General features: G+C 41.2%; 1 protein-coding gene across 1 annotated transcript; it reads left to right on the forward strand.

Annotated features, from left to right (window-relative positions):
• The first annotated feature begins 15,434 nt into the window (after positions 1 to 15,434).
• Positions 15,435 to 50,194, forward strand: RCC1L (RCC1 like). The gene is made up of 12 exons (XM_075194999.1): positions 15,435 to 15,539; positions 17,502 to 17,804; positions 19,449 to 19,578; positions 21,042 to 21,170; positions 24,509 to 24,575; positions 26,671 to 26,722; positions 35,890 to 35,974; positions 37,535 to 37,716; positions 38,551 to 38,638; positions 39,039 to 39,212; positions 46,156 to 46,241; positions 48,018 to 50,194. Exons 2-12 carry the CDS (start codon positions 17,520 to 17,522, stop codon positions 48,093 to 48,095), a joined length of 1,356 nt encoding a protein of 451 aa, XP_075051100.1. The 5' UTR covers positions 15,435 to 15,539; positions 17,502 to 17,519; the 3' UTR covers positions 48,096 to 50,194.
• Positions 50,195 to 72,089: the final 21,895 nt, after the last annotated feature.

Raw genomic sequence — 72,089 nt, forward strand, 5'->3', positions numbered from 1 at the left:
ATTATTCCTTCCACTAGTGAAGTCACACTTTTGCCCATTGTCCATTATCCCACTGCAGACTCCTTCATCACATGGTGCTGCCTATTAGTTATACCTTTTGATGTTTACTAAAAGGTGTCAGCAGTGTTAGATGGATGTGAAGCCACTAACGCTTAGAACGTAAACAGGTTGCTGTTTATTTGAACTTGGTAACAACACTTTGTTATGCAAGTACTCACAGTTGGTTGGCACTTGTAATACAGCAGCCACCAGGCATTACAGTATTATGCAGTAGATATGCAGATACACTTTTATATGGTGGTGTACACCCTTGTACATATATATGCAGGCAGGTTGTCAGTAAGCTGCATGTCTGTGCAATAACTTATATGTGGTAACTGGCTCGCCTAATTAACTATGGGAACATCTGGTCACTTAACTATCACTATGTTGTCTGAATGGAAGTCTCGGCTCAAAGTGGAACTTGCGGTTTCTGCCACTTGAGCATGCGCAGCAGCGCATATTGGAAGCTAGGTGTCCTGCCCCACTTTCTCCTAGACCACCGGGGAACTGCGGCTGCAAATAGGGAGACGGAGCATAGAGCTCCTCTTCCTACACCGCTCCCATCACACTGTGCCCCTAGTTAAGTCTGTGACTTATAATTCAATAAAAGCTTTCTAAGTAACCAAGACAGAGTGGTTATTGCCAGTTTCTTTACTATAACTGCAGGAAACACATTACACAGAAGATAGATTCATACACAGGAGTATATATGTCATTATGTATGTAGGTATATGACATTATGAATGTATGGATTTATATGGAATTGTGCATGTGTATGTTTATGTCATTATGTATGTAGGTATATGGCATTGTGCGTGCGTGTATGTACACTATATGGACAAAAGTATTCTGACGCTTGACTATTACACCCACAGGGCCTGTAATAACATTGTATTCTTTTTGTTTTTAATTTAAACAAATTTTTATTGAAATATTTTACATTAGTTTAATGTTAAGGTTTTTTTAAAAAAAGCTAAACCCACGCAGGGGTAGCAACAGTGTCATAAAATCAAACTTACAATATTTAAGCCAAGTGTAAATCAGAAAATATTGGTGGTTAAATATGCAATATAAGAATAAAAAAAAAAACATTTTAATATTTTGTTTTTGTGTGTGAAGTGTCCTTAGTCACAAAAAGTGGTCTTTATCATTTCAAAATAAGCATATAAATAATGTCCAAATATTAAAATAGTAGTGGCTTTGCATCTGTCCAAGGCATAGAACCATCCATCTCCTACAGTCCCTCCATATCATAAGGAGAAATCCTCCATCGCTGCCAAATTGTGTCATATCTATTAGTCACAACTAGTATACATAAACAGCTATTGTCCTACAGTATCAATTACAAGCTCAATCCAGTCCTTTAGACTAGGGCCCCCCAGAGCCATCCATTTTCTGGCAATGATCACATTCGCTAACATAAATAGGATATTGTCAATTAACCTAATGAATCTATGCTTGCTCTTATTTAGACCTAAGCAGAATAAACACAAATCTCGTGTTAGGATATTCCTACATCTAATTTTAGTATACATTTTTCTACCTCTTGCCAAAAGGATAACACAATTGGGCAGGTCCATATCATATGCCAAAAGTCCTCTCCTGCGCTCCCACATGTGGGGAAAAGAACTAGCTGTCTCCCACTAAATTTGGAGAGTCGGAGGGGAGTGAGGTATGCCCTATGTAGGAAGAAAAATTGAATTTGCCGAAATCTGGCAGTAACTTGCTATAAAACTTTCTAACACATTACCCCAAAACTTATCACTAATCTCACCTAGGTCAGCTTCCCATGTGTGTCCCAATCTCCGAAGACCAGCCATGCCTTATTTTTTGAAGAGAATTGAGTATATAGATGAAACTTGGTGCTTTGTATCCAGCCTTGCTATATGGACCCATAGGGGGGTTGGAAGAAGATCTGGGATGCCCGCACAGTTTTTGTGCTTACATTAATGCTAGTGGCAGTTCGGAACTCTTCAGCTATGGTGTCAGGATGAGAGCATAAATCTGATATTATGGAATAAAATATTGGATGTCAGGGCCCAAATAAAACATTGCATTGATACATATATGAACCTGATTTTCAACTCAGATAAATCTGTGACCAAATTTTTAAAAAGGAAACGATTAGCCCAGTAGGAGGTAATTAAGCTAGGCAAACCCTTTGTGAGGACACCAGCTTAAGATATGCAGATCACAGACATCCAGTGTTTTTTTTTATCATGTATTGCACTAGCTAATTGACTTCTTTTCAATAGATATTGTAAACACATCCTAACCACTAGGTGTAAATTAGAGAGCCATATGCCTAGGTGAAAATCTTGGAGATTCCTGTAAAACCTGTAGGCTCTTTATGCAGGTATATAGAAATATGAACTTGAAAGTGAAGGCCTTCATAGTTCATATTTTGGGAAATCTGGGTGTGACTACATACCGAGGAGTAGAAATCACACCAGGGTTGTGAATGACAGGTACGGGGGTATCCGGGAACAGCTAAAATCACATATCTTTGGAAAAGGTATGTCACATTGTCTATCATCTTTTGATACCAAACATGATGACCTTTTGACAGAGTCATAGTGGATTAATTAATGATAAAATTGGATCGATGTAACGCTCTACAGAAAAAAATAGATCGCATAGTAGAATTGGTTAGTAAATCAGGCAACATGCAAATGGTGATTGAAAAAGTGTCACAGGCCACAACCCCCGATTAGCATTTCACAAGGGCAGCGTTTAGACCATCCCATTTCATGTTGCTTAAAAACCTGTGTTCTGAAGGGACACTGTCAGCTTCTTGGGGATCAAGCTAATTGAAGGACTGTCCATCTTTTCTGCCTGCCCCAGACATAGAGATTATTATATGTAAGTGATGCTCTGTACTTTCATCCCATTTGTTTTATAACTGTTTGCAATTTTTTTTACTTGTATGTCAAATTTTTATCTGTTTTTTATTCTCTATAAGCATTATACTTTTTGTATATGAAATCTAAAATGTAATAGTTCTCTCCTTATTGCTTTAAACAAATTCATTGCCTGTTTAGAAGAGACAGATTGCTTGGCTGGATTAACTCTTTAGAAACCAGTGTGTGAAGGGTTAACTGTTTAGCTACCAGAGCACCGAGTGTGCGCAATTGGGTGATTAAGTAATAGGTTTTCTATGGGCCTTATACGTAGCTGGTGGCAGTTGCTGAGAGGTGTGAAGCGTGCGTCTGTGTTGGGAAAAGGGACCAGAGAAATCTGTAGCCTTAGAAAGAGGCGAGTGTGAGATTTGCATTGGAATCCTGTGCGTTTCCAAGTCACAAGAGCGCAGAGGGCGGTTTATGACAGATAAAGGGGTTCAGAAGCAGTTTCCTGACAAAATAGAGGTGATATCAGATACTCCAACAGTCATACAATATAATATATCTAATCAGGGAATAACTAGAGGGGCTTATCCCTGACATATGGAATCAGCAAAGCGTTGGCGACTTTCAGCACCATGCTCCTTAGCAGTCGACCCAGCTGATTTTATGTGGTCATCCGTTTCGTGGCTTTTGCTCCTAAACACTTCCACTTTCTAATAATATAATTTACAGTTGACCGTGGAATACCCTGCAGGGATGAAATTTCATGATCAGTCTTATTGCAAAGGTGGCATCCTATCATAGTACTACACTTGAAAAAACTGAGCACTTCAGAACGACCCATTTTATATCACAAATGTATGCAAATGGAGACTGTATTGCTAAGTGCCTGATTTTATACACCTCTGGCAACGGGTCTGATTGAAACAACTCAATTCAATAATTAACAGGTGTGGCCAAACACTTTTGTCCATATAATATATATCTATACAAACACACACACACACACACACACACACAAACACCTTGGTACATTTACTATTAAGGGGAGAGAGCTTTACCTTCCTTTACAGACCAATAAATTAGTATAAAAATTAAACCCCAAAACATATGTACAATGGGTGGAGCTTCTTTTATTGCATAAAGGTATATTGGTTTAGGGTTTATGATATGAAACTTGTTAGTCTATATTATTTACAATGCATCTTTTCATGACAATCATTAGCACAATTGAATCATTTGCCAACGCATGTTGAAATTCAACCAGTGATGAGCATACCGGTGCATAAAGTAATTGTTATGAAACAAAGCCTGTTTTATAGATATCTATAATAAATAGCCTATAACACTTCTATCAATAAAAACATTTCATAAAAATACAATACATACTTTTTTTGATAATGGTCTAAGATTAAAGAACACAAAAATACATGATTACTGTACAAAATGAATACAAAAAAAGGGAGAGAGAATATCAATTCAGTGAATTTTATAATCCTAAAATATGCAAGTGAATATATTGTAATAATAAATAACAGTTTGGGTGGTTATCATTCATATATATATATTATAATCATACAGTAAAGAGGCTGATTTATAATACAGATTATATGTAATGAATTTAACCAGTAGATATACAATAAAAGCATCATATAATCTGTGTAGATTGAGCTATAGCCTTTTCACTTAGAGGCATTCTATATATACACACACCTGTGGACATTATGCTAGTTAACATATCAAAATCTCTATATTTACACAGAGTCAACACTTTAATTTGTAGACAGAGTACCTGTCAAGATTTTGGTTGTTGACATTATTATATCAACATTGTCTACCCGTCAACATTTTGTCCAAGTGCCATATTACTTGTCGACATTTTGATTGGTTGATTTAGTGTACCTGTTGACATTTTTGTTGTCGACAATTTGACAATGTTGCTTGTCGATATAATTCACGTTGACATTTTAACCATGTCGACAATATGATTGTAGACATATCGTCCATATCTATATTATACAGGCGACATATTTTGAATATCGCCATATCATGTCCAACCCCTTCCATAAAAGCCATTGACTTCTGTAGCTCGTTAAATGTCACAGAACTGTGAGAACTTTGGCATTGCAATTTCTTCTCAAATTTATTCCCTTGTTGTCTGGCTACTATATTTATAAAAGAGGCAGTGTTACTGTGGTTTCACATTTCTACTTTTATACAATGGATTACACAGAACTTTGAGGGATTAAGGGATGCCCTTACAATGATCTTGAACGCATATCCAGACTAAATATGTTCCGATTTGTTACCGGTTTTCATATCAAATGTGTATATGCATCACTGGTAAGAAGGTGGTGTGTCAGCTTAATGGTGGTGGCAGAGGTTGGCAATCACTGACAGCCCACATCAGTCACAAAACAATGCGTTTGTACTGCTATGTGCTTGTTCACACAGGCACAGAACTAACGTACCACGCTCAGGAAAAGTGCCTGTATGTACAAGCACTAAAAATACGCTTCAGGGTAAGGAAAATTGAAAAAGCACACAGCACTTTAGTTTGTGGAAATGTGCTTATTACTTAGGTCTGCCAAAATTTTTAATTGAAAAACACACCTGGGTGGCCTAAGGTTTGCTTAATGCATAAAACCTACCCCAAATGCACATGTTGAAAGTTAAAACAAAAAATGCAAGTCTATTGCTTCTGGGGTGCTAGGCAGCTCACAATCCCTCTCCATTCACCTGAAAAGACCCTTGCCTTCCTGTGTGTACCAAGGCACCTCCCAATATTTCTGGCAGCCGAGACAAAGGCCATGAAATATTTACTAAAGCTTTTAAAATAGAAAACAGCAGTTGTTGCCCATAGCAACCAGTCAGATTCTAGCTATTTATTTAGTACATGCTAGAAATGTATAGCTATAATCTTATTGGCAAGACCTCCACTTCTCCTTTGAGAAGTTTTAATAAATTTACCCAAAAAATAAATATGTACAGATGGGAGCTATGGAGCTAGAGAGGACAAAAATAAATTAGGATAAATAAGGCCGCTCTTCATCATTTCAATAAAAATATATAAAAACAATTCTAATTAAAAAACACAATATTAAAGAGTCTTAATCATATTAAAATGTAAACATTTTATTCAGAAACATTATTAACAAATGTAACACCCCTTTGTACTGCTAGGGCATGTATGTAAGCTTGCGAATGCGTGTGTCCTGTATATGGGTGGTCTGAACGTTTTCTCACCAGCAATAGCACAGTGCCTCCACCTTAGTCAAGTCACACCAGGGTTTTCGTTGGGTAGTGTCCTGGATTAAGCAACACCAGAGGGAGACTAAGGAACCCTCTGTCCCCCTTTTCTGGACCACATGCACACACATAAAATGTAAATCACACTGAATTAAATTTAGAATTTTATATAAAAAAATAAAATAAATTAGTGTGAAAAATAAAGACACATAAAATAAAAAGCTTACTACAACATTTGGTACATAACACCTAAAACAGATCTCTCCAATAGATTATAAATTAGAGGTACTTCTATTACCACTTATATAATACTTGCTATACTAAAATATTGATATAAAGCTGTATAGAGATATCTGTCTAAATCACTTTAAACATCTATGAACACTTAAATAGTATTACAGTCCAGAAACAAATACATATATATGGATATATAGCTTTCTTATTAGTTAGCGATATGTAGCTTTCTTATTAGTTAGCTGAAATATAGGCCCCTTCTTTCAGCTCCAATATAAAGCAGTTTGCAGCCTGAAGTGCAAGATAATGTCCAAATTCATATAATAGGCTCCTTGCCAAATAAAGTATCTCCTTTCTGTAAATATTGCAGGAATAACAGAAGATTTTTGCTGCTTTATCTTGATTTGACCAAGTCCAATCACCCTAGCTAACTATCCCTTTCTAGCCAACACATGTCTCAGTCTAATCACAAACAATATAAGAAACATTTGTGCTTATCAGACTCTCTTTCACTCCTCTGTTCAATTTCTTACAGCAGCTCAGCTTATAGTATCTCCTGTTATGGGACTCTATACAGATACTTTCTATACAGCGCTGGTCTCTCTCATGACCGCTGTATCCCTACTGTTTCCTCTCCTTCTCCTGTTCCACCTGCTGCCTCTCTCTCTCTCAGAATTCCTAATAATGTGTTCAACTGCTTCTTCACAGCTCCTCTTCTCCACTGCATGCTCGGAGATGCTGTTCTCTGACTGTAGGGGAGGTATCTAAAGCACAAGTGTGGCCTGCTCGGGTCGCCAGTGCTACACAAAAAACCACAACATCAATCACAGACAGCATATTAAACAGTTGTAAGTATTAAGTGGTTATATTGGGTGAAATTTCCAGGTAAACACACTCATTAGTGCCTCAATGATATAGGGGATCTAAAGAGAGAAATAATAATTCCTCTGGTTGTTTCAGTTAACAATAAATCCGGAATTGTAGACTCACCAAACATATGAGTAAAGAGTCTGTCTCCACAAGCTCTTCCTCCAATTGGAAAACTCTTGAGATTGCAATCCTACCATTGTTGAAATGAAAGGAATTGTCTCCTTCAAGGCAGCATGCACAGCTGTCTGGATGGATGGATGCATACATTTTCTTAACATGTTTCAGTGCTACCTGCTACTTTCATCAGAAGGATAGAGATGGAGATGGATAATTCAGTCCTGATATTTAAATCCAAGCTAGCCAATCAGCTTCAGACATTAATTATGTACACAATGTGTTAGAAAGGAATGTAGTCGAAACGGTAAGAATAATAAATAGTGTCAACATTAAGATTGTCCACACTACACTGTAGACCAGTGGTTCCCAAACTTTTGCAGTTCGCGGCACCCTTAGAGTCTCCAAATTTTTTCAAGGCACCCCTCCAAAATAATTACTGAGCAGTCCTGTTTTAGAAGTAGTTGGGTCAAAAAATTGTAATAAGTATTTAGGTCAGGACAGAAATACTTATTTAGTTGTATGCAAAAATGCCCCCTCTGCATCCAGACACTCTGCCCCCTCTGCATCCAGACACACTGCCCCCTTTGCATCCAGACACACTGCCCTCTCTCACACTGCCCCCTCTGCCCTCTGTCACGCTGTCCCCCTCCTCTGCCCTCTCTCACGATGCCCCCCTCCTCTGCCCTCTCTCACGATGTCCCCCCTCCTCTGCCCTCACTCACGATGTCCCCCCTCCTCTGCCCTCTCTCACGCTGTCCCCCTCCTCTGCCCTCTCTCACGCTGTCCCCCTCCTCTGCCCTCTCCTACGCTGTGTCCCCCTCCACTGCCCCTCTCATGCTGTGTCCCCCTCCACTGCCCCTCTCATGCTGTGTCCCCCTCCACTGTCCCTCTCCCACTGTGCCCCTCCTCTGCCCCGCTGTGCCCCTCCTCTGCCCAGCTGAGCCCCTCCTATGCCCCGCTGTCGCACTCCTCTGCCCAGCTGTCGCACTCCTCTGCCCTGTTGTGCCCCGTTGTCACCCTCCTCTGCCCGTTACACTCCTCTGTCCCCTGTTACACTCCTCTGTCCTGTTGTGCCCCGCTGTCACCCTCTTCTGTCCCCTGTTACACTCCTCTGTCCTGTTGTGCCCCGTTGTCACCCTCTCTGCCCCGCTGTCACTCTCCTCTGCCCCTGTTACACTCCTCTGTCCTGTTGTGCCCCACTGTCACCCTCTCTGCCCCAGCTGTCACCCTCCTCTGTCCTGCTGTCACCCTCCTCTGTCCTGCTGTGCCCCGCTGTCACCCTCCTCTGTCCTGCTGTGCCCCGCTGTCACCCTCCTCTGTCCTGCTGTGCCCCGCTGTCACCCTCCTCTGTCCTGTTGTGCCCCGCTGTCACCCTCTCTGCCCTGCTGTGCCCCGCTGTCACCCTCCTCTGTCCTGCTGTGCCCCGCTGTCACCCTCTCTGCCCCGCTGTCACGCTCCCTCTCACTCCTCTGCCGCGCGCCAGCCATAGAATAAAAAGAAAGAACACAGAAACTTACCAATCTGTCGGGCACCGGGACGCAGCAGACTCCTCTCTCCCGCAGCAGCTTGTTACCAACGTCGATATTCAGTGACAGCTGCGGAAGAGAGGAGTCTGCTGGGTCCCGGCGCCCGACAGATTGGTAAGTTTCTGTGTTATTTCTTTTTTTCAATGCTTGGCCCGCGGCACCCCAGTGACAGCGCCGCGGCACCCCTGGGAGCCGCGGCGCACAGTTTGGGAACCACCGCTGTAGACAATCAGAATATCGACATAATGCATTAGATTTAAAGCGGCAATGACCTCACTGGTACCAACGCTGGCAATATACATTAGAAAAAAGCCAAAACAAAAACCAAAATACACCCACACAACACAATGCTATACAACACAATTCCTTCCTCCCCTCCCACCCCCGACTTAAAGAGCTTAAGACGCCGGCGGTATGCTGTCACAAATACAATAAGTAAATACATAAATGAAAATGAACACAATGTAAACAAAAAAACAAACAAAAACAGCATGCCCCCTCCCCGCTGTCAAGCGTAGGGTCCCCCTGATTTTACTATTAACAGCACTAGGTTTTGCCAGTCAGGGCTAGATTCTATAAGGAGATCAGGTCCACAGAAAGAAAAAAAAAAAAAAAAAAAAGAGAGAATTCCCCCCTAGGGAAGAAATGTACTACTACTAAGGTTTTTTGTCCCTGGTACACCACAAGTCACAGCATGCCCAGGCTGCCATTAACTGTTTGGGCATGTTGGCACTTGTAGTACTACAAGCACCAGCATACCCATGGCATCCAGGGCCTGCTGGAACCTGTAGTGTACCAAGAGAAAATGTACATGAAACACACACGCCCCTTTAAAATTACTTTATTTTAAATAAATGTAAAATCCCTTTGTAGTACTCACATCCAGGGTCTTGATCTGCAATCCATTCAAGTATTCCTGCTTGTCCCAAACAATACAGTAATTTAATTCCAAGGTTTTCCAGCTCAGTAAATAAACAACCCCCATGTCAACAAAATACAGCAATATAAGTCTAAGTTCCTACATCTTTGTAAATAAACAGCCACCATGTCCATAAAATAGAGCTATATAATTCCAGGGTCTTCTTGGCTGGCAGCACTATGGTTAAGCTGTGTTGTTTAATTTAATTACCAACGTTAACACCACAGGGGTCTTAAACTGTTTGGGGGGGTCGCTTGATTGTTTGTGTGTCGTGTTTTATTTTTTTACTTACGTTTTTCACTGTATATTGCCGGTGGTAATATCTGAATGACGACACTTTCATTGTCGCACCCAACCCAGTTAGAAATTACTTGCAAATTGAACATGTAAATGAATATTAGAATACTAATTAGATTTTGCAATGTATAAAAAATAGCTTATAAATTAGCTAATAAATTTACATTAACCATAATCTAGAGGATCTGACTTGCTGCACTGAAAATAAAAATTAGATTCACAATTATAAAACAGATGTGGTATAAAGTCTGATTCCTAACTAAACATCATGTACAATAAATACATAATGGCAAGTTGATAAGTTAAATGCTCCCACACATCTGTGTGCCCAAGATCTATGTTGCTGTGGTTTTAATGTTTCTTAATAAATGGTTTAATTTTTTTTATCAAGATTAAGGTTCAGCGATATTAATTAGTTCAAACATTCTAAACAGGAAAATGGAGGTACTGCCCATAGCAACCCGGTACTAGCTATCAGTTATCTCAGCAGTAGGCAACAGGTGGCCTGCTGAGTCTTCCCTCGCGGACCCCCAGCCGGCTGCTCCAGATCTTATTATAACAGGGGTAGCCAACTTCTGCCGACCTCACAGGACATACCCGGAGGAGGAGGGAGTGCACTTCTGTGCAACCCCTTTGTTGCCCCTCACTGATTTATATAGTACATTCTAGAAAATGATAGGTAGAACTGGTTGGCTGCTATGGACAATTTTTTCCTTTTTAAAAAGTTTTATAAATCTACCCAGTTAGAATTGTTTTCATATAGGTTTTATTTATCTGGTGGAGCTCAGCCCTATTTATCCTCTTCTAGTTTTGAACCCCTTCAGAGAGGACAGTGAAGCCGCTTCATTTTATCAAAACACGATTTTGCTAGAGCCTTATGTTATTTACATTTTGATTATTGCATATAGCTATGGAGCAGATGCAGCGATGTCTAACCAGGAAGCCCAGGGAGAAAATGCGGGCTCTGTGTAGAGGGCGGAGCTACAATTATCTTCTTCCACCATATGTGGTATTGGGTCTTCCAAACGGAGATTACGATATCCCACATAAACACCATCCTAACCTTGAGATTGGTGGCGCGGCGTTGGCTTGAATTGCTAGCTGGGAGTTGCAGTTTGTATTCTTATTTCTTAGAGAGGTCAGCAATATGGCGGAGCCCAAGTTGGCGAATAACAACATGTAATATTCGCTGGCTCTAAAGATAAGATGAATGACAATATGTGTATCAAACTATCACTACATATATCAATACATGTACTATAAACTCAAGAACATAGATCTAACATCCTGCAAGTTAAGTTTTGGTTATGACTAGTTCCCCTTTGCCGTAAGGACCTGGTCCTTTTGGTGAAGGAGATCTAGCCAGCTCAGCATTCGCAGTCGGTGAGTGTCTGGTGGCAGGCGACACCAGTAGGAGTGGTCTGTAACAGTCGGTTACCGACTGTGCGAAAGGTACCCAGATTAACTGTGCCAGCTCCTTTTCTCGAAGACTACACCCAAAGACCAGATGGCAAAGTAAACCCAACCGGTCATAGTAATAGTCAACTGAATTGTAGATTTAGCCATATTTAAGATTAAAATAATGCTATAGGTACCATGTATTGTCATGTAAGATGAATGCATGTCACAGATGTATCATTTTGATACGGTATAATGGCCATGATTCCGAAAAATTTAAATATGTAGCATTCAGATGTGCATGGTAATCTTCACCGATACCACACTTGATAATCAATTCTGATGTCATGCAATAAATGTATTTTAGCTTAATGTCTATACATCGAGGGCAGTATAACTTTTTATTCATTTTAAAACATTTATCATCCTTTTTTTAAGCCAAGAGAAACGATGACACTTTCAGGCAATTAGATGCAAGTTGCTTTTTTTGGGGGCGGTGGGTGGGGTTGATTAAGTTAACATAGTAAAGTGTTCCTCATCAATGCATTTGAAAAAATGGTTTCTCATCTCTGTTTGTTGAAAATGTATGCTATTAAAATTAAAACCATTTGCCAGTGAGTTCACACTTGTAAAGCAAATGCCCCATGATCATTGACATCATCGTTTTTATCGCTACTCAAGAAAAAAAAAAAAAAAAAGATATTCACTATTACATAGTGGAGCACATACATGCAAGATCTATTTTTCTATATTTTTTTGAATCTCTAGAATTATCAGTGATTTTAGAGTCATAAAGTGTCACTGATTTCTGAGACCTGTGTGACACTATCCAGTGTGCGCCCTATTGGTTAAAAACCACTTAAAGCTAAATACATAGTAAATTAACTAGGAAAATCAGTGTTCTTCCGAGAAAATTTTGCCTCCTGGGTGGTATTAAGAAGTGGCCAGGTGTGATCAGTTGTAACACTTTGTAATAATATTGAAAATTGTTGGAGGTTATTGCCCACACCTGCCAGGACTGGTGGTCAGTGGTCCAACACACACTGTTGGCTGTAGTGCTTACATAGTGCCTGTTCTAATAGGAGAAACAATGGTTTATCCTATTATAATAGGACTTTGTCGGGCTTCAAGAGCCGGGTGGCAAGTAAAAACAGCCGGGTGGAGCACCTGCGATATAAGTGCTGGGGAGAACACTGTAAATAAACAACTTAATCCTCTTTCCTCCTCACAAATAGAAGAAAGTTGCTGACGACTACAAGTTGCTGATGACTACTTGCTGGTATTTGTGCTGCTTAATCTGGAGACCAACGCACCACTAGTCTTCACCAGGGAAGTTTGGATTTAGCTGCGAGGGACACGCAGGTCGCAGTTATCCAGAACAACCACCAGCAAGATGGAAACAGAGTAGTCAGGCACTCCAGGTCAGAACCAAGGAGCAAAACAGTACAGAATCAGGATCTGAGGGGAGTGTCTAGGGCAAGCCAAAGATCAAGTTTCATGAGGGTAATACACAACCATGGATAATCCAAAGAATCGTCAGGGTAATAGCCCAAGTCACGGAGCCAAGAGCAAGCAGGTTAACAGACAGGAACGGTGGAGCACTGGTAGGGCCCAAATAGGCTTCCTTAAATAACGAGGGGCAAAAGCTAATCCAGAATCGCAAGAACCGATGCGCATGCGCCCTGAGGCCAGCTAGAAGTATGGCGTCTGGTCGCTGAGGAACCAGACACAGGGGGAGGAGTAGCAGGCGGCTGTCCCTAGGTAGATGCGGACTGCATGTATTGTACATCACATATAATTAGATATTACAAGCCAGCTGTTTGTAGAATGAAACAGCACACAGAAGGCTCTGGTTATGACTGTTTACAGTGACACGTAAATTATTCCAGTTGCTGGTCCTTGTGATAACCAGTGACAACATAACTATCCCTCTTAGCATTCAATTAATCAGAGTTATTTTCACCACCATTTCTGGCATTCTCAAATTTTTCGGAAAATTACTTGAGCTGACACCTTAAAGGAGCAAAACCATATTGGAAAACTAAAGAACGTGTCCTTTCACCCTATGGCGTGCAGCTGTAGGAGAAGTCAAGTCACAGAGATATGTCCATCCAGAAGTCACAAGCCCATTTAAATCCTTCCTTAAACAGGCAAGCTTTAAGCAGGGTCTTGCAGTTACAAAGTGAATACTTGGTAGACAGGTGAAGAGTTCCAGGAGTAGCGTGCAGCATACAAGAAGGGTTGCAGTTCTGAGAGCTGTGGCAAGCTAGTAAGTGAAGGAAGGTTGGCATGAGCAGAGAATTGGCATGTAGTGTGATTGTAAGCTTAGATCTAACAAGTGAGAAAGGATTGGAAAGCACTAAATACTTTTGTAGTGAATGCATAATATAATAGCAAGACAAGATGATTTCAGTAAGAGAAAAGCAGATAATGATCAAGAGCAGAGGTTATTCTTGTAGCAGCAGGTGGGTTGAGGGTGTGCGTGCACAACAGAGACAGTGGTGGGAAGGTCTTGCGATATGCAGAGGGTATGGGATGCAACATAGAGGGTGGTGGGCAGATAGGGCACAAACGACACAGAAAACTGCCAGCAGAGCTGGCATGTGTGGAAAACCTAGTGAGCAGGGATCACGTGAGAAAAATGCTGGTGTGCACGGGTGGCATGCGAGACAGAGAATGACAGGAAGAGGGGGGCATGTAAAGGGGGGGGGGGGAATCCATGGCCTCTCCTCTTACACCAATACCCTCATACTCACTAGCTTCTCCCTTACATGACCCCCCCCTGTCCAACATATGATGCTCTGCTCACCAGCTTTAAACTCACTTTCTCCATTACCAGCCAGCTTTTCCCTCACATGTTGTTCTGCTCACCAGCTCTTCTCTCAAATGCACGCCACCTTTTCTCTCGCATGCCCCCTCCACACCAACTTTTCTCCTCTTGGCTGTAACACCTGTGTTGTACAGGTTCCCTTTTGTGGGACAAAGACCCACAAAATGTAATGTCTGTGTGCATCCCCTTACATGGAATGAAATGCAATTGGGGATATTGCATTATCTATTAAGTGCTAGCAGGATTTTCTTATTTCTTTTCTCTAATGAGTCTTCCTGTTACAAACCACTATGGCTGTTACCAAAGTAATTTACATTTCTCCAAAGCAAGGGGGTCATTTGTTCTGTGGATATCTAATGTTACTCATCGCTAACTGCAATGTATGTATCGACTTTAACACCCTTTACATTTGAACCCTCCACATCTTTAGAATGTGAATTTACCCCATAGGAGTTATGTTTCCAGAATACATATTTTTTGATTTTGGTCTTTAGCTGTCATGCAAAGAAATATAAAGGTTCTATTACCACAGAGAACTATACAAGGTGTTGTATATACACTATTTTCTCATCATGAGGCAGTATTTGCAAAAACCCCTGAAAGCTCTCCAAAAGCACCTACCCCCCAGCCTTTATTATATTGCTTTTGAAGCACTGCAATCTGAAAATATAAAGAAAATTTGCCTCTTTCCATTGTTGTGGACAAGACCCAATGTGGAATTCATGATGTGATTTATAAGAGGAGTACAGCAAAGCCAAAGCATAATTAGGATAAATCACTGTCCATTATTATAAGTTTAGTGTTAATACTAAAAAAAAAAAATAGAACATGCAATGCAACTTTGAGGATACTCAATCCCTATATTTATGTTGCCGACATGTACACTAGTTATTACACTTCAAGGAGTCCTGTTTTAAAGACTATTTTCTGGTATTAACGCCTGAAATACACCTCACACATGAATAAGACTGGCAGGGAAAACAATTTTTCCTTCTGAATTCAGCAGAGATATTGCAATGTTTGTTGCTAAACCGCTGCTCTACCTGATTCTCCATTACCTGCAGTAACTACACAGGAACAAGGCTGCTGCAGCCTCCCCTGTGTATCATGTGACTACCGCAGTCACATGACCTGGTGACGTCAGAAGGTCCTTTAGATGATGGGATCTAGCCATTACCTCACCGTGAACTTTTATTTTCTCCTGACATATATTGGTACGTATTCATTAGATCGTTACACTGCATATTAGTGTATGTTATAGGCCACAGTTTCAGTGGTTAAAGAGAGAATATTGAACCCGACTTTCCATTCATACAACAAACAAATCCTGAACTCGAATTTAAAACTCATAAAACATGTGGGCAGAGGGCTGTGGAATAAAGAGAAACTAACAAGTGAAAAGATCTAGTGAGATGTAGAATAACGTTTCCTTTTTAAAAAAAAAATACCTGTTTAATTATAAATAATGATTATTTGGTAAAATATAAGCCATGAGATGTCTATAGTACCATTAATGGTATTCTGCACCAATACTCTTCTATTCTCCATGTAATATTAACAGCCAATAGCGTACACTTATAAAGCTAAAATTATTTGTTGTAACAGAGTTTCACACACCCCTTTGGTAAAAGGTTTAATAACTTTAGAAGTTTTAGTCACCAACTTTCACTAGTACAGTAAAAAAAAATAGTGCTGCCCTTAATATCAACCGGAAGCGCTCTGGAAATGATGCATGCCACAATTTGTGTGTTCTTTGTTGCAAGAAATGCGAACCTCCAAACATACCACATATATAGAGCAAATTAGTTTGTAAGTATAAGTGAATTACAACTCTGCTAATTTAACTTTATCTCTGCCCCATAAAAACTACAATAACCGGCTGCCCCCCACATATTTTTTTTTCAATGAAAAAACAAAACCTGAAAGACACCTTATTAGACTGTATTACTTATTTCCATTGCTCATAAAGAAAATAATTTCTCTAACAGCTCAATTTCATGCAATTGTAAGGGAATTCTCCATAGTCATTGCTAAATATGCAATGGCAGCATAAGTTACTGGTTTGTAAAACCTTTAGATGAATATAGATAGTATAATTTGATCTTGGTCAAAAGTAGTTTCATTCTTTATGTTAACTCCAAGATTATCCAGTTTATGATTGCAATAACTTGGACTCAATAAGTTCATTTATGTTAACGAGATACAAGTACGGCAGTTTATCAAAGTGTGCACTTAAAACCTCATGTTGGTATCAGATATTATATAGCGATATTTTGCACAATACACAAATGCATTCTTGTCCTGTATTATGTAAACATCAAATTACTTATAATTCCATACAAATGGCAAATGTGGGTGTGTAAACTGAATCCCAATTATTTTAATGTTAACGAGATGCCTTTAAATCCAGTTGATTCATCCAGGTTATTGTAACTGGAATAATAGAGGGAAAAGCAGAAAGAATATTGTCACACTGTAAGAAACAAACAGACTAGCCAGTATGTAAAGGGTAAACCTACCATTGATATTGCCTTCATAAAGCTAATGACAAACTGTTTTTGTTGATTCTTGAGATGTAAATTAAGTTCTTTTTCCTATGATAAATGGCACAGGTATAGTATGGTAAATGACCAAATTACAATGTAGTTTCAAGGTAATTTGGTTATTTGCCATTGTAAACATACAGATTTGTTCATAAGCCTTGGTCATTTGTGAGGCAATTTTTTGTGGTGTGAGTGATGGAAGCACATTATATGAATTCTGTTTCACATACAAGAGAGTTTTACACTACAATCTACCCATACAAGTTTGATGGAAATCTTGCATTGCTGCTTAATTACATTGCTTACGTGTTGTTCCAGCACCTCCCAATCGTCCTACAAATTGACACACAGGCTGAGCTGACATATTTTGTGTTACTGATAACATTCTAATTCTGTTGCTGTTCTAGCACTGACCACTTCATCTGCATCTCCATTTGCCCTGTTGTGAATAATGACTATTACAGGTGCCCTGACCCTACTGAAACAGTAGATTTTCTATGTATATGTGGCTGACTCCATTGTCCATCTGATTCTTACCTATAACTGTTTTCAAGTCATGAAAGCTTCCCCAGAGTATAGTTTGTTTTTTATTACCAGTCATCTGTATTTTATAGATATGTGTTTTTTTTGCAGACTTAGGTATTTGAAAGAATGTACAGTACTTCATTCCATGTGGGCCGGAGCCTGAGCAAATTGAAACCCAGATTGGTACTTGTCAAACACCTGTCTACTCCAGTGGGGAAAAGCAAATCGGGAGATGAGCTTCCAACCTTTCAGTATGTTGGGCAAAAATCTAAAAGGAAAGACCGTGTTTTTGTGTGGGGCTTCTCTTACACGGGATCTTTAGGGATACCCAGCTTCGTAGTACCTGACACAGGGAGGAAAAAGCCAAAGCAGTTCCAGCTAACTCCATATAGGTTGGAGACGGATGAAAAGGCAAGTGGTTTTTCTACAGAAAAGTAGAATTAATTCTGAATTGTTTTATCTTTTGTGTCCTCTATAGGCATTTACACTGTATGCTTTTCACTTACAGCACTTCCTGTTTATAATGGCAGTTGAAAACACATATTAACATTATTATAACTAAATAAATAAATTTTAATTTATTTATTTTAGTGCAAAGAATATACCTGGTGTTCTGTATCTTGGTAAGTGAGAGTTATAAAGTGGCATGGTAGTTATAGTATTTTACAAGTAAGCTTAAATGTCTTTTGCTAGCTCCAGTTTGGACTGTAAATATATGTGAAGATTTGGTAAACCAGGTGATCATAAATAATAATATAACATCAAATTACAGCCTTTTTTTAGGAAACCTATTTTGTAAAATTACAATGGAACATCAAACTACTACTTCAAATATTAGTGATCAGGGTCAGCAACAAGTTTAACAATATTGTCTTCTTTTTTTAAAGCAGAAAGAAAGTTGTCAGCGCTTATCCTTTAAACTACATATCTGTGTGTGTCTAGCAAAATGAAAACATGAGGTATTCGTTCATATTTTGATCAAAAGACTTAAGCCTGCATCCCACGTCAAGGGTACCTCATTATATGCAGGTCCTACACTGACCTATATGCTTTAAACACTATTAAAATGCAGTTAAAATCAGATGCACTCACCTCCCAGGTATAGGGGTTTACATCTAGCAAAGGCTGGCTTTGTGCCTTAAATAGACTTGATGGACAGCTGCTATGACAAAAAGGCAATATTTTGAAACAAGACCAGAGACCAGACACACACAGATATGTAGTTTAAAGGATAAGCGCTGACAACTTTCTTTCTGTTTTGTATACATATATGGGCATTTATATTTCCACACAGCTGGTATCACACACAATATGGGATATACCGAGTGCGGGCTTGTTGCCAAGCAGCTGGTACCATATATAATGTGGGATATACCGAGCGCTGGCTTATTTTTCTCTTCTTTTTTTAAAGATTGTTTAAACTAATACTAAATGATTTGTGAATTGAAAATACTGTAGAACTATTGTGGCAAAATTGCAAACCGATCTGTGTGAAATTCACTCAACTCTACTAGTGATTTCAGAGTTGGCTGAGATCAAAATGAAAGTTATAATAGTTCTCTACTGATGATAAGTATTCATATTGATAAGCGTTTTTATCAAGTTGATAAATTTTCTGCCCTGTTTTTTCTGGTGAAAATAAAAAAAAATATTTTTCAAATTAGACTTCAGTTAATAATTTGTGTTATTTTCCATAATTAGATTATATTGTAAAAACTTTACTGGTATTGTAAATTTGACTACTAACTTAGACTAGGCTGTTTAAGTAACAAATAATGGGTTGTATTCTTATAAGTGGCGACAGTAAATAGCTAAGGAAATATGTACAATAAATTAAAACCAAAAATGAATTTTACATTTCCAACAAGGACATTAAAAGGGTAAAATGGGGGTGCTTAAAAATCAAAGATCTAATAAAAAATAAGCAAGGAATACTTCAGAAAAATAAACAAATAATAAAAAAAAAAACAAGGTAAGTGTATTTTTTTTTTTTTTAGAACTGGACAGTTTTAGACATATTGCCCTGCTTATCATTACTGTTTTGTGATTTTACAGATATCATCTGCAGCCTGTGGCTATGGCTTCACGCTATTATCTTCCAAGACTAGTGATATCACAAAGGTTTGGGGAATGGGACTAAATAAGGATTCTCAAATTGGCTTTCACAGAAGCAGAAGAAATCGAAGTAAGCACTTTCCCTAGAAGGGAAGACTTTATATGATAAGTTTGCTCTGCTAAATTTGGATATTTAATTGTATTTATTAAGGCTGGCTTATTGGTATTCTCAGGATAGTCAATAGTATATTAAGAGATATCTACTAAAAGTTATAAATAAGAATTTGATGTACAGAAATAACAATTTTCTTAATCTAATGCTGGTACCATTTTGAAAATAAAGTAGTCAGCCCAGCTTCTGTGTCTTCAAACTGTGTTCTGCAGTCACCTCCATTTTAAAGCCAGCCTTGGAAATCGCGGTACAGTGGAGATGGTTTCTGCACATCCCTTTTCTTACTTCATCATGACTAAGAGTCACCTGGAAGAGTTCTGGTTTGCCAGTCAGACTAAAGGAAGAGAACTTGCCGGTACCACTTGTATGGTACTGCTGATGGCAGGTTTGGCTATTTTTAAAAATGCGGCAGATAGTTAGACCAAATTGCAGTATCATTAAGTCTAAGGGGTATGGGGTATATTAACTAAACTGTGGGATTGAAAAAGTGAAGATGTTGCCTATAGCAACCAATCAGATTCTAGCTATCATTTTATAGAACGTACTAAATAAATGCTAACTATAATCTGATTGGTTGCTATAGGCAACATCTCCACTTTTTCAAACCTGCAGTTTAGTAAATATACCCCTAAGTGTTTAATGAAAATATTGAACTAGAAAAATGCTAGTCTGTCTTGCTCTGGTAAATTTGACATGTGCCTGGGAGAAGAAGAATTTGGGGAGTCTAAACTTTTGGGGGTTTTCTACACCTGCATTGTATTTGAAATTAGACTGTGGTAATCTGTTATATATGATGAAACCTGGCTATAATATGATTACTATGGGGAACGCAACACTTTCATGTGCACCTGTTTTCTTATAGATGTTCCCCAGTGCATAATTCTCTTATAAACAATGTGTTAATTCCAGGGCACTTTCCAAATTTTACATTTGTCCCATATACATTATTATCAATCAAACTTTTCTAAAGCGCCAACATTTTCCAGAGCACTGTAGAGTAAGTAAAAAGTAATGCAAAATCATCACAAAATAAATACTGAAAATAGAGGCATTGAACTCACTGCTCATAGGAGCTTACACATAAAGTAATAGGGAACCCTAAGAGACAAGGTGTACAGAAAGGGATTATGGAACATGTTGATGAAATGTAGGCCAATTAAAAGCCACCATAGATGGAAGAAATAGCGTGTGAGGATGTACCAGAGAAGACAGATGAGTAAAGCAAGTAGACATAGACATATTGTAAAATGTGAGACACTGAAACAGAAAGGAGAATAAAAAATTAAAATGGTTCTGCAATGGTCAGTTATTTCGTCTAATGTAAGATGTAGGATATGTGAAACCATCCTCTTCAGATTAATACAAAGTGTTGGTCCAGGTGGTCTGTATTTTTTTTACTTCTGTTGAACTTTGTTTTCCAGCTAAAGGTTATGAATATATCCTGGAGCCATCACCGGTCCCTCTACCGCTGGACAAGCCACAGGATACACGAGTGCTGCAAGTGTCTTGTGGCAGGGCACACTCCCTTATCCTGACAGATAAAGAAGGAGGTAACAGACATGATCCCTGCATTTATTTAAATGTAAAAATACAAGACAATTATTTAAAAACTTTGATGTGTTGCATCCAGGGAAAATAAACATCATGTAAGTCTGTAGAGTATGCAAACCAAGGCATTAATTTTTCATAATTGTCCCTAGCACCGGAAAATGTATATACTACTCGTAGTTTTATTTTATCCCTTGGCCAAGGGTGCTCAAGGGTTGTATCTGCTTTCTCAGATATGCCAACTAAGGTAGCGGAAAATTCCCTGGTGGGCTCCACAGGTGGTTGGTCTCCTCGCAGCTTGTCTCTCCAGTGAGAGAGCAGATTCAGCTGTCTGACCTCCTTTTTCGCAACGCACACACAAGCTTCCCTCTTGGCTGGAATTGGATTTGAAGTCGGAGATAAATTGCAGCCTAGATAGCATTGCAAAAACCTAAAAACCAAAGTCAAACCACCCACTATTATGAAGTGAAGAAGTGAGCATCGACAGGGTGGCTGCTGAGGCTGTGACGTGTACGTTGGCCCACCGGTCTCTTAGAACCTCTGTGAATTAAGTTAATTGGAGCTTATATATTAAATAATATATAATTATAGCATGATAATGAATATGGATCATGTAGAATGTGTAGTGCCCCATGTCCGTGTTGCAATACAAACAGATATACCTGACCAGTAAGATAATGTCTCTGACATTTAATTAACCAGGTGAGAGAGAGCTATAAACTGTGTCAGGGATTTTGTAGGATTATAATCAGGTGTGTGATTGACCAGTCATACCAAACAGGTGATAATGATCATCATTTTCATATGTGGGTGAAACACAGTCATTAATTGAAACATAAACAGTTGTGTAGGACGCTTAAAACTGGGTGAAGAACAGCCAAACTCTGCTGCAAAGGTGAGTTTGTGGAAGACAGTTTCATGTCACAGGTCATACACCATGGCAAAACTGAGCACAGCAACAAGACACAAGGTAGTTATATTGAATAAGCAAGGTTTCTTCCAGGCAAAGATTACAAAGCAGACTGGGGTTTCAAGATGTGCTATTCAAGCTCTTTTGAAGAAGCACAATGAAACAGCAAACGTTAAGGACTGTAGATGCAGTGGTCGGCCAAGGAATCTTAGTGCATCAGATGAAAGACACATCATGCTTGCTTCCCTTCCAAATCAGAAGATGTCCAGCATCAGCTCAGAACTGAAATAAACTAGTGGGACCCAGGCACACCCATCTAGTTTTGGGAGCAGTCTGGCCAGTAGTGGTTTTCATGGAAAAATTGCGGCTAAAAAGCCATGCCTTTGACATGAAAACAAGGTGTCAAACGACTCAACTATGTACGAAAACATAGGAACTGGAGTGCAGAAAAATGGCAACAGGTGCTCAGGGCTGATGAGTAAATATATGAAATATTTGCCTGCAACGGAAGGCAGTTTGTTCGCCGAAGGTCTGGAGAGTGGTACAATAATGAGTGTCTGCAGGCAACAGTGAAGCATTGTGGAGCTTCCTTGCAAGTTTGAGGCTGAATTTCAGCAAATATGGAGTTGGGAATTTGGTCAGCATTAATGGTGTCCTCAATGCTGAAAGGTGGGTACTGATCCATCATGCAATACTATCAGTGAGGCGTCTGATTGGCTCCAACTTCTGCAGCAGGACAACGACCCCCAAACATACAGCAAATGTCATTAAGAACTATCCTAAGCATAAAAAAGATTAAGGAATCCTGGAAGTGATGATATGACTCCCACAGAGCCCTGATCTCAACATCATCGAGTCTGCCTAGGATTACATGAAGACAGAAGGATATGAGCAAGCCTACATCCACAGAAGATCTGTAGTTAGTTCTCCAAGATGTTTGGAACAACCTCCCTGACGAGTTTCTTCAAAAACTGTGTGCAAGCGTACCTAGAAGAATTGATGCTGTTTGGAAGGCAAAGGGCGGTCACACCAAATATTGATTTGATTTAGATTTCTCTTTTGTTCATTCTCTTTGCATTTTGTTAATTGATAAAAATAAACTATTAACAAATCCATTTTTGAAAGCACACTTATCTTGCAGCATTTTTTCCAGACCTGCCTTGAACTTTTGCACAGTATTGTGTGTGCATATGTGTGTGTGTGTGTGTGTATATATATATATATATATATATATATATTGAAAAAACTTTAACACACACTTATTTTAGCGTAGTCATTAAATTTGACGTATTGGGCTTGATTCATCGAGGCTCGTATCAGTTTTGAGCGCATTGTAAGCAAAATCATTCTGTGCATGGCCAGAACCAGACCATACACCAGTAAACACAGCCCTGTCCTAGTTGCCTTTGTACGCAAAGGACACTTATTATGATTTGTGAGAGTGAATAAGACGGGCGTTTGGCAGATGTCAATTTACAGTAAAGGCATGTCGAACTCAAGCGCAGGCAGCCACGTCCAAATCAACCTCTGGCCATCGCAAAAGTTACTTGTTTTTCTACCCTATCTCTTGCTCCATGTACAGGGCTAGATTAAGTCCTGAGAACTAATGATGCCAGTCTCGTATCATGCTATAACATATGTTTGCAATCAGGAGCAACTGTAAAAATGTATTTTATGTTCAGTAGACATTAAGAACATCCTAATATATGTATTTCATGGGGACAAATAAAATAAAAAAACACATTTTTACTGCTTTATCATGAATGTATTATTAATGTGTGTTAATAATTCAATATTCTTTTTTTTTTTACTGTGCGTTCTTTTGCGAATTTATAATTCACATAGGTATTGGGGCGTATCCCATAGTAGAGCACAGCAGGCCTGCACCTGAATTCATCAGAGCACGTGTCTTCAAATCCGTTCCTTGTTGATTTCGGGACCATGCAGAACTGATTTATTTGCGTTTTTAAATAAAGACATGTTGCGCTCAGTATGCATGCCTTGATGAATCAGGGCCATTATATCTTTATTTATATAATGGAAAGTATAGTCAATATACACTAATAAACCCATTGCCATTCCCTTGCATCATGTCTAGATAGCCTAGGGCAGTCTAATATCTTTAAATCCCTTTCAAGTTGCAAAAATGTTTGTGTTATATTCAAATTGAGATGTGATGGAACATACAGAATTCTTAAGTAATAGATTTGAATCATATTCATAAACATTATAACATCCTGTTTTTCTTACCTGAAATATGCCACTGCTTTGTTTTATCAAAAGCCGAAGGATCAGAATTTTCCATTACAGAATGTTCACAGTGTTTTATATTAGAGGTTGTCAGGTAGAAGTTACTGTGTAATGAACATTTTGAATCATTGAACCATATCAAATCAAAATGCCAAGACATAATATAAATTATTGTACCAGTTTTCAGCATTGGGAACAATTCATATGGACAGTGCGCAAGACAGGTTATCGAAGGAGAGATTTACAGGTAAGAAATACTAAGCGTATGACCTTGTTTTGCCATGGATTTTCAATATTAATAGTTCTCTAAAAAATTGTAAAGTGATTTATGAATTTTTATTCTGTATTTGTTTTACCATTGTTTAACTCGCTGCTAGAAACCAGGTTTGGGGAATACCGTAATTTACCCTTTTCTTAAGTTTGACTCACCTAAAATGTTTTTTTAAAAACCTAAATGTTAATGGGTTTCTCTACAGTAAAAGTGTTTTGGATGTGTGTGGGCATCTTGTTATAGTTATATATATATATATATATATATATATATGTTAACCCGTGCATGATACTCATGCATTCTAGTCAAATCAAGCTACTTAAGGTGTTAAAAAGGTTCTTGCCATGCATTTGGGGCATAGCCCAGGCCTCCTCAGGGGAACAGCGTTACTTCCCGACGCAAGCGCCCTTTTTTAACGTGGTTTTGTCCACATGTCACCACCTCATCATTTTTCTACATTACCTCATCCTTCATCTTTATCGCCACATCTATCCAGATGTCTATCCAGACACAGGGATCTCTCTCAGCGGTCCTGAGTATCACACTTCTCTCGCTCTGTCACCCCCGGCAACCACCAACCACTCCCCACTGTCACCCCCGGCAACCACCAACCACTCCCAACTGTCACTTCTCCTTCAAGAAATATATATATATATTTTTAAAATCTTTATAAACACTTTTAACAATTAAATTAAATTAACAAATTAAAAACATCTTAGTATACCAAATTTCAGCCCTTTCTGATTTTTTTTTTTTTTACACACACACTAAGAATTTAGTAGGTCAGTGTATAACTCCGCCCAGCAGGTGGCGCTGCAGCTTGTTGATTTTTTTTTCACACACACACAGACTAACACACGCCACTAGGCTTTTATATAGTAGATATAATCACTTACTCAACTGTGCCCACTTTCTATACCTGTGTCTCCAGCCCTTAGATTGAAACTCTCACCTGACTTACATTGCAGCTGCCTGAGTTTAAATGCCATCTGGCAGAATGCCACTTAGGATGCAGTTAGAATGCTAGGGGTGCCCTGCTAAATCTCCTGCACGGACCGGTGGGTACTTTGCCAGCTTGTGCAGCCAAACTGCTAGTGAGTGGAAAGAACTGTTCACTTGAAGTGAAGTGATATAAAGAAGTGTAGTGTTGGGACGAGGGTCATTTCAGATTAAGTACAATATATTAAAAACACCCCTCCAAATACAGTATTGTTATGCTTGAGAAAACTTGAGATATATTACTCATGCTGATCTGTTTAAGTTGTGTTTTTTTCCTTTTTTTTTCTCTCTTATGCTTATTTAAATTTTAAAATATGAACGTCTAGAGAAATTTCAGCAGGCTGTGATTTTAAAAGACAAACCAAGCTAAATCTAAAACACGCATGCTGGAGGAGATGCAGCGCTGGGTAGTTAGCTCTTCCCAGTCATTGCATTTTTGTTGTTGGCATGCAGAACTATGTCTCCAGCACTGCCTTCCTTAAGCCTGTGACTCCTCTTATTTTCTGGTACTGGTCTAGAGCGCCAGGAGCTGTGATGCACATGAGGGAAGTTGGCAGAGTGTTACATAATGTAGTAATTGGTGTACTGCACATGTTCTCATGTGGAAACCTTACATGATATCAGGAGGAGTAGAAGTCATTTTTTATTTTTCTTTACTTTAAATAATAGAGTTTGATGGTGCTTTTTTTATTTTATCACATTTTCTTAGTGTTTCTTAATCTTAGTAAATGTCTTTGGTTATTTCGAGTGCATTGTTTGAATGTTTCAACTCCATATAGGAGTCATTGTCCAGAAATTGTATCACTATTGAAGAGTTGTCCTTAGTACTCTGCAGGTGTTGGAATGTCTAGGTTTTCAGTTTGCCATACTATTTATTAAGTGCTGTTAGGAACACCAGCAGAAATTAAATCCCAATGATAATGATCCAGCTGGCAATCAAGAAGCACATTTCTTTTTATTTGACTTTGCAAATATTTTGTACATATCAATATATTACCAGTGAATATAAAATATACACAATGAGAATACAGAATGGCCTCCTTTTCAACTGTTTTGTATTTCTTTCCTATAGTGAAAGCCAATTGATTCACAGAGTCCGAAAGCTAGAGAGCAGAGTTGTTCAGGTATGGCAATTTATGGCATGATGCTGTCACTCCTAATATGTGAATAGTTTAATTTATTGAAACTAGTAAATAACACCTGGTTTTTCAAAGTGATTATCACAACTGGCTTTGTAGCTGCTAGGACACATCATGGCACTTTACTTTCTATTGTAGAACTTGGAACTGATTTTTTATTCTCAGGGGGCAGTCAAGCTAATAATATATACAACATAACAAACTTTCAGATGTTTCCAGTAGTACCTGTGGTTTATTGTTTCAGAAATTGTTATTTATCTGAGCTTTCAAAATAATACTTTTTGAACTGATGGTAAAGGAACTAATCTGTCTTAGTTGATTAGTCACCCTCTGTCCTATGTTACCATATGTTGTGCAATCTAGCTATAAAATGGCATGATGTGCATTGTGAATAAAAAATATCAAATTTGTCAGGTTCTCTTTATTCATGTCTAGTACAGTAATTCTCTGTAGAATATAAGCTGTCGTGGACAGAGTCTCATCTATCCTATGTATCATATCTGTCCACCTCGTACAATCATGATGTCATATCTTTAGCTGAATCTTCTGCTGTTAGTTCATTCAAATACCGGTGTCCATGCTAGTTGTATTGTTAGTTCATGATTATCCATATATGTGTTATTATGCTTTATTGTATTCATGTATCTGTTAATAGGTTTATTATATTCATGTATCTTGCATCTGTATGGTAATTGTACGAATTCTGTGGCGCCTTATAAATAAAAGCTGATTATGATGTATTTTTTATTAGTAAAGTTAGAGGATTGTGTTTGTTTCCTCTTGTTCCTCATATTTTTGGGCATCTGGCCATGTGCCAATAGCCTTAACATCCGTCTCCTGTTAAACTATACTCACCACTGGCAACTAATCCATGGCTCCAAACTGAAGTACTATAAAATTATTTTCTCTTTCCTACCATTGGGGGACACTGTGCGACATTGGGTTATAGTAGGTGGAACTAGGAGTTAGACACTTAGGGCTAGATTTACTAAGCTGCGGGTTTAAAAAAATGGGGATGTTGCCTATAGCAACCAATCAGATTCTAGCTTTCATTTTGTAGAAGGTACTAAATAAGTGAAAGCTAGAATCTGATTGGTTGCTATAGGCAACATCCCCACTTTTTCAAACCCGCAGCTTAGTAAATCTAGCCCTTAGACTTATCTTTTTTCCTCCCCTACTATGCCCCTCCTCTCCTGTAGCCTCAGTTTTGTTGAAGTGCCTAAACCTTTAATAGTGTTAGGTCACGCTGGTATAGGCTCCTGCCTAAACCTTTAATAGTGTTAGGTCACGCTGGTATAGGCTCCTGCCTAAACCTTTAATAGTGTTAGGTCACGCTGGTATAGGCTCCTGCCTAAACCTTTAATAGTGTTAGGTCACGCTGGTATAGGCTCCTGCCTAAACCTTTAATAGTGTTAGGTCACGCTGGTATAGGCTCCTGCCTAAACTTACAATAGTGTTAGGTCACGCTGGTATAGGCTCCTGCCTAAACCTTTAATAGTGTTAGGTCACGCTGGTATAGGCTCCTGCCTATACCTTTAATAGTGTTAGGTTTTACACATTTTTATTTTCATTTCCCTTTAGGTACATCGCAGGGATCGAACCCAGATGGGTGAATAGTCTGTCAGCGCTTTTCACCCTGGTCCCTGCGAAGGTAAGCAGAAGCCTGGTCTCACTTATCTGTACCTTTTTGCCAGCAGTCATCCCCTAGTAACGAGCAGCGGAGACTACCTCCTTGTTTTCCTGTGCCATTAGGGCTTTAGGTGCCCCATGTAGGATCATTTCACTGCAGGCACAGAGCTACAGTCGCACGGGAGGGAGTCTTGGCACCCTCCCCTTTTAGCGCGACGGACAAGCCGGCAAGTCCCCTCCTCCCCTATATAACGAGCAGCAGGGGACAAAGTAACAATCATTCTCCTCAGGAGATTATTGTTAGTGCTACCTGGGCAGCTTGTTATGTGTGTGCGGACAATGCATGCCGTTTGCTATACAAAGCCATCAGCGGTGCATGGAGGCAGCCATGTTTAGGGAGTGTTGAAGGAAGGACGGCCCCCCTACTTCCTGCCGCGGAAGTGGCCATCTTGGATTGCTGGGACACGGAGATCATCGGCTACACGCTGCTCCTCTGCTCTGCCTCTCTTCTACTGGTAACGTTGTATCCTATTTGTAATATTTAGAGACAACTGTCATACCCTATTAAGCTGTTTACAGAATCAGGACTATTAAGTGTCTTGGGATTGGTGTATTTTAAGCCTGGTATAGAGACTTGGTAGAATCTCTCTGTTTTGTGGTCAGACTTTGGTTCTCAGACTTGGCTAAATTTAAGGAAAACAATATTTGCTTTTTATATTGTACTTAATTGGTATACATCTTAAATACAGGGTGATTCAAAAGTCACAGTACACCCTTTTATTTCAAAAACTCTACAGGAAATTGGGAAACCTGAATACTCCAGTAAGGTATGGGTGACGTAGTCTATCTTTTACGGTATGTACCAAACATGGGCGCCATCTTGAAATCGGCCAATCGGCCCAATTCCTGTAGAGTTTTTGAAATAAAAGGGTGTACTGCGACTTTTGAATCACCCTGTATGTCTGAGAAGGGGGCATCCAAAAATAAGGGATCCTCGGGTATGTCTGCACTGCATTATACAGGTGCCAGATGTAATGCCAAATTATCTGTTGGACAGCCTAATCAGGATGCTTGCTGCATGGCGTGTGAAGCCAAGATCCAGGAGCGGAACACCCCATCTCAAGGTGCAGCAGCTATGGAAGAACCGCTCTGGGCTAATTCACTAACTTCAGCCATGGCGGAGCTCACCCTTGTGATGACACGGTCGGCAGAGGTACCTGAAGTTTCTGTTCTCCACACTTCTACACAATCACTTGCGGGTGCAGGCACATGTTTTCTGTCTGTATCAGTTCAGGAAGAAGATCGCTTACTTACAGTATCCCACAGGGCCAAGAGAGTCATCTCTGATGCGCTACAAGGACGCAATCAAAATTCAGACCGTTCCTCAGAGGAGGAGGGTGAATTAGATACTGATCTGCCGGAAGAGGACTCAGTTCTATAGATTCTGCTCCTGCCCATAATGTTGATAACCTCATTCTGGGTATCAGACATACCTAAGGATTTGCTGATCCAGAGCCCACGGCCCCATCATGGTTCTCCTTGTTGAAGAAGACCAAGGCACAGGTGGTCGCCTTCCCATTATCCCCTCAGATGTTGGAGATGGTATCTGACGCATGGCACAGGCCTAATAAGCAGTTTATGATGCCGGGAAAATTTATGTAACTTTACCCTCTCCCGGCGGAGGACTCCATTAGATGGGAGGCCTCTCCTAGAGTTGACACCATTGTCGCACGATTGTCTTCCTCTTCGGCTATCCCAACTCAGGAGCGGGTTTCTCTTAGGGACCCCACTGATAAGAAGTGCGATCAGGCTCTCTCCGCTCAGCTTATACAGCGGCAGGCAGTATGTTTAGACCCACAATGGCAGTTGCCTGGGCTAACAAGGCTATACAGCATTGGCCTGAACTGGTGGTTAAGACAACATTCCGCGTGCGGTAATACAGTCTGTAGCCGAGTATATTCTAGACTCTTCAGATTACGTAGGACAGGTATCCATGGATGCTGTGTCAGTAAATGCCAGATTCTCTGCCCTCATTATCGCAGCTCGTCGTACCTTATGGTTACGATTGGACAGCGGACGCTGATTCAAAGCGAGCGTTAGAGGGTTTACCTTCTGATGGGGTTACTCTGTTTGGATCAGAGTTAGAAAAGGTCATTCAAATATCCACATGAGGTAAAAGCAGTGCTTTACCCATGGGTTTCAACAGACCGCGTCAGGGACGGTTTCGGTCTTTTCGTTCCTTTGCCCGGTGCCGAGGTACTCAGCCCAGAGGCCAATCCTCTGCCCCCAGGGGAGCGTATATCAGATGTAGGAGCGCTATTAGGCGAGGATCCTCGAGACCAGGTGACAAGCTCGCTTCGTGACAGTCTTTTCCCAGGAGATTCTGTGGTGGGGGCACGTCTTTTTCGTTTCCAGACCCAGTGGTGGACATCCACCACAGACGTTTGGACGCAAAGAATTGTGTCTCGGGGCTATGTCATAGACCTAGTCCAGTTCCCACAATGGAGGTTCTTCACCACGGCAACACTCCTTTGTCCTCTCAGGCGCAGAACACTTCAGGAGGCAATCCAGAGTTTGCTAGCAGCCGAGTTTATTGTTCCTGTCCCAATGCAGGAAAGAGGTCAGGGGTTTTACTCCAGTCTCTTCCTGGTGCCAAAACAGGATGGATCATTTCGTCCTATTTTAAACCTGCAGTCTCTCAACAAGCAGGTAAACACTCAAAGGTTCCGGATGGAGTGCCTTCGAACCGTCATCGCCGGAATGGAACAGGGAGAGTTTCTGACCTCCATAGACATCAAGGATGCTTACCTACATATTCCGATGTGGAAGGGACACCATTGTCTGCTCCGCTTCACAGTAGGGAACTCCCATTTTCAATTCAAGGCCCTTCCTTTCGGCCTAGCGACCGCCCCCCCGAGGGTTCACCAAGATCATGGTGATTATGGCGGGGCTCCTGCGTCAGAGGGGAATAACAAAAGTTCCCTATCTGGACGATCTTCTGCTGAAGGCGCCGTCAGCGGCACTTTTATCTCAGCACATCCAGATCACAATGCAGTTTCTGGAAGCACACGGGTGGGTTCTAAATTTACCCAAATCTTCCCTCATTCCGCAACAAAGAATGTGATTCCTGGGCCTCTTGTTTCGATACAGTTACTCAGAGAGTATACTTACCGGAAAACAAGGTCCTCATTCTCTAGCGCAAGACCAGGACCCTGTTAAGGCAGACCAAGGTCTCCATCCTCAGCTGCATAATACTCCTGGGAACGATGGTGTCAGTGTTCGAGGCAGTGCTGTTTGCACAGTTCCACTTTCACACATTTCAACAGGAGCTCCTTCAAAAATGGTCAGGTTCTCATGTGCATCTCGACAAGCAGATGATCCGCCTGTCCTATCACACGCGTCTCACACGCCTGGTGGCAAATCTGGATAATGGTCAGTCTCTGTGAGCCTGGACATGGACATTAATCATGACAGACGCAAATCTGTCAGGTTGGGGAGGGATGACAGGATCCTTGAGATTCCAGGGTCTCTAGTCCCCCCAGGAGGCCTCGCTTAAAATCAACGTCCTAGAACTCAGAGCGGTGTACAGGATGCTGACTCCGGCACAGAGGTTCCTGTCACGAAGGCCTCCCCAAATTCAGTCAGACAATGCCACGGCCATGGCGTATCTAAACCACCAGAGGGGAACCCGCAGTGTAGGAGCCATACGGAAGACGACCAAGATCATGGTATGGGGGAACGCCATGTTCCCAGCATATCAACCATCTACATTCCGGGCGTTTAAATTTGGGAAGCCGACTTCCTCAGCAGGAAGTAGATTCACCCAGGCGAATGGTCCCTCAGCAAACACTTTGTGGATGCCATGACATTCCCATAGCACGTTACCTCTTTTCACCGATACCCATGCTCTCGCGGGTGCTAAAAAAGTTAATAAGAGAACGGGTGCCCGCAATTCTAGTAGCCCCTCATTGGCCACGATTTTCAAACATTCTGAAACTGGCGGTAGCACCCCCCTTCCATCTGCCAATGCAACCAGATCTTCTGGCACAGGGTGCTCTTCTCTGCCACTCTTTAGATCGTCTAGCTTTGGCGGTGTGGCTGTTGAAACCCTAATTCTCAGGACCAGGGTTTTTTCACAAGAAGTCATTGGTACCCTAATGGCCAGAAATGCGTCCTCCTCTACCATATACCATTGAGTCTAGAAGGCATATATTCTATGATGTGAGGCCCACAGTCTACACACATCCTGGTTTAGTCTCCCTCGGCTACTGGCTTTCCTGCAGGCCGACCTTGATTAGGGGCTCCGGCTGGGGTCCCTTAAGGTTCAAGTTTCAGCGCTTTCCATTTACTTCCAACGCAGACTGGCAACATTCAGGGATCTTTAGCCCTTTTTGCCGGGGGTCCTTCATGTGCTGCCCTCCTTCGTTCACCCAGTTGAACTGCGCGACCTCAATTTGGTGCTTAACGCGCTTACCCAGACCCCATTTGAAGTCTGGAGTCAATTGATTTACGCCATCTCACTTGGAAAACGGTGTTTCTTTTGGCTATCACGTCGGCTCGGAGAGTCTCCGAATTAGCAGCGCTCTGCTGCAATTCTCCTCTCTTAATTGTCCACGAGGATAGAGTGGTCCTGCACACCAAGCCTTCCTTTGTTCCAAAGGTGGTGTCTAGGTTCCACTTAAATCAGGAAATCGTGGTCCCTGCTTTCTGCACGTCGTCCTCTTCTTCTAGTGACGAGTTTTTGTTGCTGGACGTCGTTCGGGCTCTTCATCTTTATGTTGACCGGACGGCCTCTTGTCCGCAGAACAAAGGACCTTTTAGTTCTTTACAATGCGCAAAAGCGAGGCTGGCCGGCCTCTAGACAGTCCTTTGCCCGCTGTATTAGGTCCACTATCTCGCTGGCTTATGTCCGGGCGTCTCAGCCCGGGAAAAAAAAAAAAAAAGATTTCTTTTAGCCCACAGGACTCCTCTTTCTCATATGCTTGGTTAGACAAAACTGAGGCTACAGGAGAGGAGGGGCATAGTAGGGGAGGAAAAAAGATAAGTCTATGTGCCCCACTTCTAGTCCCACCTACTATACCCTAATGTCTCGCAGTATCCCCCAATGGAGTAAGGGAAATCTATTTTACGGTGAGTAAAAATCTTCTTATCCGACATAAATAGACAGCAGGTCTCTAGAAGGAGATAATGAATTATGAGACAAATTAAAAAAACTATTAAATTTTTTTGCTTCAGATTTATAGCAATTTAGCCATACAGCTCTAGGAGTTAATCATCCCTGTTAATCCCATGACCATAAAATTTTAATCAGTCCACCCAAATTTAAATTTGGTGGCACACCCTGCCAGCCATGTCCGTCAGCAAAGCAGGAATCTCTTCTTCTTCTTTAAAATTATATGGCCCTTTAGTAGTTATTGTTTGGTGATCACATGTGATGACTGCATAAGAACATTGTACAGGACAGAAAACGTTAAGGAGCTCAGGATAGGGAGGGATTTTTGAATGCACAGATCTCTCTTATCCTGGCACTTATAGATGCAGGGGCACCCTTGTTTGAAAGAATGTAGTACCTTGTTTAAGATGAGATGCCCCCTTACTAGTAATTGTATTCTGGTCAGCAGGTAATAACATCCTACACTACAGAAACTTATAAATCCAGAGACGGGAGCATTCTAATGCTCAGACCTCCCTCATCCTTGCTTAAGTAAACTCAGTGTTACACTCAATATATGCAGTATGTTGTCTAGTTTTCAAAATGGTATTACCTATAGTATTACTACACATTTTATGCATTTAATTAAATACTGTGTAAAATAGCAAAAAATAAAATAGTATAATAATATATTAATAAAAAGCATTTCAAGTGTAGATTTTATTATGGAAAAACAGTATAGAATCCTGCTTTTTGCTGTTTGGAAAGGTGTCGATGATGTTTAGGAAAAAATACACACATTTGCTTTTAGTTCATTTTCTTGCAATTTCAATAAAAAACATGATTTGGGCATATTATTTTTGTTGTGACAGGAGGTATAAGCAAATTAAGTTTTCTGAAAACTCAGTCTTCTAAAAAAAATAAACCCAAAAAACAAATTACTGATATTAATGTTAGAATGTGACCAGCCCAAAAAGTGGTGAAATAGGGTCAACGGCGAAGGGGTTGAACTCTGGTAGCTTTACAGTGAAAAAATGGAGGGCGATCGTGGTGCCTTTTCTGATGGGGAATGGTCCTGTATTCTGGTATACACTCAAGACACATTATATGTAAAATATCAGTAATTGTAAGTCCTACTTAGAATGTACATCACTCCTGTGAGATTAGCAAGGTTTGAGAGGGGTGATGGGCCAAATGGTGTGTGAGGCAGCATCATTCCGGTACCTATTGTGTTCATGTTCCCTTGCTTGCCCCCATAGTTGTATATTTGGGTTATCTTGTGGATAGGACGGCCAAGCAATGTGTTAAAAAAACAAAAACAAAACTATTTTCATTGGCCAGGGCTAACATTGCTAGGTCATTGGATGGCCCCGGACAGCCAAACTTCCAGAAACTGGCGGCTGTGGTTCCATTTTTTCAATATAGTTTTAATAAGAAAAATTTATTTTGGTGGTCTGCATGTACTGATAAATGACATTGTCAAACCTCTTGGTAATAATAATGTTTGTGCATCTCACTATGGTAGCATGCATATCTTTATTTATTTTTATTTTTTTTTCTGTATCCTAGATGCTTGGGAGGTTTGTTTGACTCATTGTCTGTATTTGTTTGAAAATCAATAAACATGATTCAAAAATGGATAAATTGCACTTACTAAGATATTGGTGAACACCAGTGGGTAACCCAATACAAGTATCCACTTACTATGATAGACAATATACAAATACAATACAATAGAAGTCCACCCAAGAAATTACATTATTCATTAATGTTAGTGAATGTTATTGTAACGTAGCATGTTAGCACTTGATCTATTAGCACATTTGCTTTTTAGTATTTTCCATCCTCCAGTAAATTGCAGAGACCTATGAATAGAGCATGTTCAAGACAAACAAAAAACAAGTTCTTAGATATTTGGCGTTAATGATTACATGCAGCCTGCCCCTCTAGGGATCTCTTCCACAAAAAATCCCAATAAAAACTTGAGAGAAGTAATCTGTGCTTATGATGAACAGATTGTTTAATAAATAGTTCATGAACAACACTTAAAAATCTTGCTGTTCAACAGATCAAGAAAAAATTGCAGTGCCAGATGTTCAGCATGCTGATTGCATGCAATGACCCCTCACTGTTGCCATTAGAATACAATGGTGGAAGCTGGGTTATTATGACACAATACAACATGCCCATTTTGCTTCGGGGATTGTGAAATCATAAAATATTTTTAAAAGAAACTTGCTCCATCTTGATTTTACCAAGTGATTTCATCCCTCAAGGCTTGTGTAAGACAGTCCTTATCCAGTTTTTGTGATAAGATTGTATTTTGTGAAGTCAGCTCTAGTTGATGCTGTTTTTCTCATTGTGTTTGCAGGTTGCATGTGGACAAGATCATAGTCTGTTCAGGACAGAGCGAGGAGAGGTGTATTCATGTGGTTGGGGAGCTGATGGGCAAACAGGTCTGTTTCAAATTGGTTTATTTCCTGTATTAAAACATTTTAATTTCTATTTTCTTGTTGGACACGTTATCCAGAGAGTCACACATGCTATGAAGTGATTTTAATGGGAATTTCGGAGTGTCTATCACCATTTAATTTGCAGATGAGATAATTGAGGTCCAGTTGTGAACTTAGAAGTAATGGACCCCACAGAAGAATAAAAATGTTTTTGTGAAAAAAAACTTCCTTATGAACCGAAGCTTTGTTTCTGCTGGCTGCACAGCAACAACTGAAATCTGAATCTATAAGTGATTCTGGAAATATGGCATTAGACATGCAAAGTTACAACAAATTTTTTGCAGGAACTTATGTGGTGGAACTAGCCATTTCACAGAGGTGTAGAGTTCTGGTGCTATAATGACCTTTTTTATACTGTATTTGTAAATGTGCTTTAAGTGGCATTAATAGTGTATGAGTAGAGTGGTACAAATGTGGTCAGTCCATATTAATATGTGTTGTGATGTGGTTGGGATAGAGCTGGGACCACTTTAGGCCAAATTTCACCAGCAAAATGTTCAGTTTTGTGGCCAAATGCGGAATGATGTGAACATTTTGGGGAACAGTTTTGCAAATTTTACTCATCTTTACATGCCACCCTAGCGTGCTAATCAGAGAAACCCCAAGCAACGAGACCTAAATTGGGTAAAATCATCTTTGTGTAGATAGGATTTTGGTCGTATACTTGACTGTCACTATATCATGCACTGAGAATATCAGTTAGCTATGGCATCAATGTAAGCAGCAAATAATCTATATCAGTGATGGGCAGCAAGTGGCTATAGGTCCACATATGGCCCTTAGGGCATTCATCAGCTGCCACCAGCTCCTTGCTGCTTGCTGTCAGAGTTTTCTGTTATAGCTCATAACACTTTTTTTTTCTTCTTTTAAATCCTGCTATTATGTTACCGCAGGTAAGTGTCTCTTTCTTTTAATAAATGTATTATTTTAACTTATTATTGAGGTGCAGTCAGATGCTGTGTTTCAGTTTCCACACACATACAGTATAATAGCCACTGTTTTGATAAGCCTCCAGATTGTTGTGCCCTTTGCAATGCTTTCCATCCTACTGAATGTTGCACACTGCACCTTGTTTCCATTCAGTGGGGTGCCTACATTCTACAAGTGTTAATATAGATAGCTACTAGGTAGATCGCTATTAAAAATAACAAAAACAAATGTAATTAATTTTCTGCATGTTGTATAGTGTCTGGACAATAAAAGGCAGAGAACAATATAATATAATTATTATGCAGTCACTCATAAAGGAGTGTAGTTTTAAAATCTGTTGTTTTGGGAGCCATCACTGCCACATTTTTAAAATCTTCATAAGACAGAGATTTGGTTTGGTTGGCCATATTGAAATTGCTCTATGTGTGTAGTCGCAAAAGATTGATTTGAGCTAAATTTAGCAGAATTGTGTCCATTTTTGCAGATGTGATAAAAAAACAATTGTGGAACAAGAAAGCCATCAGACCTGTAGCTGTGGCTATCTTATGATTTCCTTTATTGTCTTCCCAACAGGTCTCGGCCATTACAACATCAGCAGTGTCCCTACAAAGCTTTCTGGTGATTTGGCTGGGGTGAATGTTGTACAGGTGGCCACCTATGGAGATTGTTGTCTGGCAGTATCTGATAAAGGAGATGTGTATGGCTGGGGAAATTCAGAATACTTGCAGTTTGCATCCATCACTGACCTTTCACAAGTAAGATACATGTTAGGACTAGTGTTGTATATGTAACTGCAATTTGAGTTGACTGTATGTAAAAAAAAAAACAACAAAAAACCCCTGCTATTCCGTGTTGCTACTTTTAAAACTATACTTTAGAAAATGGTTACCTGTCTACACTGTAATGTAGTACTATTACATGAAGGAACTAGTTTAAAGTGCAACTAAATTTAACACACAATTAGATCCCTCCTGTGGAACCACCTCTGTAACTCCACAGAAGCCACTCTTTAGCACAGAAGCACTGTTGTAGGCATACAGACAACTAGGACTAGAAGTGTGGATTGAGTGTAGCACCTGTCTGGAGGACTGTGACTCTTGTCTAATTAGATGACACTTTCAGTAGACTCCTGATATCCCAGCAGCATTTATCTTTCAGCGACCAAGTTTGCAGCAAGCAAAGTGTTTGCTACACATCTTTAACACTTCAGAGCAGAATTACCACAAAATAAACACTGAAAACCATAAGCCTTAGACATTACATTTATATAGTATAGTAGTAAGATATCCTTAGTAACATCTGAGTTCTGCAGGCTTGTTCCATTACATGAAAAAGTAACTTGTCACCAAGTTATACAGAATGCTATAACATACACCTTAGTGTAGAGTATTAGGATGTTAGAATTTACCAGAGTGTAACTATGTAAAGATTTACGACAGTAGTGTTACATGTGTATTATTAGATTTGTGTACATCTATGTAGCAAGATAGGTGGCTAACTGTCGCCAATCTAATAACCTCAAGTAGAAAGTGGTCACTGGCTCATCCAATATTTCTCAGAATGTGTTTCTTGCAATGACTCATCTCTAGGTTAACGTTCCCCAGTACTTACCGTTCCAGCATGTTGGGAAGGTGAAGCAAGTGGCGTGTGGAGGCACCAGCTGTGCTCTTATAAATGGTGAGTTTAAAGCTAAATTATTGCTAACTTTGAACTACTTAGATATATTTGGATCAAAGTTGATGTTTCATTTGTTTGCATGGAGAGGTGACTCCCATACTTCTGTATACAGTTATGGAGCACTTTTTGAATGTTACATGAGGGGCCAATGGACAAAATCAGAATGTGAAAGGTTCGTATTGCTTTTAGTGAAAAAGAACTTCCATTAAAGCATATTTGAATTGTCATATAATCCCCACTGTATTTATTTAAGCATCATCTAAGGATGAAAAGTACATTATAAAATAATGTTTTATATTTTGTCCAATTCAAAGAAATGTAAATGTTATATTTTTATATATGTTACATATATAAAAATATATATATGTATATTTATGTTTTTTCTTTTATTTGCATTTAGTTGATGGGAATGTCTTTGTTTGGGGTTATGGTGTCCTTGGAAAAGGACCAAACGTTCTGGAATCTGGAGTCCCTGAGATGATTCCTCCAACACTATTTGGTTTAAGTGAATTCAACCAGAATGTGAGGGTTGTCAAGATCTTTTCTGGACTTGGGCACTTTGCTGCAATCACAAGTAAGTTACATTAAGCACAGGTTGAATGCCAAACCCGATCATTTGAAAGTCCCCATTGTTGTGTGAATTTTGGTATTGTTTGATCCATAAATTCTGAAAATACCATGTTACATAGACACCGCCAGTGAAACCGAACTCTAAAAATAAGACTTTATTCTGTATATATTTTTACAAACTAGAGTGGAAACATGAACAAAACATAGAGCATTTGTTAGGAACCCCTCCAGCCGGTACAACAAAACCCGGAGTCTGCTCCGAAAGTCTGGTGTTCACTGTGGCCCCTAGTGGTGGGGACAGACTTGGCTGCAGACAAACGGAGGGTCGGGAAATGTGTACCGGCTGCGGAGAACCCAGGAACAGAGAGTTATGGCAGACAGTGTATCCAGAGAACAAGCCGAGGTCAGGGGTCACTTGCAAACAGGAATAGTCGGTAAACACGCCAAAGGTCGGGGTCACAGGCACGGTAGCAAGGTCCAAGGTACAGGCAAGAACGGTCAGGGTCACGAGAAAACAGGCAGAGTCCAATAATCCAAGCAGGGGGTCATACACAGGGTATCAAACGGAGTATCCACAGGACAGGGACTAGGAAGCAGGAGCAGGTCAGCAACCCTGAAACACAGAAGCTATAACCGGCAGTGAGGCTCCAGACCTCACTGCCTTAAATACTACTGCCTGCCAATCAGAGCCTAGCTCTGAACTCAACCACCGCCATCTGCCTAATTAATTAATGAACCTTAATTAGCCCACAGACTGTCCAGCCAGACTTGCGCACGCGCCCGGCTGTCCCCTGTTGCGCTAGAAGGGTTTAGCATCCGGCCGTTGCCTTGACGATGGCCGGGCTGTATGCGGTCATCAAGGCGACGGCCGGGACGCCAGAGGGCGCTGAAAGCCGCGGCTCGTGACAGTACCGTCCCCCCCCTGACACCCAGGTTTCTTAGGAAATTTTTGGAAGAATTCTTTCAAATGTTTGGTAGCATGAAGCCGTCTTCGCGGAATCCAGGACCGCTCTTCTAAACCACGATTCTTCCATTGAACTAAGAAGTGCACCTGCCCCTGCACTCTTAGAATCGAGGATCTTCTAAATGGTATAACTCTGCGGTTTGTTCCTATTCTGCACAGGCAAACTTAACGACTGGGATAGATTAGAGTATAAGACAGGCATAAGTAGAGAGCAATGGAATGTGCTGGTGATCCTCGGTGAACCAGGAATTTTCAATCTGAAAGCTACCGTATTAATCTGCTTGATAATGGGGAAAGGACCGATGAATTTAGGCCCCAGTTTCTTGCAAGGCTGTCTGAGCCTAATATTGCGTGTAGACAGCCACACTTTCTGGCCCACTTTTAGGGAGCAGGTGGTACAGTGGGGGTCCGAATTTTTTTTTGCAAAAAATAAGGCTCGTCTCAATGATGACTGCACTTTTTTCCAGATCCCTGGCTGTGGAACGAATTTCCGGAGTATCAGCGGATTTGAGAGAATACAAGGAATTAGATCTGGGATGAAAACCAAAATTGCAGTAAAATGGAGAGGTTTGAGTAGATGAGTGACATGAATTATGATAAGCAAATTCTGCCCAGGGTAACAAAGAGGACCAATTATCCGTTAAATTCATAAGTGTAACATCATAAGAATTGCTCTAAGGACTGGTTAACCCTTTCAGTTTGCCCATCAGACTGAGGATGGTATGCAGATGAGAGGTTAATCTTGATCCCAAGAAGGGTACAAAAAGATTTCCAGAATTGTGCTATGAATTGGGAACCACGATCAGAAACGATGTCAGTAGGAAGTCCATTGAGCCGGAATATATGCTGGATGAACAGAATAGCCAAATCTCGAGCACTAGGGAGCCTGGGTAGTGGTATGAAGTGTGACATATTGCTGAAGCGGTCAACTACCACCCAGATGGTGTTCTGTCCGGCAGAGAGTGGCAGATCGACTATAAAGTCCATAGACAAGTGTGTCCAGGGTTTTGCGGGAATGGGCAATGGAAGCAACTGGCCTACAGGACGACTCCTGGGGACTTTACTCCTGGTACAACCCTCACAAGAGAGGACATAACTCTTGACGTCAGCAGACAATGATGGCCACCAGACAGTACGGGAGAGGATCTCCGAAGTTTTTTGTATTCCAGGATGTCCATCAGTCTTACTATCATGTGCTTCTGCAAGAACCGCCTTCCTTAAATGAACTGGAACGAATAAACATCCCTCCGGAGTATTGTCAGGAGCTAATTTTTGAAACCTTTGAAGTGTGATGCTCAGGTCTTGGGTTAGCCCAGCATGGATTATGGAAGATGGAATGATAGGTTCAGGATTAGTAACTGGAACATGGTGTACCAAGAAGCTTCTGGACAGAGCATCTGCTCGGACATTTTTGGAACCTGGTCGGTAGGTGATCACAAAATTGAAACGGGTGAAGAATAGCGACCAACGGGCCTGTCTGGGATTCAGGCGTTTGGCCGACTGTATGTATTGTAAATTCTTGTGATCCGTTATAACAGAGATTAGATGTGTAGCGCCTTCCAGCCAATGTTGCCAATCCTCAAAGGCCGATTTGATTGCCAATAGTTCCCGGTTACACACATCATAGTTAGCTTCTGCTGAAGAGAACTTACGGGAAAAGTAGGCACATGGGTGTAGGCGGTGAGTATGGGGATCCTTTTGAGATAAGATGGCACGAGCACCGTCGTCGGAGGCATCGACTTCAAGAACAAACGGTACTTCGGGATCTGGGTGTCTAAGGACCTGAGCAGATACAAAAGCTTTCTTTAAGGTCTGAAATGCGGTTACTGCCTGGGGCGACCAGTTAGTTGGATCCATTCCTTTGCGGGTCAGGGTGACAATAGGAGCCACAATATCGGCAAAGCCGCGAATGAATCTTCTATAATAATTGACAAAGCCCAGGAACCTCTGTACCGCCTTGAGATTATTCGGTTGTACCCAATCCAGGATAGCTTGGACCTTGGTTGAATCCATGGAGAATCCCTCAGAAAAGATTACATAACCCAGGAAGGATACCTTCTGCATCTCAAACTCACACTTTTCTAATTTAGCGTAAAGGTGGTGTTCTCGTAATTTCTGTAGAACTTGTCTGACATAACCCCGATGTACAGATAATGATTTAGAATATATGAGGATATCGTCTAAATAGACGACCACGAAATAATCAAGGACCTCCCGTAGCACTTCATTAATCAGATCTTGGAACACTGCAGGTACGTTGCTAAGACCAAACGGCGTGACCAGACACTCGTAGTGGCCAGAATGCGTATTGAATGCCGTCTTCCATTCATCTCCTTCTTTGATACGGATGAGGTTATATGCTCCACGAAGATCGATTTTGGTGAAGACTGTGGCACCTCTTAATTGATCGAATAATACGGAGATGAGAGGAAGGGGATAGTTGTTATTGACTGTAATGAGATTCAGTTCCCGGTAGTCAATACAGGGTCTTAATCCTCCGTCTTTTTTGGATACAAAAAAGCATCCAGCTCCTACTAGAGATTTAGATGGCCTGATGAAGCCTTTCTCCAAGTTTTCATCAATGTATTTCTGCATGGCAAACCCGATGTCGAGGAAGTTCCGTGCAGCTCCACTATCAATGAAGGCCGACAGCGCCACGGAACTGGCACCGAAAGTGACTTGTGCGGGAATCAGGACAGCATTCTTTTGGGAAACAATTTGCAGACCTAGGTGGACTTCCCCAGACATGCTCCTTTTTCAGGTTTGTGAGGACATGAGCAGGAGAAGTGGCCTTTATTACCACAATAAAGACATAGGCCTTGTGACCGTCTTTTGTCTATTTCCTCAGGAGAGAGACGATACACCCCTGACTGCATAGGCTCCTCAACATCCGTGGGAACTGGAATAAATGCAGACGAAAAGGAAGATGCCTCTTTCTCTGTCCTCCTCTCCTTGATTCTCTTGTCAATTTTAATGGCGAGTTGCATAAGGCTCTCCAACGAGGTGGGGTAAGTATACTGCACAAGTGAATCTTTAATCTGCTCTGATAGTCCTAGGCGAAACTGGCTGCGTAACGCTGGATCATTCCACTCACTGTCAGGCGACCATCTGCGGAATTCAGCGCAGTATTATTCTGCCGAACACCGGCCTTGCTTTAAGACCCGTAGATGAGCCACAGCGGAGGCAACTCTATCTGGGTCATCGTAGAGGAGACCCAATGCATTAAAGAAAGCTTCCAAAGATTGCATGATAGGACTCAACTGCGGCAGGGTGAAGGCCCAAGACTGGGGGTCACCCTGCAGGAGGGAGATGACAATCCCGACTCTCTGCTGTTCCGAACCAGAAGACCGAGGTTTCAGCCGAAAGTAGAGCTTGCAGTTTTCCTTGAAGTTCCGGAGCAGGGTTCTATTTCCGGAGAACCGGTCCGGCAAATTTAACTTGGGTTCATCGGCGGGACTGGAAATGGCAATTGTAGTCCGGGAGTCCTCCTCTTGAGCGGACAAACGCTGGGAAAATCCCCGGACCATTTGATACAGGGTCTCAACATGACCCGCCACGGCTTGAAAAGGAGACAATTTGGTTCCGCTTTCATCCATCCCAATTTCGTCTCCGGAATGTCTGTATGGCCGGTTATAATGTTAAGAACTCCTCCAGCCGGTACAACAAAATCCGGAGTCTGCTCCAAAAGTCTGGTGTTCACTGTTGCCCCTAGTGGTGGGGACAGACTTGGCTGCAGACAAACAGAGGGTCGTGAAATGTGTACTGGCTGTGGAGAACCCAGGAACAGAGAGTTATGGCAGACATTGTATCCAGAGAACAAGCCGAGGTCAGGGGTCACTTGCAAACAGGAATAGTCGGTAAACACGCCAAAGGTCGGGGTCACAGGCACGGTAGCAAGGTCCAAGGTACAGGCAAGAAAGGCCAGGGTCACGAGAAAACAGGCAGAGTCCAATAATCTAAGCAGGTGGTCATACACAGGGAATCAAACTGAGTATCCACAGGACAGGGACTAGGAAGCAGGAGCAGGTCAGCAAGACTGAAACACAGAAGCTATAAAAGGCAGTGAGGCTCCAGACCTCACTGCCTTAAATACTACTGCCCGCCAATCAGAGCCTAGCTCTGAACTCAACCACCGCCATCTGCCTAATTAATTAATGAACCTTAATTAGCCCACAGACTGTCCAGCCAGACTTGCGCCCGGCTGTCCCCTGTTGCCGGTACGCGGCGCTAGAGGGGTTTAGCGTCCGGCCGTTGCCGTCAAGGCGACGGCCGGGACGCCAGAGGGCGCTGGAAGCGAGCCGCGACGGCTGTGAGTACCGCCGTGGCTCGTGACGGCATTAAAATATTTTGTAACCAGGCTATTGCTCTCCTGGGAGTTGAGATTACTAGGGATGAGGTTGAACAGGTTATAAAGTCCCAGAAATCAGGTAAGGCTTCACTGCGGCTTGGCCCCCCGTTTGCACACTCTTCAACTTAGTCTTGGTTGGGGGTTCTTGGTCTTTGGAGGCTTGGATTTCTGTTATTTATAAAGCAGGCAGGGAAGTCGCTCCCCGGTCTTTTCAACATTCTACACCATTATGGGTGTCTTTCTCGTTATAAGATTAATATTGCTAAATCAGAAGCGCTCCTGCTTAATATTTCCAACCGGGAGGGTCTGGCACTCACCTCCCGCTTTAATTTTCGGTGGCAAAAAAAGAAAATCAGATATTTAGGTATTTTTATCACCGACTCCTACGACTCCCTGTACCTGGAGAATTATCCGGGTCTTTTCGCTAAAATCAAGTCGGAACTCTTCTCCTGGCGCTCATTGATTATTTCGCGGCTGGCCAGGATCATTCTAGATTTGTATGGAACGACCGGTCTTCCAGGGTCAAGCTGGCCCTCCTAAAGAGGCCCACCAAATGTGGTGGCGGGGCTTCCCGGATTTGAAGATTTATTATTGGGCAGCTCACTTGGGTCAGATTGTAGCCTCCTTTGCCCTCCCGGCGGCACTGTCGTGGGTTGATATTGAATCCGCCTATCTTAAATTTCAAATTCTTTCCTGTATATGGGGTCTCTCAAAACAAACAAGATTGCCCCTTACCAGTTGATGCCCCACCTTATTATTCTCAGCTGCAATTTTTCCTTTTTTTACTCTTCCTGCAATGTACTAATTGCTGATTTTTGTCTGTATGTCGATGCTATTTATCAAAATAAATAGTTACAAAAAAAATATATTCTGTAACATTGCTGCTCATTGAGAAGTTAATTTATTGATGAGGAAGTAGACATTCACATAATTGTAGCAGGGTTTAGTGTGTAAATTATGAGGGTTTCTTTTTTGAGTAAACAGTTATTTTTGTTTGTTTGATTTTTTTATTAATAGTGTACATCCTTTAATTTTCTGTTGTTTGCAACTTATGTTAATAAATATGACATTTGGGGCTTGTGTTGACTCATGATTAGTGATCTGGTATACAGTAATATGAATTGAATATATAATATGATATGAATTGATAGTACACAGTAGCTTTGAATAGAAGAACAGTTACACTTAGTTCCATTAGAAGAACAGACTTGAGCTAAATAACTACAAACAGGATGTGCACACAATAAATGTTTTTTTCTGTAGAAAAATGATACACTGTAGTATTACACATGCTCCTTTACATACACTGCTGTTGGCGAATAAGGAATGGTGAGTTGTTTTGCTTTCCTTTTTTTTTATTAGGCTTCATATACTTTCTTACAGATAAAAATAGACAGATTTAATATAAGGTAGTATCTTTTAGCTAATGTTATGTGTACATTGTACAAAGCCAAAAACTACACTGTACTTTGTGACTAACAATGTATTAAAAATAGCCTATTTTCAAGTTAAAAGCTCAGATTGGAGTGCAGAATAGCTAAAGGCAGGAACATTGAATGTCTTCATCTTACATTGTTAGACATGTACTGTTCTTTGAGGTAGTAAGGTTAAATGTTCCACTTATGTTTCCTACAGACATCGGTGAGCTCTTTGTTTGGGGTAAAAATATGAGAGGTTGCTTGGGTACCGGAAGATTTGATGATCAATATTTTCCATGGCGGGTAAGATAACATAAGTACCACACAATTTCTCTACAGTGAAACATGCACACTCTGCGTTTTCTTGTTTAAGGCAAGAAAAATCTTTGTGAAAACATGTTAATGTTTGCTGTTATTATCTAGAACAATTTAGAAAACAACAGGCTAACTTGCTGCATATCCTTAGCACTTATATCGTGTTAGCCTATAAAGGCTACATTAATTTGACATTTTTTAGCGCTTATTTTTGTATAACGGTATTTGCATTTCTCTTTGCAAAGGTTTATAAAAATGCAATTTGCCAACACAAAAGAAAGCGTCTTGCACACTGTTTTTTACTCAGCATTTTTAAATTTTCCTAATAAATTTTTATAGTCTGCTGAGGAAAAATACTTGATTTATAAATAGTGCTTTTTATAGCCATAGATACATAACTGTAAACTGTGGTCATTGCTTACTTGATGGCAATTCTTTTTTGAAGAGTACTTTGCATCGGAGAGGACTTCATTTTAGAAATGGTGACTTTTGGGCAAATTGCTGACCGTTAAGATTTATTCTCTTCACAATTTTGATGCCAAGATTTGTAAGGTATAAATGAAATAGTTTTTGACAATCTTGAGCAAACTACAGACACTTCCTTGCACAGTTGTGCTACAATATCATTGCAATGAATATAAATTATAAAATTGTGGAATTTGCTATGATTTTAAGGTTACTTAGTGAAAAGTTGATGGCTTGAAATTTGCATGAAGCTCAACATGACATGGACAGATTTGCAAAATTGAATTTCGTATCTATAATGTGTTCCTTTGTTCAAAATCTGTGTGATTTGCTAATCGGGTGACATGATATGGTGCCAAACTATGTGCAATGTGCGAGTGAGTTTGCTTTGTGAAAAACAGAATTTTGTTCTCTTACCTGAAAATTTATTTGATTGAATTCCTCAGTGCAACCCTAAAGACTGTGTGCTCTAAAGGAATTAGGACAAGAGTACAGAGCTTCAGTATTCAACAGTTCCCATGAAGTGAGGAATACCGTATACTGGCATCAAAGAATTGAAAGAAAATTAATTTTCAGATAAGAGAGAGGGTTTTTTTGTTTGTTTTTACTCTTCATCTCCTTCTGAAAGATTTCTCAGGGCTAATCGAGAAAATGCCCACAGCCTTTACATTAGGACATTTCACATGGGTGGCACAGGCGGTAGTAGTCAGCATATCGATGCTGACTACCCCGACACTACTTACCCCGACGTGGAGAGTCCCAAGGGCTCCTTCCCCAACCAGCGTGCAGGATGACTTCTGTGTATTGCGACTGGAAGTGATAGCGATCCCTGAAGAAGCTGATGACGTCACTGATGACCGCGACGCAGTCGTCAGTGCTGTAAAGGGGGTGATACTTACATTACCCCCTTCACAGCACCGATGACCACTGTTTGTAGTGTAGCCAACGGCACATTTCTTTGATATTGAGTTGTGATTCCCCTTTCCTGCACCAGTTTACCAGGAACCTTGCATCACTTCCGGTGGCTGTGTCATGCCCTTAAGTTGTATTGGCATTGGGGGGGTATAGGAGAAAGCAATGTATTCTGTATGTTGATGTCTTATTTTCTACATTTTACATTGAGTGTGTTTGCAAATATGATATTTATTTTCATGCCTCAAATACACATTTAGTTATTAAGAGTATTGTATTTATATCTGAACTTTTTAGCTCTAGTATTAATTGAACTTACAAATGTCCTAAAATGTGATGTTTACAGCATTGATAATTTAGAGCTCTGTTTTATTTTTTTCTCTTTAGGTAACTGTTCCTGGAGAAGTGATAGAAGTTGCTTGCGGTGTTGACCACATGTTGGCACTGGTGAAATCAATTACCTGAGTAGAAAATAAAAACCTTTGCAGGATACACTTTTATATTTTGTTGTCCAGCATGGGCATGTTAATTCAGCATCAGGCATTTCATGTGATAAAAGCTCAACTAGACAGAACAATGCAAGGTGTTTACTGTAAATGAGACTTATTCTGAATTGTTATCTGTACTTGAGCTGTGTCTGTGGCACAAGAATAGGAGGTCCAAACATTTCTATGATGTGCACACCACCTTTTATGGCATATTAATTAAACAGCACTGATCATGTACTGATATTTCTGACAACATGATTCATATGAGAAAGATTAGGTAAAACTGCATTTTACACTATCAGTATACAGTACTTGTGCCAAATTATAATAGGAACAATCAGTTTACACCTATTTCCTTCATATTATGAAATGTAGGTTGGTTTATTATGAGAGAACATAGGTTGGAATGGTATATGTGTGTATGTATGCCTCTGTAAACTAGAATGTTGTGAGAGGTGGTAATCACTGAAGAAGCACACAGTGCAGAAGTGTCATCTAAAAAGTCCAGCCTCCTACAGCTTTAGAACCACCCTTTTATTAAATGTTTTCATTTTTTTGGCATTGGTACTGCTTGGTACTTACATATGTCACATTTTTGTTCATGTACATTTGTTTGCTTTTTTTATTTTTTTCTACAGATTTTATCATAAATTGTCTGCAATATACATCATCATCATCAACATTTATTTATATAGCACCAGCAAATTCCATAGCACTTTACAATTGTGAACAAACATTAATAAAACATTACTGGATAATACATACAGACAGAGAGGTAAGAGAACCCTGCTCTCAAGTTTACTATCTATGGGACAATGGGAGTTTGAAACACAAGGGCACGTGCTACATCATATTGCACACAGGACCAGCTAGAATGCAAAGGCAACATACATAATCAAGATTCAGCCCAATATACCACTTGTGATAGTACTGATTACAATACAGTTCCTCATGTTCTGTACAGTGTAGCCACCCATCAAAAATTATATATATATAGTCACCATTGATCTTCTATAACAGTAAGCACTTATGTCCAGTTAAAGTATTTTTAGTTTGCAGTATGTATAAGCGCAAAGATTGCGAGCCTCTAGGCAAACCTGTGTTACAATGCATATATTACCAGACTACCATTTGCATCTTATTAAAATTACCCGTGTATATTCATTTCCCAAAACACTGCTTCTGTTGTCTATGATTTCTTAGTGTGTAGTCTCCTAAGTTCCCTAGACCTTCCATAGCCCAGAGGTAGGACTCTAGAGCTAGACATACCTTATACTTAATTTCCCCATAAGTTTCCCACTTGTGAGTTTTCATACACCCTCTCTAAAATGTCAGCCTGCTAACATACCCATGAAGTTTTGTTGTGCATAGCATGTAGTGTATTACAATTTGTTCATTATTCTTGCTATGACAGTAATCATGAATTTAGGACAAATATAGCTCCTCCATTTCTGTAAAAAAAAATGGCAAAGAAGTGTAATATGAACCCGCAATGGCAATCTATTATCTTCATTTTCATGCTTAGTAGCACAATAGTGAATCAGCATCTGATCTTAACAAATACTTTTCTTGTGACTTCTTTGATAAAGTGACCTTCTACCTCCGATCATTTGGCTACATGAATACATTTCCAAAAGCAGTGCTTGAGATCTGCTTGTGGCATAGAGCTTTTAGGACAATCCTAGTCAGAGCCCAGTGGATGAGTCCTGTTACCATAGTGACTGAGGGCTTAACATGCCCTGTGAGTGACACTTTAAATGATGACAACAAAATCAGAGTTAACCAATACTTGTGACAGATCCTGTACCTAGAAACGGTAAAAAGAAACAAACTGTCCATAGAGCAAAATATGCTGTATGAAATATTTTCTTTCTAGTAAGCTATTAGAATTCTCTTTGATGTAATCTGAAACTTTCATGACATCTTCACCTTTTCCCAATCTTGTAAACTCCTGAACATTTTATTCAGAGGAAACTGTATTACTCATTATCTGTACCTAGAAATTGTACATGGTAGTTTGAATCTCCTGTGTATCTATAATTAGAATATTTATAATTAAAATAACTGGAAAACTGATGTCTCTTACCATGCAGAATTGAAGTCAGTGATCACACTTTTCCCATGTTCTGTTCCAAAGTCAAGTTATAGATAAAACTTGTTTGATCCACCCTAGTACTTATCATCAACAGTTTTTATTAGAGGTTTATGAGTATGGGGAAAAGGGGTACAGAAAAAAGAGGAAGATACATAGTGGGGAGCAAAATATACCGTAAATACCTAGCCACTAAGCATTGTCCTGAGTACTTAGCAGTAATAGCATATTGGAGGGTCTGGAGTTAGTATGACATTGAAGGCTCAACTAAGAACTAGGGGAACAGCAGCCGAATCAGGAGTAGAAGAGCCAGGCATCTCCAGGGGACCTATCAGCCTAGTTCCTTCTCTGTCTGTTGTAAACTCGTGCCAAGGCATCCATTTAACAATAGTGTCTCCATGCGAAAACTGAAGTAAATTTTTGCAATCATTTTATGGAGGATGGGGGAAGATGGTTGTTTCCATAGTTGCGCTATTGCCGTCCTAGCGGCCACAAAAATGTGACCCTAAACATTTCGGTAAAGTTTAGGCAGTTGATGGTGGATGACAACAATGAGCGGAGCTGGATTTAAGGATATGGATGTGACCTTCTGAGCAAGGTCGAAGTCCTCTTGCCAAAGTAGTTGGAGAATGGGGCACGACCAGAACACATGCATAATATCACCTATGGCTCTACAGTTGCGTCAAGAGAATTTGGAATGATTAGGCCAGATCTTCTGGAGACGGGCTGGGGTAAAATAAGTCCGATACAAGAAAGTATACAACATTTGCACATGGTTAGCACATTTAGAAACTAAGGGCCTGATTCATTAAGGATCTCAAATGAAGAGGATACTCATTTCAGTCTCCTGGACAAAACCATGTTACAATGGAAGGGGTGCAAATAAGTGTTCTGTTTTACACATAAGTTAAATACTGCCTGGTTTTTCATGAAGCACACAAATACTTGAAAGCTTATTTGTACACTGAAATTTAAAGTTGATATTTGTGTGTTGCATGAAAAAACAGTCAGTAGTTAACTTATGTGTAAAACAGAACACTTATTTGCACCCCTTCCATTGTAACATGGTTTTGTCCAGGAGACTGAAATGAGAATCCTCTTCATTTAAGAACCTTAATGAATCAGGCCCTAAATAGTTTACCATATATGATTCCCCATTGGGCCGGAGAGAGGGAAATGTTGAGATCCGTTTCCCACTTACATCGGGATATGTGTTTTGGAATGTCAGAGAGTCTTTGGATGGGATATTATATTTGACCTGCAGCTGCGCAAAAGAGCAAAGATAGCCAGAGCAAGACATATGCGCAAAGGAAGAGATCCCTGCCTGATCCCAACTAGAGATATATCGAATTCAGGGAGCAGCATGGAAACTGTAAGGAGGGAAATGTTACCAGTCGAGGGGACAAAGTCTGTAGAGGTTCCATGGTTCTGTCCCAAACTTTAAGGAGATCAAGGAGAGAGGTTGGGTGTTCAAGGGTATGGGACCTAATTGAGTTGGGGAGTCAAATCAAGTCTGACACAGGGCACGCAGAATAAGAGTACTCACTCCATATCCACCCAAGGTTTATGTGTGGCCGGGAGTGACCAGTCTTTGAATTGAGAGATGATGCATGCTTCCTGGTATTTTTGGACAGGATCATATGAGTACATGACAACCTGGATGGTCGGCCCCTCGAGATGAAACGGAACATCAACAAATGGAGTTCAGACATGAACCTCTTTGGGAGACTATAGGGGATGGTCGTAAACAGGTACATGCTTGGGAAGAAGCAGCATTTTAAAAACCGCCACCCGACCTATCCAAGAACTAGATAAATTGTGAAGGGTAGTTAATGACGAATATCGTTCAAAAGTCCGAGGGGACATTGATCCCTAGATATGAAATTTTTCCCTTCAAACTTATTTTAAACCTAACCTTCAGACAGACCAAAGAGTCTGGGAGAATGTTAAATGGAAGTGCTTCAGTCTTGTTGGTGTTCAATTTGTAGTAGGATGTCTGGCTATATTTTATATATGGTGTAGTGGACCTAACAAAGTCTCTGGGTCAGATACAAATAAAAGGACATAATCGGCAAATAGGCACAGAATGTGGCTGATCCCCCTGAGGTTGAAGCCCCTTTACGATGTGCCTCTGCAAGAGGCTCGTTTGCTAACACATAGATAAGGGATGTAGAACAACCATAAAAATGTCAAAAATATGCAAGGAATATGGCAGAATTCCCATGTAAATGAAAAACATTTATTATAAAGTACATAAATAATAGAAAAATTTAAATGCAGATGTAATAGTATAACATGTAATACATTAAAAAGACAACATGAGCTAAAAAGTAAGTGACATTAATACATCTCTATATAAAGAGTCACTGGACATGCAATAAAGCTTCCAAACTGTTGTAATGTTTCCTAGCTGCAAGTATATCGCAGATAAACCATAAGTGCAACTTTTAGTGGGTGGCCAGTCCACTCGCTACTCCAAATCCACAGCTAACTGTAATGTGTAAAAGTCAATATTCAATATTGAGGGTGTAACGATATTTATACCATACGTAGAGTTAGCTCGATCTCTGAATGAAGTATAGTACGAACTTGTCCAATCAATGTGGTAGCTGTTGGAGAGAAAACACCCCCCTTCCTGTTGTTTACTAAGCCAAAGGTAGTGTCCACTATACAGCTACTAGACAAATAGATAAGTTCTGAATACTGAGAATGTAAAGTCCCTCCTGAGAGAGTGTGCTGGCTGCTGGGGAAAAAGACTCCCCTATTTTGAGGCATATACAGCCAAGGGGAGGTGCAAGGTAGAGATGACTGTGAACTTGTATCAAATGGGTAACATCCAGCTGGTAACACTAATGGGTATTGTAGATGATGAAGGGAAACAAACAGTGGATGGAGTCCAATGATCAGTTCATCAATAGAGTCTGGAGTAATCGATGCATTTCGTCAGAGTGCATCCGACTTTCTCAAGAATACTTCACTTTCTTTTTCTTATCCATTTATACCAGTATTCATTTTTAATTGGCACCAGCACATGTGTAATTAACTATTTAGCGTCTTTACCACCAATGTACAACATCTTAGTGTATAATATAATACATATATAATGCTAAATTCATACTAATATTCACAATAAATATAATCACAATAAATATTTAAAATGAACAGTTGAAGAGATGGTTCTTAATTGTGGCTCAACAAGAGTTTGCGCCCCTCAAGAAACATGAAATTTTATTTGCAATTTTTTATATCTGTTTTTTGTTTGTTTGATTTGTAATTTTATATTAGCTAGTGTGTGTCATTATGGTAATTCCACTTATGAATATCATTCAATTCATGACATTAATACATCTAGTGTTTCTATACACTTAGCATGAAGTATGTTTACATATAGTTTATATTCTTAATTCATTATTTATACCATCTCTTCAACCGTTCATTATTTATTGTGATTTTTTTTGTATTTATCTGAATTTTTAGCTCATGTTTGAATGTATTACATGTTCTACTATTACATATGCATTTCAATTTTTCTGTTATTTATGTATTTTATAAATAACCCATGTAAATGTTTTTAATTTACATGGGCATTCCGCCATATTCCTTGCATATTTTTGTCAATTTTATTGTTCGCGCATTTTTCCACTTTCTCTAGTACATATTTTTGTTCCTTAGGGATTGGTCGCAACACACTTTATCTTCTTAGGACCTATTATCTTAGTGCACGAGAGCGTTTGTTGTTTTACAGGTTATGTAGGACAATATGCCACCAGGTCAAACTTCAGCCACCCAGCCCACCACTGGAGGGCCTAGAGGTATGAGGTCTAGTGAAGAACAATGCAATGTCCTAGTGTGCATGGAGAGACCCAACCGTTACAGCTGTGAGATTAGCCTATGATGAAGGAAGGAGTCGTCAGGTGGGTGTTGCGGCAGCAGCGTTGTGGAGATGAGGTGGTGCTTGGGGTTGAGGAAAACCCGGTGCAGCATGCAAAAGACAGATCGGGAAACTGGATACCACCGGAAGTGGAGTGGGGTAATGGTGTTCGGGACTTTCGGTTTTGATGGCATTGAGCTGCCACAACATTGAACCTTCTGTGGACTGTGCATAATGCCACCCAGAGGAGTGGAGGCAGCCAGGGGCAAGTAGCGCTGAGGTAAGTCACCGGGATTACAGCCAACTAGGAAGCACTCACGGGGATCCAGCCGCATCACTCCACAACTGCCCAAAGCTATGTAGAGCAGCTGATGCAATGAATAGGTCTGTCGGCTGTGTCCCTTCATGAGCAGGTGGTCAGCGGCAAGTTCTCGGAGGGCTGCAATTAGTTGGAGCCCTTCCAGGGGTGCCAGTGTGACACCAGTCATCCACTGGATGCACTCGTGGTAAGGCCCAAAGTCAGAGATGGTAGTATGGCGTGGTCTATTGAGGCAATATCAGGGTTCCCAGATGGACAGTAGATGGTCACCTCAACATCTGTAGAGGATATACAACAGCAGGGAGACTGAAATCCACAGATGGCCGGGGATAAACCTGTAGCAGTTGAGCTACATGGAGATCTGTCTGAACAGTATGGCGGTTAAGCCAAACCCCCCGCCCTCCCCCACCCTATTATTCCAAAATAGACTTGACACATTATATCCTCGTGGAAGAATCTTATACGTCCTTCGGCAACTATAATGCAAATAGACTCCTATACTCAAGGCAAAGAGCCCATGACATTGAATAAAGCTAGTCACTGGAAACTAGTGTTGGAGCAATGGCTTGAACCTGAGAATAGAACTAACATTCATAAACCTAGCATCATGGTATGTAGTGATATCTTGGATAGTTCTTGGTCAATTTATCCAGTAAAACTATGTTGCAGTTTCTGTCTCTAGATCACTTGAATTAGTAAAAACTTGATTTGTGGTATGTTCTAAGAGATTTCTGATCTAGAAGAACAGAAAATATTGTGGCCCTCTTCACTGAGTCAAAGGTTTCATCCTCCCATCTTCTGACTGCGCGCTTAGGATAGGCGAGTAGCTGAGTGAGTAGTGTCAACTATTGTGTAGTGACAAGCACACTTTGTTGATTGATCTAATTTATGATTAACCTCTGCAGATGAGTCTGCAAATGTCAAAAGCTTGTTGTCCTCTATTACACATTTTATGTGACTTTAGGCTCTTCCTAAGACATGGGTTATTTTCTGAATAATCTAGATACTTTGCAGTAACCAGGCGTGGATTATTTCTTCCTTAACTTAGAAACTTTTGCAATTTTGTGTGCACTTTTGATTTTTAGTTCTCCAGATAGACCCAAGTGAGATGGTAAAACTTGCAGCATTGCAGCACAGAGCCGCATTGTAAGATTTTTTGAGGCCTACCATATGTTACCTCACCAGGATCTGTTCTCTATATCAGTGGTCCGCAACTGGTGTGCCACTAGATGTTGATGTCACTCACCGGACTGTGAGTGCTTCTTCCCGGACATTTAGGAACCGTGGCCGTCCTCCATCCTGAGGGACTGCGCATGCGCAGCCCTTTCTATACCTCCAGTGTATGTTCCTTTAACTTAATTGGCAGATCAGGCAACCTCCCTATATTAAGCACCTGTGGTCATCACCACATTGCCTGATCTTGGAGTCTCATTCCCCATGAGTCTCTGAAGGTGTTCCTGTGTTTCCTTGTTTATTCAGCCCTGCTGATTCCTGTGGTTTCCAAACCACTTCTACCTCTGTGGTTTCCAAACCACTTCTGCTACTGTGGTTCCCATACCACTTCTACCATCTACTGTGTCATCGTGACTGTGAGCTGATTCCTATCCGCTGCCTCCGTGCACTACAGTCTTCTAACCACTTCAACTCTACCATGTATCATTGGGACTGTTAGCTGATGCCTATCCGCTGCCTCCGTGCACTACAGTCTTTCATTCACATCCACTCACCTGTTCATGATTGTGACTGCCAGCTGATTCCTATCCGCTGCCTCCGTGCACTACAGTCTTCAACCTGCAACCCGTCTGTGTTTCATCGTGACTGTTTAGCTGATTCCTATCCGCTGCCTCCGTGCACTACAGTCTTCAACCTGCAACTCGTCTGTGTTTCATCATCGTGACTGCTAGCTGATTCCTATCCGCTGCCTCCGTGCACTACAGTCTTCAACCTGCAACCCGTCTGTGTTTCATCGTGACTGTTTGGCTGATTCCTATCCGCTGCCTCTGTGCGCTTCAGTCTTCAGTCCTTGTCAACGCTCCCGTGTTTCCTTGAGTCTGCCTCCACTATTGCTACCCGCTATTCTCCGTGATCAACAGTGCCTGTTCAACTCTGCTCTCCCGTGTCCCATCGTTACTGCACCTGCTGGTTGCTATTGGCTACCTCCGTGTTCCCGCAGAGACCCGCTGCTGCTACTCCTCAGCACTACTCATCCATCTACTGCTGATCCGCTCTCCACGCTTTCCTGTGTTCCCTGCTGGTCTACCTACCCGTGCGCTGCACCTACTAGACCACCGCTTCACCCATCCAGGGACTTCGCATCCTGCCGGCCTCCTGCCGTTCAGGTATCTCTGCACTCCTGTCTGACTGCCTCCTGAACCACGGTATGCATACTTCTCATTGACTGTGCTGTGTATTGCATACCTTGCTGGACTGTGTTGGTTCTCCTCTGGAGTGTGCTATCCGCTGAGTCTATTGCCATCATTGACTGTGTTATCTTATGCTGGACTACTTCAAGAGACTTTCTATATTGGCAGTATTGTTCAGTCATCTATACATTTATATTGTGCATATCACTGTGGTTCAAAGTCAAGGTGCCCGTGTATATATTGTGTTGCAGTCTCTCCCCGTGCACCTCCTCACATATATATTCAGTGGTACAACTTGCTAGTGGCAGACCACTGACCCCTGTTTACAGTTTCACCTGTTCCAGTATCCTCTCACATAGCAGTGGTACAACTTGCTAACGCAGACCACTGACTCCCCGGATACCTCCACTTGGATTCCATTCCTTCACTCAGACAGCGGTACAACTTGCTATCCGCAGACCGCTGACTCTCATCACCTCCTCGTTTCTGTTGGACATTCCTCCTCACTATAGCAGTGGTACAACTTGCTACCGCAGACCACTGACTACCTTCACGTGTCCTTTGTCCATACAGTCCCTCGTGTATTACTACCTCCGTATTGCCAGTGCTGCTAGTCATAGACTTTCCTGAGCATCTCATCATCTGCTATTTCCTGTTCCGTGATCACCCTGCTACCAGAGTACCATATTACCACCTATACTGCTCTGGTAAGCCTATCACCTGGTGATCCCTGGGTAAAGACTCCTAGTGCCCGTGACAGTAAGATCAGGCCATGACAGACCCAGATACGGAACCTACCGCTAAGGAGATGCTGCAGCATCTGGTCAGCCGTGTGGAGCAACAGGATGCTCGCCAACAGCTGTTACTTCAATGTTACCAATCGTTAACCTCCCAAGGAACATCTGGACAGACTGTTACAGCTAGTATTGAAGCTCCTGTGCTTTCCTCCGTTTCCCCAGTGCCATCCCAGGTGTCTACAGCTCCTACGCTTCACCTGCCTACTCCGTCAAAATATGACGGGGACCCCAAAACTTGTAGAGGTTTCCTTAACCAATGTTCAGTCCATTTTGAACTCCAACCTCAAAATTTTTCTACCCATCGTTCCAGAGTGGCCTATCTTATCTCATTGTTTTCTGGACAAGCCCTGGCTTGGGCCTCCCCTCTGTGGGAAAGAAACGATCCAATTCTACAAGATAGTGCCAAATTCATTTCCACGTTCCGAAGTGTGTTCGATGAACCAGGTCGTGTGACCTCCGCTGCTTCCAGCATTCTTCGTTTGCGACAAGGCTCCCATACAGTAGGACAGTATGTCATTCAATTTAGGATCTTAGCCTCTGAACTTCAGTGGAACACTGAAGCATTAGTTGCCGCCTTCTGGCAGGGGCTCTCCGATAAAATTAAAGATGCACTGACTACCCAAGAGCTTCCTTCGTCACTAGAAGATTTGATCTCTCTTTGCCATCGTGTAGACATGAGATTTCGTGAAAGAGAATCTGAGAAAACAACTTCTGCTAAAGCACCTCTTCGTTTAAACCCTCAATTTCGTCCAGTTTCACCTTCTGTGATTCCCATGGAGATAGGACGTTCCAAATTATCTTTAGAAGAGAGGAAACGAAGAGTAAAGAATAGACTCTGTATCTATTGTGCTGATTCCACACATATGCTCAGTTCTTGCCCTAAGAAATCGGGAAATGCCAGGCCCTAACTAGTTCTGGAGAGGTGAAGTTAGGGTCCCTGGAGTCCTCTCCATTGTCTATGAAATCTAAAGTCTGCGCTTTCGATGTTACGATTTCCTTTGCTACTAAATCCTTTGAGTCACAGGCATTGATTGATTCCGGAGCAGCAGGAAATTTCATTTCTAAATCACTAGTGAATCAATGGTCCCTACCAGTGATCACTTTAAAAACACCCATTACTGTGACGGCTATAGATGGATCACGTCTCATCAATGGTCTCATCACCCAGAGTACGTCTCCAGTAACCCTTCAGATTGGTGTACTACACCATGAAGAAATTTCGTTTTTAATTCTTCCTGTTACGACAAGTCCGATTGTCTTAGGCCTTCCATGGCTTCAATGTCACTCTCCCCAGATTGACTGGCGCACCCCTCAAGTTACGTCTTGGGGGCCTGAATGTCACCATCGTTGTCTCTCTCAAGTTATTCCTCTTAAAGTACAGCAATCTTCCATCTCATCTTCCTCCCCGGGACTCCCTCCTCAGTATGCTTCATTTGCCGATGTGTTTGATAAAGCTCAGTCTGAACGTCTTCCTCCTCATCGTTCTTGGGATTGTCCGATCGACCTTCTACCTGGCAAGACTCCTCCCAGGGGTCGGGTCTATCCTCTCTCGTTACCTGAAACTCAAGCCACATCTGAGTACATACGGGAGAATCTCCAGCGTGGGTTCATTCGACCTTCCACCTCTCCCGCTGGAGCTGGGTTCTTCTTCGTCAAAAAGAAGGATGGATCATTACGCCCTTGTATAGATTTTCGTGGACTCAACGCCATTACTATCAAGAATCGGTATCCCATTCCGCTGATCACTGAGCTATTTGATCGCATCAAGGGAGCTCGGATATTTACTAAGTTGGATCTTCGTGGTGCCTACAATTTAATTAGAATCCGTTCCGGTGACGAATGGAAGACCGCGTTTAACACCAGAGATGGGCATTACGAATATTTAGTAATGCCCTTCGGGCTGTGTAATGCCCCCGCGGTTTTCCAGGGTTTCATCAATGAGATCTTTCGGGACTTATTATATGTATGTGTCGTTGTCTACCTGGACGACATATTGATCTTCTCACAGGACCTGCCTTCTCATCACCAACATGTGGCAGAGGTCCTCTCCAGACTACGGAAAAACTCATTGTTCTGTAAATTGGAAAAATGTTCATTCGAGTTACCCCAGATTCCATTCTTGGGGTATATAGTTTCCGGAGTTGGCCTGAAGATGGATCCAGACAAAGTAAATGCTGTACTACATTGGCCTCAGCCAACTACTCTTCGTGCCATCCAGCGTTTTTTAGGTTTTGCCAATTACTATAGACGCTTCATTCAAGACTTCTCATCCATTGCATCTCCCATTGTGGCCTTAACTCGGAAAGGGGCTAATACTAAGCAATGGTCATCTGAGGCTCTCCAAGCCTTTCAAATCCTCAAAGAGTCCTTCTCGTCTGCTCCCATTCTGCGACAACCTGATGTGACACTCCCCTTCTTCCTAGAAGTAGATGCCTCTAATGTGGGCTTAGGAGCTATTCTCTCCCAACGCTCGGAGCAACAAAAATTACATCCTTGTGCCTTCTACTCTCGGGGTCTTCTGCCCGCAGAGAAAAACTATACTATCGGGGACAAGGAGTTGCTGGCCATCAAAGCTGCATTAGAGGAATGGAGATACTTGTTGGAAGGAGCTCGCCATCCGGTGACGATCTTCACGGATCATAAGAACTTGTCATATTTGCAATCTGCTCAATGCTTGAACCCTCGTCAAGCAAGATGGTCTCTTTTCTTTTCCCGTTTTGAATTAATTATAACCTTCAAACCAGCTGCTAAGAACAAGAAAGCTGACGCTCTATCTCGAGCTTTTGTGACGTCCTCTGATGTAGAAGAGGTTCCCAACCATGCTATTCTAGACCCCAAATGTATTTCTCTGGCTGCTTCATCCACCAAAATGCTACCATTTGGGAAGACCCTCGTGCCTCCTACTCTGAGGAGGAAAATCCTTTCGTGGTTCCATGCCTCTCGTTTTTCTGGACACGCCGGTGAACATAAGACCTTTGAGATTCTCTCTCGTAGTTACTGGTGGCCTTCAATGAGGAGAGACGTCAAAGAGTTTATTGCTTCCTGTGATTTATGTTCTCAGTTCAAATCCTCCCGCAGAACTCCAGCAGGGTTGCTGCGACCACTACCCATTCCGTCCAAGCCTTGGACCCATATTAGTATGGATTTCGTTACTGATTTGCCACCAAGTAAGAATCACAATACTATTTGGGTAGTGGTAGACAGATTTTCGAAGATGGCTCATTTCGTCCCTCTGTCCGGTTTACCTTCCTCGTCTACTCTGGCTGAACATTTCATTAAAGAAATCTTCCGCATCCATGGATGTCCGTCTGAGATTGTGTCAGATAGAGGAGTACAATTCGTTTCCAGATTCTGGCGGGCCCTTTGTAAAACCTTGGGCATACGATTAGCACTCTCATCGTCTTACCATCCGCAATCTAACGGACAAACGGAACGAGTCAATCAAGATCTTGAGACTTTTATTAGGATGTTCTCTTCAGCCAACCAAGACAACTGGGTAGAATTGCTCCCTTGGGCTGAATTCGCCCATAACAACATGTACCATGAGTCATCATCCAAAACTCCATTCTTTGTGGTCTACGGTCACCATCCGTCTTTTCCGGAATTTCCTGCCCTCCCGCCCACCCAAGTTCCTGCTGTGGAGACTGCTTGTCAGACCTTCAAAAATATCTGGTCTCAGGTCAAAACCTGTTTAAAGAAGACATCTAACAAATATAAGTCTTTCGCAGATAAGAAGAGGCGGGCTATTCCACCACTAAAAATTGGAGATCGTGTCTGGTTATCTACCAAAAATATTCGTTTGAAGGTTCCATCTATGAAATTCGCCCCTCGTTTTATTGGTCCATATAGGATCATTCAAGTTATCAATCCAGTATGTGTTAAACTTCTTCTTCCTAAGAATCTTCGGATCTCCAATGCCTTCCATGTGTCCTTGCTCAAACCTCTCATCATCAACCGTTTCTCGACTCCTTCCTCAGCACCGCAGCCAGTTCAAGTTCATCAGGAGGAGGATTTCGAGATTACTGAGGTATTGGATGCAAAAATTTCGCGAGGAGTCCTCCGTTTCCTCGTTCATTGGAAGGGCTTTGGTCCTGAGGAGCGTTCATGGATCAAAGCTGAAGATCTTAATGCTCCTGCCCTTCTGAAGAAGTTTTATTCCAAAAATCCGGACAAGCCCGGTTCCAGGCGTTCTGTGCCCACCTTTAAAAGGGGGGGTACTGTCACTCACCGGACTGTGAGTGCTTCTTCCCGGACATTTAGGAACCGTGGCCGTCCTCCATCCTGAGGGACTGCGCATGCGCAGCCCTTTCTATACCTCCAGTGTATGTTCCTTTAACTTAATTGGCAGATCAGGCAACCTCCCTATATTAAGCACCTGTGGTCATCACCACATTGCCTGATCTTGGAGTCTCATTCCCCATGAGTCTCTGAAGGTGTTCCTGTGTTTCCTTGTTTATTCAGCCCTGCTGATTCCTGTGGTTTCCAAACCACTTCTACCTCTGTGGTTTCCAAACCACTTCTGCTACTGTGGTTCCCATACCACTTCTACCATCTACTGTGTCATCGTGACTGTGAGCTGATTCCTATCCGCTGCCTCCGTGCACTACAGTCTTCTAACCACTTCAACTCTACCATGTATCATTGGGACTGTTAGCTGATGCCTATCCGCTGCCTCCGTGCACTACAGTCTTTCATTCACATCCACTCACCTGTTCATGATTGTGACTGCCAGCTGATTCCTATCCGCTGCCTCCGTGCACTACAGTCTTCAACCTGCAACCCGTCTGTGTTTCATCGTGACTGTTTAGCTGATTCCTATCCGCTGCCTCCGTGCACTACAGTCTTCAACCTGCAACTCGTCTGTGTTTCATCATCGTGACTGCTAGCTGATTCCTATCCGCTGCCTCCGTGCACTACAGTCTTCAACCTGCAACCCGTCTGTGTTTCATCGTGACTGTTTGGCTGATTCCTATCCGCTGCCTCTGTGCGCTTCAGTCTTCAGTCCTTGTCAACGCTCCCGTGTTTCCTTGAGTCTGCCTCCACTATTGCTACCCGCTATTCTCCGTGATCAACAGTGCCTGTTCAACTCTGCTCTCCCGTGTCCCATCGTTACTGCACCTGCTGGTTGCTATTGGCTACCTCCGTGTTCCCGCAGAGACCCGCTGCTGCTACTCCTCAGCACTACTCATCCATCTACTGCTGATCCGCTCTCCACGCTTTCCTGTGTTCCCTGCTGGTCTACCTACCCGTGCGCTGCACCTACTAGACCACCGCTTCACCCATCCAGGGACTTCGCATCCTGCCGGCCTCCTGCCGTTCAGGTATCTCTGCACTCCTGTCTGACTGCCTCCTGAACCACGGTATGCATACTTCTCATTGACTGTGCTGTGTATTGCATACCTTGCTGGACTGTGTTGGTTCTCCTCTGGAGTGTGCTATCCGCTGAGTCTATTGCCATCATTGACTGTGTTATCTTATGCTGGACTACTTCAAGAGACTTTCTATATTGGCAGTATTGTTCAGTCATCTATACATTTATATTGTGCATATCACTGTGGTTCAAAGTCAAGGTGCCCGTGTATATATTGTGTTGCAGTCTCTCCCCGTGCACCTCCTCACATATATATTCAGTGGTACAACTTGCTAGTGGCAGACCACTGACCCCTGTTTACAGTTTCACCTGTTCCAGTATCCTCTCACATAGCAGTGGTACAACTTGCTAACGCAGACCACTGACTCCCCGGATACCTCCACTTGGATTCCATTCCTTCACTCAGACAGCGGTACAACTTGCTATCCGCAGACCGCTGACTCTCATCACCTCCTCGTTTCTGTTGGACATTCCTCCTCACTATAGCAGTGGTACAACTTGCTACCGCAGACCACTGACTACCTTCACGTGTCCTTTGTCCATACAGTCCCTCGTGTATTACTACCTCCGTATTGCCAGTGCTGCTAGTCATAGACTTTCCTGAGCATCTCATCATCTGCTATTTCCTGTTCCGTGATCACCCTGCTACCAGAGTACCATATTACCACCTATACTGCTCTGGTAAGCCTATCACCTGGTGATCCCTGGGTAAAGACTCCTAGTGCCCGTGACAGTTGATCAGTTTGCCGAGGTGCCATCCCTGGCTTCCCTGCTGACCAAAAAAAAATGATTTAAAAAAAAAAAAAATTGTACTCACCTGATGGTCCGGCAGACAGCGCCTTCCTACCTTCTCTATTTGCAATGAATGTTGGGTGTGGTATTGTCACGCTCCTCATTCATTGCAAACAGAACAGAGAGGAGTGCACGGAGAGGAGCCACGACGAAAGACAGAAGAAGAGAACTTGAAGAAAATAAGACAGAAGAGAAGAAAGAAGGCAATAGAAAGGTAAGTCAGAGAAAAAGAATCATAAGGCTCAGCAAGAAAGTGCCGCAACACAACACAAAAGCAAGGGCAGAAAAAGAATCAGAAAGGAGTGCAGCAAGAAAGAAAAGGGAGACAAAATCAATGGGAGACAAAGAATAAGAAAGGGGAGACACAAAATCAAGGGGAGAAAAAAAATCCAAAAGGGCCGCAGAAAGAAAGCAAGGGGAGAATAAGAATCAGAAATGGGCACAGCAAGAAAGAAAAAGGAAACACAAAAATCAAGGGCCTCATAAAGGGGCGCAGTAATAAAGGGGAGACAAAAATGGGAGAAAAAGACTAATAAAGGGGCGTAGCAATAAAGGGGAAATAAACAGCATGATGTGTGCCGTGTGATAATGAAGGGGGCACAGTGTGGTGATGAAGGGGCACAGTTTTATGAAGGAGAAGCGTGCGATGAAGGTGAAAACTGTCCCCTCTATTTAACCTTTTTTGTTTAGATTTTGGCTAGGGGTGCCTTGGAAACATTACTGAGACTCTAAGGGTGCCGAAAAAGTTTTGGAACCTTGGGAGAGGAGTGAAGACTTGCATCCAAGACACCTAAAAGTAAGTGACAATAACTTCCTGGGGGCACCAGACATAGCACTGGCCCTGTGCGGCGCAATGTCTCCAGTAGGAAAAAAAGCACATGATCCTCTCCCCCACATGTTTCTTTCCTAACTTCCCCTCCCACTGTACCCAGATGTCCTGCCCTCCTCCCTACTTATCCTTTCCCAGGGTATGGAGCTAGCACTGCCCCTTTCCACTTGCTGTGGCTATCCCTTTTTTGTATATTTTTGCTTTTGGTGTGCTGTGGAATTCTGGAAAGGGCATAAGTGTGCCACGGGTGAGAAAAGATTGAGGAGCACTTCACTAGATCATTGGTGTGATCAGCTATTTTATAAATCCTTTCTGTGTAGCTCATCTGGGTTTTCTCAAGTGTATCTTAACCTGTGATAATTTGCTATTCTGCCTTCCTTATTTTCCTGAATTGGGCAAGCAACTCTGTTTAGAGCAATATAATATCCTCTCCACTAGCTCAGACCTGGTTCATAAGTTAAGTCATTTTGCAGAGTGAAAATGGCAATGGGCTTCTTTGCACAGCAAAGAATAAAATGTTCCACCCTTTACTCTCATTTCAATAAACTTGCTCCGCAAAATTAAATCTTGGTTTTGCACTTCTCTATAAAATTATGCACACCAGTGGACATATTTCTTACTATGAAACGAATGTCTTTAGTTTGCCCAACAGCTGGTGTAAACATCTGCTCCTCTCCATAAAGCCATGTTCTTTGGCAGAAGTCTAGATGCAATTGTGCAAATTGAGGCACTACCACCAACAAAGAGGATTTTCCACTATACCTCAGTCAATTTTCATTTTGTAGATGAGGCCCATTGTATCTAAAAAATAAATAAATTATATTTTTGTGCTATGCACACTAAAAATAATGTGAGCACACAATAAAAAAAAGCTGTAGTGATATCCAATTACAAAAAAAATACAATTGTTTGTTGTTTTGATTGTTAAAATAGCTAATGTGTATGTAACTCTGGTTTTGAAAGAAATCTAATTATGTTGATTAAAGGCACTTTGGATTCACAGGTCTGTTGCAGCTGTAGGTGATTTTTTTTATTTTTGGCTATAGAAGCAATTGTAACTCCTGTAAAAGAATGATATATCATGGTAGTGTGAAAACAGCCATAGATTCGCTAGGGAGATGATGGAGAATAGATTCTATTTTTATGAACATTTTTGTTGTGTAATAAGTTAACTTTATATATGTATTTTTTTTTAATGGCATGGGAGAATGCCAAGAATTAAACAATGTTCAAAAGATGCTAATAAATGTTTAAGGTAAAAAAATAAAATAAGCTAATATAGGAAAGGTGTACAGCGCCGACCTTTCTTATACAGACCTTCTGCATGCCCCTTATCCACCTATCCAGACAGAGGGGGCTGCAAGTGCAATTTACGCGTAACTGTTATTTCCGCTGAGTTGCACTGCATATGAGAAGAAAAACATAGCAGATTTGTATGGCATACAGTTTGACAGCCAGCACTAAATTGGACCCAGTGCCTCCATTTTCTCATTCATTCTATTTGCGGCGCAATGCTTAATCTTGAAGGTATAGAGGGCACTTGTGCTAAGAGACACTGATTCTAAAGTAAAGTTTGTTTGAACTTGGCTTCTCCCCTTTTATTACCCTCCACGGTAACTCCTCAGTTTTTTTTATTTTTTTGTCCAAGGATTAAGGCTCCTTTTTTCCCCCTGCTTTTAATTTATATTTTATTTTACTATAAATTTAAAAATTTCCTTAGGTATACAGCTTGGGGAGAGATAATGGTGTTCTCAATGAGAACACTGAAAGTTCAGCGCTTTCCTGCTGCTCCTGCCTGTCATTCAAATGGCTCCTGGGGGTTAGGTCACCCTGTCACCAGAGAATACAGCATCTGGGCAATGACCATAGGTCACAGTTACACAGGGCTGCACTCTAGGACCTGCGGCACCTAATAATACACCCCCAGTCCCTTCTGATGTCAGGCAGGGATGGGACTTGCAGTGGTCCACCCTGGCTGAGAAGTCCTGCATTAGAAGGACAAAGCAGGACCTCCAGTGGCCAGGAAGAGAGGTCAGGTGGCCACCATAAGGTAAGTCTTGCTCTAGAGACAAACTTGAAAGGGTGACAGTCCTATAGCCAGCACCATGTCTGAGCTGGGCCAACAGGGGAGATACTTTTCCTCATTGTAAGACTTCCTCCTTGACAGGCCTTTGCTGAGAGAAAGCCCATTGGGTGGGGTACGTTTGTCTGTCGGCAATAAAGCCGACAAAAGTTAGAGCAACCTAAAAAAAATCCGATAACTGTAAGCCCGACAAGGATGAAATATAGCTTACTATTTAAGTTACATCCAACATTCTATACACGCTTACTTCCCGTCACCTGTAAAATCCGACTTTGGAAAATGACATCCATTCTAATGGGCAGAGTCAGATTGCTGGTTTTAAAGCGGCAAGGTCTGGACCCGCTGCCTATATATATATATATATATACACACACATATACACATATATATATATATATATATATATATATATTTAACACACAGCAGATATATAAACAGCGCTAATAACCTCAACGTAACAACCAGTATAAATAACTGGTAGATGGATATACCAAGATATACACAATCAGTCCCGATAAAAGCACATAGCTCGTTTAAGAGCGGCAGCCTTGAGTCACTTGGGTCCAGATGGTTAATCCGGAGGGATGTGGTAACTGCGGATAGATAAACAAGTATGGCGCTCCAATGTGTAGTATTGATAGTAATATGGGAAGATGTAATAAAATGCGTACCATATAGATGAAATCAATGATCGTATGGTAGAAACGGAGTTCCTCTTCTGAGGTAATGTCTCCCGCTCTCCAATAATAGCGATAATGTGGGTCAAAAAATAGAGAAACACAAATAGTGTAATAGAGTTTATGTACTGTATCACCACATGTGATAAACCTCCACCAGGATCAAATGTTAGCCCGGCACCAAATGGGTTAATTTTATGAGTACACCTCCAAAAAACACCAACAGCTTATACTGCGTACCAGATGCTGCAGAGTGAACTCTGAAATGGCAGTCCCTCAGTCAAAAGGTCATCCAGGGCGGAGATGGATGAAAAATAGACAAAGGATGCAATGTAAAAGTATGAAAATGACAATTTATTAAAACGAGTAGTAGTAACTCACATATAGTTGTAATAACGATGCCAATAGCAACCAGAGCTCAACGCGTTTCGTCCCAACACAGTGGGACTTCCTCAGGAGCAGAAAAACACACATGTTGAACATTCAAAAAGCCGGCTTTATAACCGGACAGTCGCGCCATTTTGGCGCATGCGCAGAACCGCCATCTACTGCGCATGCGTGAAAGAAACTTTATCGATATGTACAATCTTAGAATTAGAGGACAATTCCTCCATTAGAGACAACAGATTAACTACAGCACACGAATAATAACAGGTGCAGTAATATACATAAAAAAATTACAAATAGCCATCCTCAATTATATAGATGTACAAGGACAAGTATCAATAAATCTATATGTGGTCTGATTATCTAGATGTACACTAAGACCTCTATCTTAATGCATTAAAACCTAAAAAAGCAACTTACACACTTATTGCCATACATTATAACATATGCCTAATAAGGTATAGATATGTTCTATAAAATGTTAAAAATTATTAAAAATTATTATAAGGTATTTATAAAAAGGGGGCTATCTCATACATTTCGTTTAAACCAGAGGGTATTAAAGTACCCAACTGGAAAATCCAAATCGTGTAATTTAAAATATGTGGGGAAAACGAAACGCCCACTGAAATTGCGGATTCAGGAACATGTACGCAATATTAAGAATGGAGTACAGAGTCACTCCGTATCAAGACATTTTTCCCTTAAACATAGTTGTGATCCTAAACATTTTAAATTCATGGCTCTGGAAAAAGTATCACTAAATGTGAGGGGAGGTGATTTATAACGGAAACTTTCCCAAAGGGAAATGTTTTGGATTTTCCAGTTGGGTACTTTTATACTTTTATACACACACATATACACACACATATATATATATACGCAGAATAAGAGTACTCACTCCATATCCACCCAAGGTTTATGTGTGGCCGGGAGTGACCAGTCTTTGAATTGAGAGATGATGCATGCTTCCTGGTATCTGGTCAGATCCGGCAAAGCTAAGACCCCAAGCTTTTTGGACAGGATCATATGAGTACATGACAACCTGGATGGTCGGCCCCTCGAGATGAAACGGAACATCAACAAATGGAGTTCAGACATGAACCTCTTTGGGAGACTATAGGGGATGGTCGTAAACAGGTACATGCTTGGGAAGAAGCAGCATTTTAAAAACAGCCACCCAACCTATCCAAAAACTAGATAAATTGTGGAGTGGGGCTAACAATGAAGGGTAGTTAATGACGAATATCGTTCAAAAGTCCGAGGGGACATTGATCCCTAGATATGAAATTTTTCCCTTCAAACTTATTTTAAACCTAACCTTCAGACAGACCAAAGAGTCTGGGAGAATGTTAAATGGAAGTGCTTCAGTCTTGTTGGTGTTCAATTTGTAGTAGGATGCCTGGCTATATTTTATATATGGTGTAGAGGACCTAACAAGGTCTCTGGGTCAGATACAAATAAAAGGACATAATCGGCAAATAGGCACAGAATGTGGCTGATCCCCCTGAGGTTGAAGCCCCTTAACGATGTGCCTCTGCAAGAGGCTCGTTTGCTAACACATAGATAAGGGATGTAGAACAACCATAAAAATGTCAAAAATATGCAAGGAATATGGCAGAATGCCCATGTAAATGAAAAACATTTATTATAAAGTACATAAATAATAGAAAAATTTAAATGCAGATGTAATAGTATAACATGTAATACATTAAAAAGACAACATGAGCTAAAAAGTAAGTGACATTAATACATCTCTATATAAAGAGTCACTGGACATGCAATAAAGCTTCCAAACTGTTGTAATGTTTCCTAGCTGCAAGTATATCGCAGATAAACCATAAGTGCAACTTGGAGTGGGTGGCCAGTCCACTCGCTACTCCAAATCCACAGCTAACTGTAATGTGTAAAAGTCAATATTCAATATTGAGGGTGTAACGATATTTATACCATACGTAGAGTTCGCTCGATCTCTGAATGAAGTATAGTACGAACTTGTCCAATCAATGTGGTAGCTGTTGGAGAGAAAACACCCCCCTTCCTGTTGTTTACTAAGCCAAAGGTAGTGTCCACTATACAGCTACTAGACAAATAGATAAGTTCTGAATACTGAGAATGTAAAGTCCCTCCTGAGAGAGTGTGCTGGCTGCTGGGGAAAAAGACTCCCCTATTTTGAGGCATATACAGCCAAGGGGAGGTGCAAGGTAGAGATGACTGTGAACTTGTATCAAATGGGTAACATCCAGCTGGTAACACTAATGGGTATTGTAGATGATGAAGGGAAACAAACAGTGGATGGAGTCCAATGATCAGTTCATCAATAGAGTCTGGAGTAATCGATGCATTTCGTCAGAGTGCATCCGACTTTCTCAAGAATACTTCACTTTCTTTTTCTTATCCATTTATACCAGTATTCATTTTTAATTGGCACCAGCACATGTGTAATTAACTATTTAGCGTCTTTACCACCAATGTACAACATCTTAGTGTATAATATAATACATATATAATGCTAAATTCATACTAATATTCACAATAAATATAATCACAATAAATATTTAAAATGAACAGTTGAAGAGATGGTTCTTAATTGTGGCTCAACAAGAGTTTGCGCCCCTCAAGAAACATGAAATTTTATTTGCAATTTTTTATATCTGTTTTTTGTTTGTTTGATTTGTAATTTTATATTAGCTAGTGTGTGTCATTATGGTAATTCCACTTATGAATATCATTCAATTCATGACATTAATACATCTAGTGTTTCTATACACTTAGCATGAAGTATGTTTACATATAGTTTATATTCTTAATTCATTATTTATACCATCTCTTCAACCGTTCATTATTTATTGTGATTTTTTTTGTATTTATCTGAATTTTTAGCTCATGTTTGAATGTATTACATGTTCTACTATTACATATGCATTTCAATTTTTCTGTTATTTATGTATTTTATAAATAACCCATGTAAATGTTTTTAATTTACATGGGCATTCCGCCATATTCCTTGCATATTTTTGTCAATTTTATTGTTCGCGCATTTTTCCACTTTCTCTAGTACATATTTTTGTTCCTTAGGGATTGGTCGCAACACACTTTATCTTCTTAGGACCTATTATCTTAGTGCACGAGAGCGTTTGTTGTTTTACAGGTTATGTAGGACAATATGCCACCAGGTCAAACTTCAGCCACCCAGCCCACCACTGGAGGGCCTAGAGGTATGAGGTCTAGTGAAGAACAATGCAATGTCCTAGTGTGCATGGAGAGACCCAACCGTTACAGCTGTGAGATTAGCCTATGATGAAGGAAGGAGTCGTCAGGTGGGTGTTGCGGCAGCAGCGTTGTGGAGATGAGGTGGTGCTTGGGGTTGAGGAAAACCCGGTGCAGCATGCAAAAGACAGATCGGGAAACTGGATACCACCGGAAGTGGAGTGGGGTAATGGTGTTCGGGACTTTCGGTTTTGATGGCATTGAGCTGCCACAACATTGAACCTTCTGTGGACTGTGCATAATGCCACCCAGAGGAGTGGAGGCAGCCAGGGGCAAGTAGCGCTGAGGTAAGTCACCGGGATTACAGCCAACTAGGAAGCACTCACGGGGATCCAGCCGCATCACTCCACAACTGCCCAAAGCTATGTAGAGCAGCTGATGCAATGAATAGGTCTGTCGGCTGTGTCCCTTCATGAGCAGGTGGTCAGCGGCAAGTTCTCGGAGGGCTGCAATTAGTTGGAGCCCTTCCAGGGGTGCCAGTGTGACACCAGTCATCCACTGGATGCACTCGTGGTAAGGCCCAAAGTCAGAGATGGTAGTATGGCGTGGTCTATTGAGGCAATATCAGGGTTCCCAGATGGACAGTAGATGGTCACCTCAACATCTGTAGAGGATATACAACAGCAGGGAGACTGAAATCCACAGATGGCCGGGGATAAACCTGTAGCAGTTGAGCTACATGGAGATCTGTCTGAACAGTATGGCGGTTAAGCCAAACCCCCCGCCCTCCCCCACCCTATTATTCCAAAATAGACTTGACACATTATATCCTCGTGGAAGAATCTTATACGTCCTTCGGCAACTATAATGCAAATAGACTCCTATACTCAAGGCAAAGAGCCCATGACATTGAATAAAGCTAGTCACTGGAAACTAGTGTTGGAGCAATGGCTTGAACCTGAGAATAGAACTAACATTCATAAACCTAGCATCATGGTATGTAGTGATATCTTGGATAGTTCTTGGTCAATTTATCCAGTAAAACTATGTTGCAGTTTCTGTCTCTAGATCACTTGAATTAGTAAAAACTTGATTTGTGGTATGTTCTAAGAGATTTCTGATCTAGAAGAACAGAAAATATTGTGGCCCTCTTCACTGAGTCAAAGGTTTCATCCTCCCA

The sequence above is a fragment of the Mixophyes fleayi genome, chromosome 2 (assembly GCF_038048845.1).
Source record: "Mixophyes fleayi isolate aMixFle1 chromosome 2, aMixFle1.hap1, whole genome shotgun sequence".
Lineage (NCBI taxonomy): Eukaryota > Metazoa > Chordata > Amphibia > Anura > Limnodynastidae > Mixophyes > Mixophyes fleayi.

What these genes read in the sequence shown, in the direction of transcription:
- RCC1L (XM_075194999.1), top strand. Translation starts at nt 17,520, where the DNA reads ATGTACAGTACTTCATTCCATGTGGGCCGGAGCCTGAGCAAATTGAAA. An exon ending in GGTTGGAGACGGATGAAAAG is followed by an intron (nt 17,805 to 19,448) that starts GCAAGTGGTTTT and finishes GTGATTTTACAG; the next exon opens with ATATCATCTGCAGCCTGTGG. An exon ending in CCATCACTGACCTTTCACAA is followed by an intron (nt 37,717 to 38,550) that starts GTAAGATACATG and finishes ACTCATCTCTAG; the next exon opens with GTTAACGTTCCCCAGTACTT.